Below are 54,589 nucleotides of genomic sequence, written 5' to 3' on the forward strand. Positions count from 1 at the left end.
TCCACCCAAGGATCTGAAAGCATTTTGCAAACAGACCACAAATCTTTGTTGCATCCTTTGCAAACCATCCCCAGTTTACACGCAGGGAAACAGAGGGCCTTCAGATAGCGACTTTCCCAGACCTCAGGTTTTACTGGTCTTGGTTCATAACCTTGTGCTTTAAATATAGCACCATTCTTCCTTCCCAGAAGTATATCACTTCTAGACATTTTAAGACAAGCTTTTGAATTCAAAGTGACACTCCAAGCACTGCAGGTAAAAGAGCAGCGGACAGTCCGAGTTGCTACCAGAAGCTGTTTTGCTTCAACAACACCGCCTCTACTAAAAGAGGAGCCAGCTACTGTGCAATACATTGCACCCATCCCCACGCTTTTTCAAGTTTGTCCAAAAACAGAATTAAGGATAACATTAGCTGCAAAAGAAAAACTATTTGAAAACAACTGTGCTGATCTGCTGTCTTGCAAATTTAACTGCAACAGTAAGCCATATACACACTGTGCTTTACTTGGTTGAAATATTACAAATAGAAATGTTACACTAAATTTGTAAGACAGAAAAATACCTAGTGGAGCAATGAAAAGTTCAGGAAGTTTGCTGCTTTGTGCCAAGGAACAAATTTCCTTATAGTTTAGCAGCAAAAGCACCAGCTAGGGCTTGAACAGGATTTAATTCTCAGCTGTAAATTCACATTTTGGTTCCACACACACTTCCTGAAAAAAGACAGCTTGACAGGTGTTGGGTTTGTTGTTTGGGGTTTTTTTTTCTATTGCTGTGAATGATCACCATGGCTTGAACCCAAAACTGGTTTCAGCCTTTCTACCTGTTTTTAACATGAATAGCAAGTTAAGACAGGCTCATCTCATACACTAGATCAAATTCAAGCACGTAAGAATTGCTGCTAAAAAAGCAGCCGGGAAGGTGGGTTTGAGCACGGTATTTAAATGCTCAGCTGCCTTCTTTTGTACATGTTATGCTTCAAGTAGTTTTACTTCTTCTGCCCTCCCAGTAAGAACTATAGTGATGCCCTATCTTCAGTTATCACAGGAAAGGAGATGAATCACCTCAACCGTAAGATACACCATTTACAGCTGCCAGTACAACAGCAGGTAAAACAAAGACAGAGAAGGAGACCTGTTTTTCTTAAATAGGCATTTCTGCAATCCTTTCAGTCCTCCAGGTGAAAAGGAAACTTAAGAAATTCTCCTTAAATAAAAGCTATGTACAAATTGCACACATTGCAAATGGAGCACTGAGATCAGTTACAGAAAATAAGATGTACAGTCTTCACTGATAACATCACTCTTGCTATAAACAGTGATAAACAGCATATGCTTTCTTCAGATGTCAGAACCCAGCAAGACTGCAATATTATGTACACAGGGCTTGTTTGCCTTCTGCCTCCCGCAGCAGAGTCCCTCCAAACTCTGTTTTTTCTTCAGAAAGCTGTGCAGCGACGTTCCTGTGCACCGCATCTCTCCTGCTCAGCAGATCACAAGAGAGCTGTCATTGCTGTCTGGCTTATTGGTTTTAGGCAGTCTCTGGGCGTTGAGTAACCCTCACTCCCGAGGGCATTGGGCTGAGGCTTCTGGTAGTCTGTGCTGTAGCTCACGGAGGTCAGAACACTGTTAACTTTGGGTTTGTCGTATTTTATGACACTCTGGGGTGTCTGATAGTCTCCATTCCTGGCATCGGTCTTGCATGAACTAGAGAAGCTGCCAGCAGAAAGGGAGTGTTTCTGGGATGAGGCAACAGGTACGTTGTAGCCATTTTCAGAGGGAAAATTATTTTCTCTTGCTATGTGCCGCTCTATGATGGGGGTGGCATATTCAGGCTCTTGGCTGGTCAGGGGCAGAGCGTATTCGTGCCGGTTAGCTCTGTGCGGACAGTGATAGTGATTTTCAAACTCTGAACTCCCTCTTCTTCCCTCCTCTTTGGTGTCCATGGGTCGAAAAGTAGATCCTTTCCGTGTTACCGTCCCAGTCCCGATCATGAGAGGCTGCTGATAATCTAAAAGGAAGCATGAACTGCTCAATAAGGCACAGATGTATTAATTTTTGTATTCAATACTTATGCTTTGATAAGTATTTTATACTGAAAAATTACTTGCTTATTGTACCAAACGCATGGTTATGTGCGTGGGATGTGAGGGATGTGAGGAAACCTTGCCCCAGTGCCGGTCCTGTAACTTCTTTCAGCGAGCAAGTGTTGCAGAACATGGCAGAAGCTCTTCCACGGAGGAGCTCCAATCTGCCACCCCTTTTCCTACTCCCTCCATACCTTTCCCCTCCTACCCACACAAATTAACATAATTTCTGGAGTATACTCAAAAGCTCTAAAAAAAGAGAGAAGTTAACAAAATATCAGCAACTAACTGGACAAAGGACATTGCATGAAGATCCAAAACAAGTGTTCCACTTTTGGAATAATTAAAATGCCCAGAGGATTCTTAACGAGCCCAACCAAGTGCCGGCTTTATTTAAAAGGCATCTCGCAGTAGCTGACTGACAAGAGGAATGAAGTTAGATGAAACGGCAGCCAAGAGAGTCAAGGGAAGTGTGAAATGTGCTAAGCCAGCTCAGCACTGCTGTGGGCACGCGAGGCGGGACAAGCTGTGGGAGAAGTGGGACCAGTGCTGCCAGAGGAACCAGGCGGTCACCCTGGTCAAGGAGGACAGCAGTGATAGAGCTGGGGATGGGCAAATGGCCCGAGCAGGAGCAAGGAGCGAGATGGAGGAAAAGCGGCCTCAAGCAGTGCATGTTAGCACCTCTAGTCGAGGTGGATGCCAGGCTGCCCTGTAAGGAGGAGATCTGGACTAAAAAGGTTTTTAAAAAATCCAGTAAAACTATTATGAGAAAATTTAGTGTTCCAACTTTCTTGCTTTGGTGCTAGTGACAATCTCTTACGGATACATACGGTGGCCTGAACAGCTCTAGTAAATGACACTGCTAAAGTATCATGTTTTGACGCAGGCACGAAGAAGTTAGATGAACCACGGATGCCAGAACAGAGAGACTGAGCTAAGATGAGCGTTGAATTCGATCCCATATGTCCTGTGAATCTTTTTGGCAGTTCCTGGCTGCTTCCCAAGCTTCAGCATGTAGGGTGAAGGTGTTATGCTAGTTCACTAGATAAGTGGTGCAGCTCTCCCCAGCATCGCTGCCCCCATCCCCAGCAATCTCCCTTGCTGAGGATGAAGCATCTCGACTCGCTCCCGGCTGCCTTTGAGAACTGGCAGCCAGGGATTCAAAGGGAATTTCATGTAGTATGTTAACCTGTGTGCAAGTCGCATGCCCTCTGCAATTAAATTATTAAATGGCACATTTCCGGGCTGCTGTCACATTTTTATTTCATGTTTCTTATTTTTAAGGAGACTGTAGGTGAAATGCTAAGGCTGGGGAGCTGCCTGGCCAGACTGAGAGTTAAGACTTCCCACACACAGCAGGAGGGGAGGAAGGAGATAGCAGAGGCTCCCTAGACATGGCCGGGGGAGCCAGATAACCATGATTTGTGAGCAATCTTTATTCACTCCCGTTCCTTCATGAAATAAAACTGCTTTATAGGTTTCTGCATATTTCTATTGAAAGTTTCTGTGAAGGATTGAAACCACCTTTGAAAGATATCCAGGGTAGCACCATATGGAAATACAGTAACCATCCGTTTGTTTTTTACATATATTTCTCTGCCAAATGTATTGGAGAAATTATAAGGAATTTCTAAAGTCTGGAGGCTGGAAACAGCAAATTAATCTTTCTGGAAGATTTCTGATTACTGATCCCATTAAATGGCTGGTCGCACTAGCCTTTCCAGACAAACTAAAGTAGGCAGGGATAAGATGTACTAAAAGGATGAATTAAAAAAACATCCCTTTGGGATGCAAATAGTACTGATGCAGGGATTTGCTCTATCCACACAGTGACCTGGAGCCAAGGTAGCACAGGAGAGCACTGTGGGATTTTTTTCTTCTCTCTCATCTACCTGCCTCCACTTCAGGGGGCCTCATCTCCAAAATAGTACAGGCACCAGGAAAGCTGCACAGGGATCATTAGCATGACTTCCAGATGGGCATGAAATCCCACCACAAATCAACTAAGTAATTCTCCTATTTGCTCGGCAGCAAGTGGTATTAGATTTTGTTCCATTTCCAGAATAGAAACACAAAAATTAGTCAGCAAAGCCAAACTATCCTATCTGAGGCACATTCTTGGACTGCATCCATGCCTGACTGCCTTCCGTGGTTACCTTCAGCTGTAACTATTTCAGAGTCAGGAAATCTTTCCTGACAACTCCAAGAAAAAATTTCCAAAATAGTGGGGTTTTTCCCACTGATATATTTAGCTGCTTCACTATACATCTGGGATGAACACAGATAAATCTGTTCCTGGGCCTCAGCTTGCATGAGAGCTTGAGCTTGTAACATTGCTGGCCCATCCCTCTCCCTGTTACCTGCTCTGCACGCAGAGTAAAATGAAGGCATCACAGGGAGAGCAATTGTTACCTGCCATGTCACTGGTGACCAGATCTAGTTTTTGTGGTGTCTCCTTCTCATTATTATAGCTGATGGTAAATTCAGTTGACTGATGTCTGGTGAAGGGCTGCTTGATTTGTTTCCAACAACCTGTGATAAAGAAGTAAAAATAGAAGGCTTATCAGCAAGTTAAATGCTTACAATCAGAAGACTTATCAGAAAGTTTTATTTTTGCTGTACTCATTGCTGTCAATATATTAAAGTAGTTAAAAAGCAAGACTAAAGTGTGCTGTTTGTAAAAAAAAAAAAAAAAAAAAAAAAAATCCTAAATTTGGAGGGTGAACGGGAAAAAGTGAATCATCAACTGGGATTTCCAAGTGAAAATGAAACTTTATAGAGGATTTTCTTGGCAAGAAGGGCTCAAACTCTGTAGGTGCCTGCACTGATGCCTTAAAGTATATCAGCAAAATACCAGCTTTAAATCAGTTACATGTTTTGCCATTGCTATGTGGCAAAAATAATGCTTAAAATTTCTTTTTTTCAGTAGAATAGCATGGCTTCCATTTCCTTGATATCTGAGCACCTGCACTCATCAATTAATTTTTTCTCAAAACATCCTTATGAGACAGAAGAGTAAAAATCCACAGTGTCAGGCGCTTGCCTGGAGCCTGCGACAGGAGGTCTACAGAGAGGTGGGTTCGGCTCCCAGCTTTCTAAGTCCCAAGCCTGGTTCACAAGGGCTTAGGAGCTTGATTTGTGAAGCACACACGCAACAAATGAACCGTCTGGGTAAAAGGCTATCTCCAATTTCTTGGGATTTGTCCTCATTAGCAAGTGAGAAAGGATTATGATGTGACCTTGAAAAATCATATTAGCAAATGCGATGTTAAGTACAAATTAATTTTCTAATGAGGGTGAGCTGCAGTGGATAACAGCGCTCCTTTCACTGACGTCAGTACCTGCTGAGGGATGAAATTTCGGAGCTGAGCTATTGCAAGGCACTCGTCAAGAGACATGTGAATTGCTTAGTGGTTTCTTTTTTTGTGGAAGGCTGAGATTCAGAAGGATATTCCTCTATAGAGTTGGCTGGCCAGGAAAAAACAGCTAAACCTCAACTTCCAGGCTGACGGGAGACTCCACTCTAGAAAGCGTTATTGAGCAAGACGAAGAATGTACTTCACCAGGGTTTTGCAGGCATCTCCTAAAGCAGAGCCCTCAAACCAATCCCCTATTTGGATTTTACACATGAAGTACAATTCAGTATTTTTGGGCTTTATAAATACAGTCCTAAGCAGAGAGGGCAGCAAGATGGAAATATTAAAGCCATAAAAAATTATTAGCCCTTGCTCTCCTGGAGAAAGTCAATCCCCTCTGCTGTGGGAAAAAGAAAAGGAAAGCAGCAATTTTCTGCAAAATAGGTATTTTGGAGGAGGGAAGGAAAGGGAGGGCACCTGGGAACACTCTTACATGCTAATTTATGCACTTTGTATAATAGATCTTTTGCTAATTGCCTTTCTGTCATAGAAACCAAATTACATTGTTTCTCAGGGCACTGTGCTAGGATGACACAAGTGGGACTATCATTTGCCGTTTCCCGTGTACAAAGAGGTGAATTTGAACAAGGAAACCTGGATGTTTAGTTGCATAAACCTGTTCCCGTCGGCCCAATGGACAGGACAGGACAAAAGGCATGATTCTTCACAAACCTGATTTCTGAGCACTGGATAATCCATAAGAAAGTCCTTTGGCTTCTCGCCTGCAAGGAGAGAAAAGCATTTATAAACATCTGCACTCGCAGCATTTCAGCTTCATGCCTTAGCTCCAGCAGAGAAGAGCCTTTGTGTTTAGTGGCTGAGGACCACGCTTCACTTAGAGTTTCTGGAGGTGTTCACTTAGAACTTAAGGCATGCAACCCGGGGTTTAGACATTTCAGTTTTCCTCATCTGTATGCAAGTTGTGAGTGCCAGTGTTCAAATTTCTTATGTCTGGCACTCATCGATTTGATGTGTCCATGTCTGAATGTGTCATTCCAGGTTGTTTTGGGTCTGCTCTTCTGAATTCTTTGGCTAGTTTACAGATTTCCTGGGAATCCAGGGCAGAGCTGGGTATCACTAGTGATGAAGCGACATCACCAGAGCATTACTTGTACTTCCAAATCCCCATCTGCTGACAGAAGCATTTCCCTGCTCTACATGCAAGGGTGGGTTCATGTGAATGGACCTCTATCAGGAACCACAGTTAGCAGTGCTGCTTCTAGTCCTCTGACTTGTGAAATGAAGTGGCTTAGTTTTAGCTGCTTACCAGTGTATGCCTGCAACTCCTCACAGCTGGGCTCTGCTTTCAGCCCACTAGGTTAAGCCCTCTAACTTAAGGGACCAGGAAGCAGAAACACAACAGGAGGGGAATGAAAGAAAATGGTCCAGATGATAGATAGCTCAAATCCTCCCTTCACTTCAATTTTTACTTGGCTTTGGCGTGGAAACTATTCTGTCTTCTATTGCTTTACACCTCAGTATTTGTGGGTATATGTAGGCTGAAGAGAACAGCTGGTTACATTGGACTGTAAATTGGGGTGTGCAGTTCTGACCTACTTCACCTTCGTTTTTGTTCAACTAGGGGAGACATACAATGAGAAATACAATTTACAAAGAAAGACATGACAAGAGTTCTACTTAAAAGGAAGACTGCCAAACAGTATAAACTTCCAGCTCCCTGGTAAAGAGGCTCTGGAAAGAGGGCATGTTGGACATGCTAGCTAGGTAGCCACAAATGCCTCCTATGGCAAAAAACGGTATCTTACTTTCTTAGGGCTGCACAGATACAAATTCCGGAGAACAGGAACAGACACAGCACGATGAGGACGGGGACAATTATAGCTGTAAGCTTTAAGCCTGCATGAGGAAAAAAAGGATAAAAGCTAAAAAGGCAAATAACTCTGAGGCTGATAATTTATACTACAGAGAATACAGCAAAAGGCAGATAATCTTGCAGGAACACTGCTTGCAAGAGAGCATGAAAATGTAAAACTGTAAGACTGCAAGACCGGTCCTCAGCTGTACTTAGTTGCCATGTACCTATGTATGTGGAACAGTGTTGAGGCGAGAGTTAAATACACTTCCTCAAGGCTGACACTTGGCTTAATATTTATATACATCCTTACAACGAGCAGTCCTTTCTTATTACACACTAAGTAACTTTTAAAAAGCCGTGTATAACAACTCTGCTTTCACTTGCTTATAAAACTGACAAATGAGGCTGCAATTTTACATGCCAAGTACCTGGCTCATGTTGAACTGGTTGAAACATTTCAGTCAAAATAGTTCAAAGATTTCCAGGAGTGGAGCTAGGGAAAAACCTGTTTAGCCCCCTGTTAAATTCCAACACAACATGGTTTAGAGCAGGGATTTGGAAATTAGCAGTGGGTTGGCTCTTGTGTCAGGAGTGCGCCATTCACTATTCCTACAGATGCTTACCAGGCTGTGAGAATAAGGTAGTACACGTGTCCACAGAGTATTTACAACTGAGCAGATGATGAAATCTCAGTAGATTTCATTTTCAGTGAACATGGATACAATTTACCTATACTGCTGCACAGATAAACTCAGCTTGCTCTTGGCAAGAGCAATGCAGTTTCAAAAGAGCTTTTTTTCTTACAGTGATTGCTTCTTACAACCATTTTTTACAGAGACATTCCCACAACTATCACCTACCTAATGGGTAGTAGTGTTTGGTGTGGTGGGTCCAGTAATTCCTGCCCAGCTATGGGTCCACCAAAGAGTCAGTATAAGCAAGAAATTTTATTTGCTTGCTTTTTAAGATCTAAGAAATTAGCTCCACAACATTAAAGGATGAAGACTGCATATTTGGGGAGAAGTGTGAGAATTAAGGTTTTCTGAGTCCCTGTGAACATAGGCATTATGAAAAAGCATTTAATTACCCAACCATGCACTACTGTATGTTGCTTATAGCTGGGGACCTGCTCTAGGAGGGGTCATGGTTGCTTAGAGAGAAGATAACATTTTTGTGAGACATATTACAAGAATTATAAAATATAGGAAGAGGGTGAGGAAGAGCTTCTCCAAAAAATGCTGATGAGTGCTTAGTATAGTCCCCTGAGCCACCTCCCAAGCACGGCAGATAAACCAATATGACAGGGAAACCAAAGCCTGATGTTTCACACATCAAGGAAAATTAAGGCTTTCAATCTCTTTCTGTGCCTTAAGACAAAAAGAATCTATGCTCCTCCTTCTTCTCTCTGTCATTAACTTTTAATAAAAAATCTGAAGGGAAAATAAAAGTTTGGATTTGTGAGAAAGTTTAAAGTTCACTCCGGCTGGGCTGAAGACATGATGCATCCTAGACAAAATGCAGCACTAGGTAGTGTTACCCAAGTTTGTTTCTTCTGATGGGATTGGCTCCGTAACAGTCCTGTCTTCTTTTCCAAGGGAGGTTTCTGTGCTCTGACTTGGTTTCTGCCACATTGAATGCGTAAATGAACTATTAGCTGCAAAAGAGAAGGGGGCATCAGTGGCACTGTGGTAGCACAGGGGGCTTTGGTGGCATCATGCCTGGGGAGTGCTGCTTACCCCATACCTTGCATTATTCGACAACCCATCAGCTCGAGCTTCAATGCTATTCTTTGGTTCCAAGTTTGAGGGATAATTCGCACGTAACGGGCCACTATTGGAGGGATGAAGTTATTGCGTACTATGTCACCAGAGTTGGAGTTGCCTTGGAATACCTGCAATGAAACGTAAGCACATTGTTTCCTCTGTTTTAAAAGTCTCTTTCTTCAAAGTGCTCCTGACATCCAACTTCAAAGATTCTCATTATCCTAAAACTAATATATTGATAATCTGGGATGCAGCCACAAGATTTTTGGAATTGAGAGTTCTGGAAAGAAATAATCTTTTTAGTTCTGACAGATGATCACATTTTTCTGTTCACTCAGAGAAGAAAATTATCTCTCTGTTTCAGTTCTGTGTAATTTCTAGTTAATGTATGCTGGTATGATGCTATCATTTTTGATTTAATAGCACTGCAGCATCCTTACTTGGGCAACAGGGGATAAAAATGTAAAAAGAAAAAATTGAAGTGAAATATTTCTAGACATTTTAGTAAAATGGTCAGTTTTCTGTACCAAGCTTGAAGAGTGATTATTAACTATGTAGTTGTGTCTCCTTTTCCCTACACTTGTACAGTATTTCCCAGAATCAGCTCAGCCCATGTGCAGAACAGTAGTCCCTGCAAAATTAGTTCTTGGAAATGCTAGGGAAACTTAAAAGCCTGATGAGGTAGGGAAGCGAGCTCAGCATATCTTATATAGGTGACATGGGATTCTGATGGGACAGGTTTTGTCATGCACTTTAGCTGAAACTAAGATCATATATAATACTTTCATAAGATTATTTGTAAAAAACAAGTCATTGTGGAAAACTGCAAACCTGCAGATTTTAAATAGTTAGCCTTCACAGTTCAGCCACTACTAGGTTGATTTGTCACTTTTTGGGCCAATACCCCCCCAGTTTAACATTTAAAAAGTCTTAAACCAGTTGTGGTGGGTTGACTCTGGCTGGACGCCAGGTGCCCACCAAAGTTGCTCTATCACTCCCCTTCCTCAGCTGGACAGGGGAGAGAAAAATAAAATGAAAGGCTCATGGATCAAGATAACGCCAGGAAGATCCCTCACCATTACCGTCATGGGCAAAACAGACTTGTCTTGGGGAAATTAGTTTAATTTATTACCAATCAGAGTAGAATAATGAGAAATAAACCCAAATCTTAAAAACACCTTCCCCCCACCCCTCCCTTCTTCCCAGACTAAACTTCACTCCCTAATTTTCTCTACCTCCACCCTCTGAGCAGAACAAGGGGATGGGGAATGGGCGTTGCAGTCAGTCCATCATACATTGTTTTTGCTGCTTCTTCCTCCTCACACTCTTCCCCTGCTCCGGCGTGGGGTCCCTCTCATGGGAGACAGTTCTCCATGAACTTCTCCAATGTGAGTCCTTCCCACGGGCTGCAGTTCTTCACAAACTGCTCCAGCGTGGGCCCTTTCCACGGGGTGCAGTCCTTCAGGAACAGACTGCTCCAGCGTGGGTCCCCCGCGGGGTCACAAGTCCTGCCAGCAAACCTGCTCCAGCGTGGGCTCCTCTCTCCACGGCTCCACAGGTCCTGCCAGGAGCCTGCTCCAGCACGGGCTTTCCACGGGGTCACAGTCTTCTTCGGGCATACGTCCGCTCCGATGTGGGGTCCTCCATGGGCTGCAGGTGGATACCTGCTCCACCGTGGACCTCCATGTGCTTCAGGGGCACAGCCTGCCTCACCATGGTCTTCACCACGGGCTGCAGGGGAATCTCTGCTCCGGCGCCTGGAGCACCTCCTCCCCCTCCTTCTTCACTGACCTTGGTCTCTGCAGAGGTGTTCCTCTCGCATATTCTCACTCCTCTTCTTCAGCTGCCTTTGAGCAGCAGTTTTCCCCCCTTCTTAAATATGTTATCCCAGAGGCGCTACCACCATCGCTGACTGGCTCAGACTTGGCCAGCGGTGGGTCTGTCTTGGAGCCGGCTGGCATTGGCTCTATCGGACTTGGGAGAAGCTTCTAGCAGCTTCTCACAGAAGCCACCCCTGTAGCCCCCCCGCTACCAAAACCTTGCCAGGCAAACCCAATACACCAGTTTAATGCTGCACAGTGAAATTCCTTGCCATACAAGCTAAGGAAATCAGGGGTAGTAGGAAATTTCTTTACAGCTCTACCAAGTTCTTAAAAACTGCCATCAGGACTGAGGACCAGGTAGAGCCTTATCCTGAGGCAAGCTGAGCTCCCTCAGAAATGATGAGTGAAGGTCTGACTTTGAACGCGGTGGGGGCAGGGAGGTGGTTTTGTTTGTTCGTTTGAAAGGAGACATGAGGTTTTCTTCAGGGGCAAATGTTACCAAAACTGTGCAGCACCTCCTTTGTCTGCAGGGACTGCTTTTGTCTGTTCATTGTTGAAGTCACTCGGATTCTGTGAAAGCTGTTGTGTTTACAGGTATTTTGGTGTAAGAGCATTTATTTTAAGTTCAGTTACATCGATTCCTAACAGACATAGGCTGTGCCCACAGACTTGCGTCAGAAGAGTCCCGCCAGCGAGGGGTGGGGAGCGGGGCGGTCCCTGGTGACTGTAACACAGCCGAAGCAGAAGCTTCATCCGCAGGCACAGCTTCACCAGCAGCCCTGTGCTTCTACCCGAGTCGGTTGTTTCACTTGTGGGGGGTGGGTTGACCATGCCGGTGCATCTGAAGCTGACTCCTAGCTTTGCTGGTGCCATACCGACCAATGCTTCTGCACTGGTACAGCGTTCCTAGCGTGGGTAAGCACTGAGCTGAGCTACAGACTTGCCCAAACAGCCTGTTGTACAGCTTTAATTACACAGGTTTTTTAGAAGGAGGATGCAGACATACACATGCCTCCCTGTGTGCGTCTCACAACTTCAGCAAGCCCTGGATAACTTCCTTGTTTCAACAAGCTCGCTATCTACTCCATGGCTGTAAATTACACTGGTGAAGACAGCCCAGGTCTAGACAAGTCTGAAACTCCTAATCTTTCTTGACAATGAAAGCCTGCCCTTCAATGTCAAGGCGGCGTACACATTATTGCTCTGTGTTTTCCTACCCCTCCCACTTTCCCTTACCTTTTCTTCATTGCTCAGAATCCCTTTGTAAGTTCTCCATTTTGAGTTGTTATTTTTGTAGTTCATTGTAAATGTCTTTACGTAAAAGTTGAAATTCAGCATAGTGGATCCAGAACCAGTGGTCTTAATCCCTTTTAACAAAATGCAAAATACATTTTCATTTGTTAGGTGCTTTTTTTAAAGAAACATTTTCAAATGCAAACACAGAAGCCAAACCAATTCAGAGAACTTTGCCTTCAAAGTCTTAATTCATTTTTCAAACTATGTTGGAATTCAGGAGTGGTTACTGAGTTTAAAAGTTGGGTGAAGAATGGAAATCAGTTTTAAATTGTGAATTTAGAGCAATGGAATTTTTAACAGAGCTCATATTAATGACTCCAAAAACGGTAATTGCTTGTTGATATTATGGTCCATATCAACAGTCTTGACATCTTTAGCAGCAACTGTAATTTACATTTCTACAACTAAATGAGGAGTTGGAAACAGGAATCTCTTTCACCTGGGCTATTATTTCAAAGGGTATGGTTTTAATGTTTCTTACTGATTCCAGAACTGCACCATTAATAGGTCCTAAGCAATCATTTATCATCCATCCAGACTCTACATGTCCCTGTGTAACTATTTTGTTCTGAGTCTACAGCATGTTTACAGATCAGCCATGCATGACAGTTGAGTCCAATCCTATATCCCTATAGGAAGACCAGTCTTATAAATAGCCACGATTTCCTGAATATGAAAATAATATTCCTCAGTGCAGAACATTTCATTACATTTAATGAAGGAAATACTGAATTAGTGCATTATTAGCTTTTCAACTGCACTTAGTTTCTTCTGCAGCTGAAACCCCAGCTTCTAATAACCAGACAGTGACATACCTGTTATTCTCTTCTTCTCTCCCAAGTCTATCTCCAACCATTCGCGATTACTGCTGTGGTTAGAGGCCCAAGCCAATCCTGGGACTTGAAGCCAAGCCTTGTCAGGAGACCACTGGAATAGTTGCCCAAATTCGTTGGTCTCCTCCCAGTAGGAAGATGCAGTAACCTGACTCTTGGAGAGGAATCCCTCTTCCAGACTGAGAGATTTATTGCAGCCTAGGAGTCCCCACACAGACAGACAGAAGGAGTTATTTTGCATTTTCACAGCACATTTTTATATTAGACTAGAAACATATGAAGACCACCCACAACAGCAAAGTCAGATGTTGCTTAGTCTAGTGCTAGCCTGATGCTATCCATTAGCCATGGTGTTTGCCAGTCAATTTGTAGTGGATGATGCAGTATCAGAGTGCTGCCGTCCCTCTCCTTGACCAATGTTGCTCCTACATACATGACACCTGCTGACTACATCAGCTATTTTTTCCTTGCCATTTTGTTTTTTAGTGTCTGCAATTTAGTCTCATTCATGTGAAGACTTCCTATATTTTTAAATTTTCCTTCTGAAACATAATATTTATGTTTCAAGATTGGCATTAACTAATTTTGCTGTACAAAACATTTCTCAGATGAAGGCACTGTACTGAAGGGAACACTTTACTGTAAATATTTCATGATTCTCACCTGCAATTAGGGCTAGGAAAGTTACTCATTAGAGAAGCTCCTTGATACTGCTGCCAAGAGGTGATATCATGAAGATAATAGCTGCAGGTAAGTATTTCAAACTCCACCAAAGAACCCACAAAATTTCTGCACATCAAGGTTCTTCAGAGAAAACAAGCCAGTGGAATAAGGTTTCAATGAAGTTAAAAATAATTCCCTGATAGTTTCAAAGGCCTATACAGGCTCTGCAGTTTGCAGTGGAATAGTAAATTATTTTATCTATCTATCTCAGATGACTGAAATACAATTCAAATGAATGAGCACGAACTTTTCCCCCCTCTTTGCCAGGTTTTATGCAAATGAACAGCTTGACAGATTAAAGACGCTTTTGCATCTTGGAAAGTCATAAACAAAAACTCATTCTGTATCAGTGCAATGTAAATATATTTTCATTCCTCTCTATGTTTTCGTTCTCTTCTTGTATAATAAAGATGGAATTTATAAATGTCTGAAGAAAAACTGCTTTCATTTTCTGCTGCCTAAAGTACATGAAAATGGGATTATCTGATTGCCATTTTTCATATGCTGGCACCAGAAATGTAACAGCAGAATACTATTTCTGTTTCTCGTCTATGTGCATATGACCTATTCCTATTCTGTGTTTTTTTCTAGCTCACTTCACATCCCTTCAATTTTTTTATTCAACTTGCCGATTTTAAAAAATTCGTGTCCTAAAACGTCCTTCCTAGACACAGCCCGACATTCTCCTGATTACTTTTCAAAACTTTTACAGAAAATACTTAAATAAAAAGGTAAAATTTGAATAGCTAAAAATAAAGCCATTATTCTTACCATTTGAAGTAAATATAAACCGCTTATCCGACAGTGAACCACTGTAAGAAAAGAAAAAGGTAATCAGCCTTAAAGAAGGCAGTTACAGGAATGCTGAGGTACAGTTTCAGAATCGCTGTTTATCTAGCAAAATATCTCTGGCCAGATAGCCGCTTACTTTGCTGGCTGGTTACCAACCCCAGTAAGAGTACTCTTGGGCATCTCTCACCGTGACTGAATTCAGATCAATTTTTTAATGATTTTGAGCATTTGCTATGCTTTAAAGTGGTGAATGGAGTTAAATCCACTTGGCGGCCAGTCACAAGTGGTGTTCCCCAGGGCTCAGTACTGGGGCTGGTCTTGTTTAATATCTATATCAATGATCTGGATGAGGGGATCGAGTGCTCCCTCAGCAAGTTTGCAGATGACACCAAGTTGGGTGGGAGTGTTGGTCTGCTTGAGGGTAGGAAGGCTCTGCAGAGGGATCTGGACAGGCTGGATCCATGGGCCCAGGCCAATTGGATGAGGTTCAACAAGGCCAAGTGCCGGGTCCTGCACTTGGGTCACAACCTGATGCAACGCTACAGGCTTGGGGACGAGTGGCTGGAAATCTGCCCAGCAGAAAAGGACTTGGGAGTGCTGGTTGACAGCCGGCTGAAGATGAGCCAGCAGTGTGCCCAGGTGGCCAAGAAGGCCAACGACATCCTGGCCTGTATCAGAAATAGTGTGGCCAGCAGGAGTAGGGAGGTGATCATGCCCCTGTACTCGGCGCTGGTGAGGCCGCACCTCGAATACTGTGTTCAGTTTTGGGCCCCCCACTACAAGAAGGACATTGAGGTGCTGGAGCGTGTCCAGAGAAGGGCAACGAAGCTGGTGAGGAGTCTGGAGCACAAGTCTTATGAGGAGCGGCTGAGGGAACTGGGGTTGTTCAGTCTGGAGAAGAGGAGGCTGAGGGGAGACCTCATCGCTCTCTACAATTACCTGAAAGGAGGTTGCAGAGAGGTGGGTGTTGGTCTCTTCTCCCAAGTGACTAGTGACAGGACTAGAGGAAATGGCCTCAAGTTGCGCCAGGGGAGGTTTAGACTGGACATTAGGAAAAAATTCTTCACTGAAAAGGTTGTCAGACACTGGAACAGGCTGCCCAGGGAGGCGGTTGAGTCACCATCCCTGGAGGTATTTAAAAGACGTGTAGATATGGCACTTAGGGACATGGTTTAGTGGTGGACTTGGCAGCGTTACGTTTATCGTTGGACTTGATTTAAAGGTCTCTTCCAACCTAAATGATTCTATGATTCTATGAAAGTGACTCCCCATCCCATCAGCCTGTTACTCTTGCTGCACACTTCTGCTTTTCTGCTCTGCACTGGCCCTGTATCGCTGTGGGAAAGCTTTCCCCTTCTTCTTCTCAGACCAGCAATGTAAGAGCATTCAAAACAGCCAGGAACAGGAAAGCTAAAAGGGCCTGGAGCTACCAGCAGCACACTGCTCCAGCACCGGGCTCCTCTCACCTACAGTAGCTTCAATCAGAGCAACTTCACTAAAATCAGTGACTTTCTATTAGTCTAAGTCCACATCTAGTTTGAAGAAAAGCCAGCCTTAAGCACCATGAAAGAGTTATGCTTGATGGTTACTAAACCACATCAGCTCTGGCTGTTCCTATTTGGGCTACAGGTGTATCACAGACAGACTGAATGAAAACTACTCCTTGTTTTAATCTGGGTGGGAACAGGTTCTGTTATAACCACGACCAACAGCTCCCATCAGGAATGGTTCTTTTTGCTCCATTAACAACACCATGTCTACAACTCCCCTTTTCTTCCTCCATCTGACATGGACTGCTTTGCTTCAGGAAAAAAGCCATTTCTTGGGCCACTGCACACAGCCCTGCACAATGCAGGACAAGATAAAATCACCACTGTAAGGGAAAGCTGTGCTTTCCTTGGCCTCCCATGGAGCCACTTTCTGATTCCCAATGAGATACCCCTGAAGTTTCATTCCAGAAATGATGACTCTGACTGGCTGCCTAATAAAAGAAAAGCTTGGGTTTTAACATGAAATTAGTTTGGATTTCTTGAAAATCTGGCCCCTTCAACGTCGCTTCAATTAGCTGCATGCATGACTTGTCCCTTTTGAAAAGCCTTGGCCAGTGTGACTGAGCAGTAAAACAACTTCTGCACTTAAGCATCAAGACAGTTCCCTTTGAGGCTGCCCTTTGTTGTTAGCCAGGAAAATTTCCCCCGAGGTACTGTCTGTGGGCTAACAGCGGTATGCACAGCTATATGTTTTGAGAGCACTGCAAACGGGGAATAGGAAAGTGGTCCCATGTCAAGGTCAATAAAAACACTGCCTCTTTTTGCCACTGAGGGAAAACTAATGACTGCAGGCAAATGAAGCCCTTCAGAGATGTTGGAGAGCACTGAGAGGGAGCTGATTTATTTGGGCACGTAGGCGGTAGAGTAGCTAGAAGGAGAAACTCAAGCCCTCCCTCCCACATCTTCCCCCCAGGCAATCCTCAGGGGCGATCAGATGTGCTCTGCCGGTTTTAAACCAGTTTGACGTTGCAGCCAAAACAATTTTTGCTTTCTTAGTGAATGCAAAGCAATCCATTTCAAGAGAAAAGAAGAAAATAAACACCTATGGTGATCAGTAAAACCTACTCAAAACAGAAATCTCGGCGCTTCTCAAACACTTATTTATGAGATAAAGCTTTGTAATAAAAAAGTCACCCACATCCTTTTCAAATAGAGGGCTGCAATCTTAGCAAAGAAAGGGAGGATGTTAGCATTTTTAAGGTCTATAAAGTTACGAAATCAAGCTGAAGTATTTCTGCTATAATTCTGCAAGTCACTGAAGAGGACAAACTAATTCAGTAAGTGGTAATTCATCAGTTTCCTAATGTGACAGGTGGCATTTGTCACACAGATTTCACTTTGTCCTTTAAGGGATGGTATCGCCCCATGCTCCTCATTTTCCTGACAACCTTCAGGATCCTGCCACACCAACAGTATTGGTGGCAGGACTGCACGGGAGACCTGTGCTGGTAGCTCTGCAAAAAAAAAGGATGCTGCTCCCCATAAGAAATTTCTGTTACCATCAAATACTCTTTTTTTTCCCAGAGTTGGTCTCAAGCAAGCTTTTTATAAGCAGTGCAGGTTAACCCCGAATCTCGTCTTTCACAATTCACAAGCATGTGGTCTCTTGCCTTTTCAAAGACAAATGATTTCACGTGCATGGACGTACAGTCACAGGCCAGCTCACATGACGAAGTTAAACCCCCACATATTTGTACTGGGGTATCAGGACTGCCCAATAAATCTAGCTACTTGATCTTCATTATAGTATTTGCAGGTACAGGTCCACGCGTGGATCATGAGAACTGAAAACCTCACAGATGCTGGAGTGTAACAAGCGTGCTGAATAATGGAGTCAGGGAGGCCAAGGTGAGCTCTTGAGGGCTGGTGAGTGAGAGAGCTGTAACTCCACCGTCACACTGCAACACAAATATTTAACAGCTCGATGGACTACAGCAGCAGCTTCTGATGAGGTCAATTTCGGCTCAAGTCACTAAGTAATTTAAAACTTTAATACTGAAATCCGCTATAAATGAGATTTTAAAAAATTTGAGTAAGCTTTTATCTAAGGGAGTCTAAAAAGCTTTTAGAGCAGTGCTGCCTAAGCACTGTTTTTTTCTCACCAGCACTGGCTGCGGCACAGGAATTTCTTGCAGCATGTAAGCATCCCAAGGACAGGGACGTCATGCAGCTTTGGAAATACCTCTTACAAAAGCCTTTTTAAAGCATGAAATGCATTGGTTCATTTTCTTAGTAAATAGTCCTACTGTTTCTAGGAACAATTCTTCACATTTTGAAATAAAAGAATTTCCCTGCATCCTCCAATTTCCCTCTCCTGGGATAACAGGCTCACACCAGCAGTTCATCTGCTCCCAGGATTGTCCCAGCTGCCAGGAGCAGCAGATGCATCCTGGGAAGCACTGCGCTTACTCTCCCATTTTTTGCAAAATCCATACCATCTAGCTTGCAGGCATCCAGCACAGTATGGGCCCGTTTACCTTTGGCTCCCTACACAATCTGTAGAAAGCGATGGTTGTCTCCTCAGGGCAATTCAAGTCCCTTCGAGATGTGCGCCATGCTCGAGGGGTGCCTCTGTCTGCCCTGGTACGCAGCAGAGCTAAGGGGGCTGCACTCCTCGTTAGGGCGCTCTTTCAGGCGCTTCGCATTAAATGGGCTAAATCCGAGCCCTGGAGGCTGGCTTCAGCCTGGAAGCACGCGTGTCAGCTCTCCTTCAAGTAAATAGGAGTTTTCCCTCTTGATGTAATAGAGACAAGTTTGCATCTCTGTGGGTACTTCTATTACGTGAAATGTATAGGAGATTTTGTGAATAGCAAGATTAAAAGGACGCTTGACAGTTAAGGTGGTGGGTTAATTATGGAAACAGTGTTTTCCCCCAGCACGTGTACATTTGCTGTCTTCTCCGTTTCATTTGTTGCACACTAGCTCTTGCACTGTGGAAAAAAATACAAATGGGAATCCCAGCTGCCTTTCGTTACAACATTTTATGCACTACTGCGTGAGTTACTCCTTCTGGGATTCTAAAGGATCACGAACATATGAATGTATGTAAATGGTTCTGTAACATCTTTAGTTAAGGCACAAGATATTTAATTTAGGGTTTCACTAAGCTGGGATGCGTGATGAAAAGAATCTGTATTATTTGTTTTATGGAAGGGCTTGATGCCTGAGCTGAGCTCTCAGTCGTGCTTTGCTTGATACAAGTTTATATACATTTTCTTAGGCAATTAACTTTCAAGCAATATGTGTAAGAAAAATAGAAAATATTTAGGGTTTACAGGCCTTCCACTAGTGGTCTACATGCTACCCAGCTTTGTATACTCCAGTGCCATTATGTATAAAGCATTTCCATCTGTGCTGAAGTTTAAGCACAGCAATAGACCAAATGAATGCTTTTTTTTTTTCATGAATGAAACCATGACTGTAAAATTGTCAGGATGATGTGAAGAAATCATGGGGATAACAGGAAAAAAGTATAAAAAAAGAAATATTCCCTTAGCTCTCATAGGCTATGGGACTGAGGAGATTTCCCTTCCTACAAAAAAAAGAGCTTCATGTAAAATCCAGATAACGTCTGAAAATTAAAAAATATAAACCAAGAGGAATGACAGAGGCAGTTGCTGGAAGGGCTTACTGTGCTGGATAGAGATTAGAGGATTTATTTCTACTTCAACAACAGTACAATTAAAAGTCAGAAGATAAGTGGTAAATATAACACCCTTGCTATAAATATTCTAAAAGAGAAAAACTCTGAACATGTCAAAAGCAGTGTTTAAGAAGTTGTTCATTAAATCCCCTATGGCTCAACGGCACTTTTTATTTAGTCATTCTTCCTAGCTTTTTTTAAACTTTAACATGAATTTATCATGATTTATTAGCACATCGATTAAAGGTGTTTGTTGCAGAACATCGTACTTTCATGTATCTGCTAACAAAGTAATTTGCAAATATGTTTTGGAAGGAAAAGAAGAAAACAAAAGAAGAAAATACTGCCCTACATGGTATAGAGCCACTGAAAACTTGGAACATTTTCCTATATCCAATGCCAACACCATTTTAATAAAGCTGTAGAACCAAAGCCCCAAAACCCCTAGACCCACAACTAACATCTTTTCCTCCCCAAAAGAGCATCCCCACCTGCTCCTGCTGATCTGGCCTGTGCACTGTGCCCCAGGGGTTGCTCCCGGAGCCAGTCCCGCCAGCGGTACTCACTCGTGCGAGGGGACGCCGTTGGCAATGACGCCTTCGTAGCGGCTGATGCCCTTCTGTTGGGTGACACTGATCTGTCCACCCAGCTCATCTGCGATAACGCCTGCATGTATCGCCGACTTGCACAGCAGCGAGGTCTGAAAGGTAGAAGCCGTCAGAGCCAAAGCTCAGAGGATCAGTCTGACAAACTGCTAATGCTTTCACTTCCAAGCCACTAGTGTACAGGTGTTACAGCTCATAAAATCCGGCAAAGGCTCAAGAGGAATAAGAGGCAGGGGAGGGAGAAAGAATGATAATCTTTGAAAAAAATACATTTCCAAAAGTCACCTTTTTTTTTTCAAATGAAAAAGCAAATAATCTGCTTCTGAGAAGGTGCTGTAAGATTTTAACCTAATAAGTATTGTGTCAGTCCTCGGGAAAACAAAGTCAAAGGCAAGGAAACTGTTTGCAAAGAGAAAACGATAATTACTTGATGGACTTGCCTGAAGGCAGACCTGTCTACTACTGTGCCTGAGGATTTGAGTCATGGACATTAGGAGATTTGGCTATGTGTTGACTAGCTGCTGCTGGGTTTTAAGTATCACCCATTTGCCAGTATCTCAGGTTGGATAACGCTGAAAAATACAGACAGGACAACTTGTGCGCCAACTAGGTGGCAATAATGTACCACTGGGCTAGGACAGAGCAGAGAATGGCCGGCAGAAAGGTGCAAAGGAGACATTCCCAGGGACTGCTGGCAGAGACTGGTCTCGCTCACACTACTCGGTGGGCTACACTACTCGACAAGCTGGGGTGGCCGGCTGTCCCCTCCAGGGAGGGCTGGGAGGGGTGGGGACACAAAGGCAGCAGGGCTCCAGGGGAGCCCCGCAGGTCCTTCCCATTGGAAAAGCTGAATCCCCCTTAACAATGGAGGGAAAATTTCTTTTTAAAATTCCTCAACGCAGATAAGATCTGCATGAGGTCATGTCATGTGCTGCTTTTCTTTCCTAATCACCCCGAACGAAGGGCAGGAATAACTCCAGCTAATGAGAATGTAATGTGGCATCTCTTTGTTTCTTCAGCTCTGCCACTTTCCAGGCTGAAGCGGCGTGCTCGAATAACTGGATGAACAGGTTAAACATGAACACTGACTTTTTGGAAACTCAGCAACGCCTATATTTGTGATAGGGTGGGATTTTACTTCAGTGGTATGATTAAACTTACTCCACTGTGAGAGACGTAAAGATTTCACAGGTACGACAGGAGGAGAGTCCAGGGTGAGGGGCACAGAGAGGGCAGAGCACTGTGTGACATGAACTGTGGATAAATGCAACCACTCAGGCAAATTCTTCGCTTTAAAGAACGAGCAGTTAAAACAAACCAAGAGGTTGGTAGTTATCAGTGGGATGTGATTAGGCAGTGTATAGTATTTATTTAATCTCAGAACAGATTGCTGCGGTACTGCAGGCATAACCTTAAAGAAAACCTGTATGATACTGAAATGTATTTTTTTCCTAGAAGTGATAACTTTAGAAAAGAAATGCACATGGACTCCAAACAAGTAAAAGCTGAAGTTGTAGGAATATTTAGTAAAAGGTTGAACACTGCCTGAAGAGGGACAAACCCTATGCAGGGTTTTTCCAGAAAGCCAGAAACTGCAAGTCAGTAGGTGTATTTGGCAATCAGCGGACTTTGTTCTCACACAATTGATTGGTCTGTTTGAAAAGTGTCTCCATGTGCTTATATACTGATAGCATACTCATATACTGATAATAAAAGGTGTATCTAACACAGCTGGGAAGAATTACTGACAGAAATCAAGCAACAACAGTTGAAACCAAGTTGTGCTATGCTTCTCTCTTCTGTCTTTATAAATTTCACCTCCTTATCCTGTGTACTTACATCTCTGTATCCTTCTCCGATATTCCCAGAAATGTCACCTGCTATGTCTCTGCAGCCAGCAGGACAGTATCTGCTGTAGTGAGAGAAGAGAGGCTTGTTTAAAATATGAACTGTAGTGACAATACACAGAAACAAACTCGTACAGAAGAAATGCTCTCAAACCAATAAATATTTTAGCAGTAAATTCTGGCTGATGGTCTGTTAGTGAGTCTAGGAGGTAAATAAATGGGCCCTTGAGGTCATGAGTGGACTGCACACAGCAGCACACAAAGAACCAGAAAAGCAGTTTTGCAAGGGCATTTCTGTTTAATTCTCTTGTTCTAGAAATGCTACCACACGAGTTTTCAGCGCAGCCCAGATAAGAAGCCTACATGCACATCCAGACAGCAGCCAGGAGAGCACGATTTATTACCATTTCAAATCCTATCACAAGGTTCAAGGAACCAAGAAATTGTAGCTTGTCCTCAGATAATCTTGTATCAGCGAGGGCGTGATCTGCTCTCAGGAGAAGCACTGGAATTTGAGGCTACTTTGAATTTCAAAGTGGAAACTCTTTTTACATATACCATGTATATGTATGCCCAAATGAGACTTGCTCTGTAACTCTATTCCTTCGTCTTTCTGGGCCGCAGACTTCCATTCTGCACTACTGCTTCTCACAACCGGGCCTTGGACTATTGCAGCATCAGAGCTCAAAAAAATTCACTTCTCCAGAAAACCAAGACCATACCTGCCTTATATGTCATTTTCTAACAATTGGACCAGATGACAGCTACAGCAAAGCAAGCCACAGCGCAGAGAGTTGCAAACCCTCTTTACCTGTATTCAGCCTTTGTGTAGTGGTTTGCTCGTTCCAAACATGTGATTAGATCTGTGAAAAGTTTTCAAATGTCAATCCCTATTGCAGGATGTAGAAATACAGACAAATAGTTGGCTACACATGAAATTACATTTAAAGATCTCTCTGTATAATACTTAAACAATTTTATTAGATAGAAAACAACAGCTATGCTTTTCCCTGGTTTTCCCTCATTCTTTTCATCTTCCTCTTCTACTCTTCTTATGGTTTACACCTTTAACGAAGTTGCACAGACCCCCAGAATATTAAGTGTAGGAATCAAATCTTACTATCTCCTATCCTTTCATCCTATCACTGAGTGGTAGATGCCAGAGCCCAGAATACAGTGAAGCTTCAAGGAGAAGGTACCAATTTTCTTTTTCACTGGGCCTATATTGCAAATTGCCTAGGTAGGATTTCAGTAGCTATTATATCTGGTTATTATTACAGCTGCTTCTTGTACACATGCTATTAAAAATATCATGGTTCATGCTAATTTGGAAATATTTAGGACCAAACATTTTGGTTAAACTCTATATGTGTAGAGAAGATAATGAAAAAAGGGGGACTATGCCACTAATCCTTTAGAAATAGTGTTTTTGGTTTTCACTTTACCTGGATGATCACTACTGGCATAGGACAACAGAAAGCCTCGTCCTGACACATGGGATCCACTCTCAAAGTGAATAGTCGCTTCATTGCTATCCAGAATGATTTCTTTGGGGACGGGCATCACATTACCACAGTACGGCCCTGCAGACAAAACGAAGATGATGTCAAAAGTATAGATGACACAGTTAGACTGGAATATTCCCATGATTAGCAAAGTTTCATAACATGCTTATTCTCCTTCAGTACCAATCCAAATGTTGACAAAAGGGTTTTGGCTTCAGTCCTTTATAGGTATGAACTCCAAAGTTACCCTGACAAGGAGTGGCCAGGATCCAATTGTCTCTCCATGATAGCAATTCCAGCATCCATGTCTCTCATCACATAAGCCTTAAGAGAATGATTAATGCCCTTCGGCCTTTGAAGTACAGCATGCTTACAACCAGCAGTAACTCATCACAGAAAAGAACAGAACATTCAAAGGCAATCCAAGGTATCTACACAGGGTCCCCTAGATAAACTTTCCAGACGAGTACAGCTCATGCTGCTGTAGCACAGCAACCATTCAGGAAAGATTAAGATCACAAACAGGGTACCTGGTTTTCAAGGACCTGTGTGCCACAAGCCAAATTGTACTACAAGGCAGTACTACTTTACTCAGAAAATTTCTTAATTTCTTTTCCTTTTAAAAACATCAGCAGACCATTGAAGTATACAGTTCAAGTCTCTAGAGTTTTAAACAAAAAAGAGAGGGAGAGAAAGGGGAAGATGGAGGGAGTGGGACAGGGAGACAAGAGCCTTGTGCTTACATTGAATTAGATAAGGGTTTTATAGCTACCAACTGCAGTATCTTGGAACAGCCTTTGGGACACTCCTTTCTTGTGACAGCAGGCGTGCCCGGGACTCTTAATAATTACATTTGCTTCTTCAGAAGTCAGTTCCTGAGGGGAGCTTTCTTTTGAGATTGCCACAGTCTTTGCGCTTGCCTTCTGTCACCACACCTGGGTGCAAACACTTGTCCCTGGTGCCCTCAAGCACAGACAACACAGAAAATCCAAGGCAGTTCAGGTACACTTTTTTGGATTTGTGAGGATGCTTACAATATAAACTGCTAAGAAGAGGTTTTTGTAAAATGGCAAACTTTTTTTTTTCCCCAAGAGAAAAAACAAACAAAACCCTTTATAAGCCCTCAGCCCATCTGTTCTGGTGAATGACAGCTTTTGGATCCTAAAGCAAGTCCTTGGGAGTAAAAAGATCACTTTGATTTTTCCTAGACAATCTCATTTTATTGGTGGTGGCTACTTTAGGACAACTTGGAATTGACTTCTGAGATAGATACAAGAAATTACAATCACAGCACAAATTTGATGAGTGGTACCCTTCCTAACAGACTCCTAAGAGCCTCTTCATTTTGCTTGATACTCTTGGGGGGGGTGTCTTTCCTAAATACTTCACCAGCCTTATAACAACTGTAAGATCAGCCTATAGAGTAGCCCAGTTGGGGCCAACAACAGCCAGTTGCCAGCAGAATGGGACAAACCAAAGGAGGAACTCTGTCTTTCGGCTTGTAAAAATCACACAGCAAAGCAAGGCAGGCAGAGAAAAAAGCGACGAGTGTGACATTTCCCTGGAGTACTCATGTATTGAAAATGACTCATGACTTAGTCAGAGAAAACAATGTCTATAAAAAGGGTTAAACAAATTGCTTAGGAAACGAACTTATCAAAAAGACAGCATCTGACACTGTGTCATACCAGACAACTGCACGAGTGATTTATTTGAGAAGGTCTTTTGTGTCAGATTGCAGTGGGAGAAGTAAAGTGCTAACTTAGATATTTTTTTCCCAGAGAGAGAGAAAGGGGAAGAAGACAAGGAGGCATTACATTTCTTCAAAATAAAACACCTGTGAAAGCTTTAGTCCTTTTCTTCTCTCAAGGACTGTCTTTACATATTTTCTCACAAGTGCTTTTTGGCTTTCTCCCTCTCAGCGATTGGCAGTGACCTGTCTACTCTGTAAGTATAATTTAGATGGCTGTTCACTCAACCACACACCGGCTGGGTGAGGGCTATGTGTATTCTCCAGTAGCAAGTCTACATACATTCCAGGTAATTATACAAACAAATCACACATGTCATAAGCAAAACCAATAAAATAAAATAAAATAAAATAAAATAAAATAAAATAAAATAAAATAAAATAAAATAAAATCATCTAGACACATAGAGTTGTATAATCCAAATGAAAGACAAAAATTCAGAAACAATCAGCTTAAGAAATCAGCTTGCAATGCCTAAAGACAAGTTTCTACTCTTAAGTTGTAAATCCAAGAAGGGTTACCAGGCTACGGTTATCTTCTGCCAAGAGCAGTTCTGATGTACCAAGAGGCTCTCATAGGTAGCTCAGAACTAAGGGGGCCTAGGACTAATTCCTTGAAGTATATATAGAAGCAAGAAACACTGTTCACTGAAGGAAGGAATATTTTCTAAAAGTTCATCAGTTTTCTGCATAGAGTTGAAAAAAAAAAAAGGTATCTATTAATACTACAAAACATTCACTTGTTCTCTTGCTGCAAACTGAGGAAGCCTTGCAGAATATTTCAACACATTTCTTCTCAATAATTCAGGTAATACCATATCAGCACTACACTGCCAGGTCTTCAGACTTGCCCAAGATCTAGCAGTTTATTTCTGTGCTATCAAATACAGAAATGAGCACAGAGAGGTAGAGTTTAGAAAAAAGTGTAAGCATTATCTCACCCTTCTATTGCTGTTCTTAGAGAAACCGATCAGATACTGGTTTGGCTTAGAGGTTCTTTTCTACCTGAAAGAACTAGAGACATGTGCAGTCTGTTTTTAGGAAGAGGTGTTATTCCACTCTTTTCAGTGCTTATTGTGTTTAAAATGACCAGTGTAAGCACCTTTCTGATTTGATTTACCCAATAATATTGTTTTAGGTTTAGCAGCACCTCTCCCCATTCTGCCAAGTTTTTGCAGAGCAGGCTTTTTAACCTCAAATTCTCATTTTCCCCCTAATCAATTTATTTTACATTGATGGTCTTCCAAGAAATTTCCCAGGGGGACAACTAGTAATGCTTAGAAAATAAAACTGATTCAGGGTCAAGACAATTCTTTGGGTTCGGTTTTGACTGATGAGAGAATTTTATGCTTTCATTGGTTGTCTGATTTTCTTTAGAAAAATAATGTCTTTGTTTTTAACCACATGTGCTCTTTCCTATGCACTTCCCTACAGCAGTCCTCCATTTACTTTAGTGTAATTACATGAACTTTTTACATACACAGTAACATCCAGCAGATATGTTCTCCATTCACTTACCTATTACCTTGAGTACATATATTGTGAGATTTTATAGACATTACAAGATTAAAAACAATCAGCATCTGTAGACATTAGACTTCATCTGAAAACTGTATTTACTAGTCAGTATTTTCCACTTGCAACTGAAGTGACAAAAATACTACTTTAACATCTACTTTTAAAATTTATACGTGCTCCCCATCTTCTCTGTCCACTCCATTTAGGATTTACTGATTTGCCCTGGCTGTCTGTATGAGTACTGTACAGCCATAGTGGAGAGGAGGGATGATGGAGAAAGCCATGGTTTGTGTCTGGTATGAAAACGAGAAACTTGTTTATAGGGCCCTGTTAACTTTTACTGCAGCATTTGGACCTGACTCTGGATAAATATTTAATTCCCAAACTTGGGACTAAGCCAAAAGTTTTTTAAGATCCCTTTTGAGAACTGCCAGATCATGTTACCAGTTTTTCATCTTCTAATGTTATTTGTGAGGTGGGTTGCTTTGCATATTTGACTTGAAAAACGAGTCATGAATGCTGATCTTTCTCCCTGTTTCCTGTTAAAGTGACTCGGCTGGAGCTCTGCTGAGCTAAGTGGGCAGGATTATTTGGTTTGTTTACTAAGAACAAAGAAGAGTTTGATTTAATAAACAGATGTGTTACATGTCATGAAACCGAGTAATTGTTCTCCATATTTCAGTATTACTACATCTAGATGCCAGGGCCTTTTCTTCTTTCCATGTCCCATTAATGAGTTGACCCAACTGTGGTTCCGTCTGTTCACTCCAGATTCTTTAATATATATATATATGTATTTTAAAATTCTGCAGGAGAGCTATTATGGGCCTAGGGATTTTGAATGTACTTAATTTAATATTCTCTATAATTAAACTAACATTTAATGCCTTTTGTCCAGAACTCCTAATCTGTTGGTATGGTTTAGGTGGCTTAAATGAAATAATACTTTTATTTTGGAACCACTGTCTCCAAGCAGTATTAACATCCTGAAAGATACACGGTAAATTGTCTCATGGATATCCTTTGGCTGGCTTGTCTGGAGACTGAAGAGATTATTTTACATGTTGTTTATTTTTTAAATGTTAGCAATAGTCTACTGCTTTTGTCTTTTTCATAATAGTGTTGTTTTGCAAATCTGATGATCTTTACAGCATTGTCTGGTTTTATGAGGTCTAGTTTACTTCTACTGTCAACCAGGCTCTGGCATATTTCCTGAAATTGCTTTGTTGAATTATGTTCCTTCATTTTTTTCTACTTCCCTTAAGAAGCGCTGTGCCTAGAGGACTCTTTCACACCAGCTGGCAATGCCTTGTGCCATTTGTTTCTGTAGTTCTTCATACTTTCTGCCTCTTCTGTAAGGCTTTTGCTTCCTTTTAAAAGCAATTTTTTCCCTCTTTAGCTATTGCATGTCCGGTTCATTCTGCTTTCAAATTGCTCAACTTCATTTGAAATCTGGAGTTTGACATTTGCAGAGGTCTTTAAGAAACTCAGTTTAGATATCAACTCGTAATGTCCTCTCTTCAATGGGAAATCCTCTCCATTTTTTCTGTCTTTACTTGCAGAGTAAGGCATGGCTGGTGAGCAAAGCATAGCAACGATCCCATGGATCTGCCTCCCCAGAATTATAAGTTCCTAAGGAGTTTGTTTGGGGAAAAAAATGCTTTAAATTGTGATCCTTATATTCAGTAGCCTTTTCTCAAATAAAGCAATTTGGAAGTACCTCAGTAGCTGGGGAAGGACAGGGGATGTGATGAACACGGATTATGCTTGCTTCACTTCAGCGCTAAAAACTCAGCCAGAGTTCAAGTCTTTCACAAACAGCTCACAAAACCAGCAAGGATCTGTTGTATGAAAACGTCTGCATTCTTGAAATTCATCCCCATCCCACGTTCACACAAATGTTTCACTTTCCTAAGCAGTTACTCTTCCTCTCCCCCTACCAAGGATGAGAAGAGAGAGGAGAGAGGGCCTTTTCTTTGCTCCAACACTGCCACGCACATGTGCAGGGATAATCAGCGTCACCCTGCAAGGACGTGCCAGGAGACGTAAAGTGCCGCTCTGTGCCCTTCTTTGCAGGACGTGGGGAAGGCAGTGTTTAATACTCAGCACATATGAGTTGACAGAGTAGTCACATTTGTTAGTCAGGATAAGAGAGCCCGGTTATTCAACATTTAACTCGGTGCAACACAGTCTGACCTCAGACAGAGTGGTAAGCATTTCTCATTTTAGGAAAAACAAATATAACTTTCAGTTAGCATTTCCAAAGTGTTGCCAAAGACTGAGATAAAGGAAAGAAAAAGGCATCCAAGTAGAGTCAGGCTGGAGAAGTAATTACAATTTAAAAAGGGAGGGTCTGGGCCACCTGCACCGGCTGTAGGTCTGCCTGCTTGACCTCAGGTGAGATTGCCCCACTTCTAACATGTCTGTGGTTTTAGCCAAACCCAAAGACAGAAGCACAGCAACAGTTATGAATCGTTAATAAAGAGCTGTAGCTGTTTAACAAAAACCACAGAAAAATACACTGTACACTTTATGTAGCTAAGAGGAAAAAAGAGTTCATTTGCTAAAAGAAAAGCAGACATTCTTTGTTGCCTAAGTCTTTCCAAAGCTGAAACCTTGGGATACTGCAACCACTCAGGCGAAACCCAACTGTTAGAAGAGTTCTGACTGTTAAGAAACTGCTCGACTTGATCTTCAGCGAGAACTTGTCTGGGCATTTCACTGGATTTCCTGAAATACCAGAAACAATACTGTAATAACAAGTTTCCTTTGAGGGGCGAAAAAGAAACCTGACACACCCTTTATTCAAGCAAGATATTTATTACAATATACAATAAGGGAAGACTGGGTTGATGAATCCCCTCAAGTCACAAAGACAGGTAGGAGGCATGCAAAGGCACTCGGTTCTCCTGCACACCCGCAGAAATATGTGTGCGCGCACACACACGCGCACACTCTCTCTCAGTAGCCATCAGACACTCACACATCAGTAAATGTTCAATTTGTCTAACAACCCTTAGTAACTGGGTGCAGGGAGAAGAAAGCATTTTCAGTAATTTCTCTATCTATTTCACACTAGTTCCCAGCTGTAAATTATGCAAGAACAAGTTAACTGCACTAACTCTCCAAATTATTACTAGTCACTCAGCAGATCTGACATCCACCCCAGAGGAACACATCAACCTCCTACTGACTGCAAGTGAATGGAGAAGTAGGCAGGCACTTATCTCTTCTTTCATCTATCTCTCCAGTCAAGACTGATCATCGCACAAAATTAAGGGAAAAATCACTAAGCCATTAGTTGGGGAAAGAGCGGGAAAAAAGCAAGAAAAAAGGGTCAAAAGAGGGGCAGAAGTCTGATAAAGACATGAAAAAAGCTGACTAAGAGCAGTTCCTGTTGAACTTTTAAAACATTTATGTTACACCTTCATAAGCAGTGCAAGCTGTGTTCTTGAGAACTACAGGGACCGCATGCTTAATCTTGTTTTCACATATCCCTTTAACTAATTAAAAAATCAGAAGTTCTTATTAAGAGCTCAGTATTTTTAATATGCTCAGATAACGCAATTAACTCGAGACAAAAAGCATTTCAGTAAAGGTTGCACCTTGTCTACACTGTGAGATCATGCTTCATATTAATTCTTATTCTAGATTCCTTTTGTGAGACAAAAAGCCCCCATATTTTCATCCAGTGCAAAGCTATGCCTTTGAAACAGAACATGATCTTCTATTTATTTCTTCTAGAGACAACACGTGCAAAGCTGTGATAATATTTAAAGGTTTGTCAGACAAAGGTGACTCAGTTTCACCAAAACTGGTGTTAGACTACCTTTGCTGACTGATGATTAATATTTTCACATCTAAGTCTGGATACAAAGCTAACAGTTTGAAACAAAAGGCTTGCTACAAGTTCTTTCCTCCAGTAAACACTGAAGAAAATAGTATGCAGAGTAATAACCCAGACATACAGTGTTCAGCCACTTTATGTCTCCAGTATTAGAGCTTCATTAAGATTATTTAATGACCATCTTTTGATGGCAATATTGGAGAAATCTAAAAGCAATGGCTGCCTTCACAGGTCCATCAAAGCTGAGAAGTATCAAAGGTGAGAAGATCTGTAGTGTCATGTTTGTGTCCCAGTTGAGCAGACTGGCATACGCAATGCTACATGCTTTTCTAGGGAGGAATTAGATTCATAGTACTCTTCTATCAGTCTACAAAATTTGAGGAATGCCCTGAACTTAAATAAAACTTGCATGTAAGTGGTCTAATCTGTAGTCACTGACTTACAAAAGTGAAGAAATCAATGTTATGGCTAACATAAATCAATTAATCCATTCATTTGTATATAACAGCTTCCCTTTACTGCATGGAATATAAATAACCCAACTATGAATTGAGTTACTCCTTGCTGTATTGCATGAATCCCAGCAGAAGGTTATAACGGTGAATGAATCACAGTTAAATGTAAAGACAACACATGGGAGAAATCTGAAAGGAAAACCATACTTTGTCATCTGAAGACTTGATTACACTAATTTTATATTTACAAACATAATCTAGTGTTTTGCCTCTGCCAGTTTTCTAAGCTTCAGATACACTCCTCAATAGACGTTCGTACACATGCTGACATTCACTCTGTTTTTTTCTGTAGGGTTGAAGAGATCAGCATGGTATTTAAAATATATTTCCTTTTGGACCTTATTGTCTTTTAATTGCAAATCTTTTAAATAAGGAGCAAAGGTTGCTTGGCTAATTTGAAACATGAATAATATTCACACTGCCAGCTTTCATACTTAGCTTTTTAGATTTTCCTTTTTAAACCCAGGTCAAATACAGAAAACATGCAAAGATTAGTTTTTAATTGCTCAGATGTTTTCAGTGCCTGCAAAATATTTTTGACTCTCCATCATCCGATGAAAGAATTGCAACGGCAAAGGTCAGTATCTTCTTGGCCAAAGGGAAGATGTTGACCTGCTTGTAGATGTTCATGAAGAGGGGAGGGTTGCGAAAAGGAGACCTGGGCTCAGAAACAGCTACCTAAAAGGGCACTTAACAGACTGAATGGACTTAGCACTGCCCACTCACAGACCTTCTTTTGCTTACATAAATGCATATTAAAACCCAGAGCTATAGCAAAACTACTGAAACAACTTAGAGAAGGTCTAATGTCATCTATGAATTCCTGTGTCTTCTAAAACACATGCGATATCATGAATTCATGCATATAGCACTATTTCCACGCTGTAGTTCTGCACAGATTTAACTGAATGTAGATCAGAGATTCTGTAGGTACGTTAGTGGGAAAGTCTAGAGTGAGCTGCAGACCACAAAAACCATTACAGATGGTGTGTATGCCTAAGCTGCAAAACTTGTTTAATCAGATATGAGCAAAATCTGCTAGTTGTGCAGTTCATTACTGAGAATCAAATTATAGTCCATATGCATCAGACATTACCAATCAGGTCTGAAAATGGGTGTGGGAATACTTTAAAGAAATTCATTATATGGATTTGATTGCATAACACACAGGTATTTTGTGTTTACAGGCTAAGTGCAGGACTGAACTATGTGAAGATGTGTTCAGGCTGATGAGTAAAGAATCAGAATTTCAATCAACATCCAAGCTTCATTTTTCACTTCAGAAAACAATATATTGATTTATCCTTGTTTCCTAGAAAAGCCTTTGATTAGAAATGTCATGATAGCATCAATAAAAATTATTCAAAGATATGATAAGACAATACTAACCACCTATCTCTTACTGCCAAGTATAGACAGACTGCTTCAGGTGAACAACTCATTACTTACAGTTCTGAAATGAGGTAAACAACATCAAAAAATCCCAGCACACACAAACAGAAACTTTCCTTATGCCTCAAATCAAGCTCTACACGAGGCTTAGATATCAACATGTCACTGCCCACTCTTGGTGAAAGCTGTTTCAAAACGTAATACCTCCCCCATGAGAGCAATAATTACCTTTACCTTCTTTTGTGAGCAAGGCTTTAATACATCACTTGATCTTATCTTACCAGATGAGTGATAGGCCTATCATGCTCATGAATGAAAGGCAATCATCCCTCCTTACTACTAAGATATCTTATGAGTCCTCAGCTTAGGAGAACCACACACTTCACTGAGCCAAGCAATGAGCTGGGTGACCTGGAAAACCTGCACAGGCTTTGTGCAGCTCATCTCTTCATTGTCTTTTCCCATTGAATCCATTCTGCTTGGTAAGTCCAGTACAGCATATTCAGCCCCAGCTAACTGAAGGGCTACAGCCCACTCCCAGTAGGCAAAATTTTACAAACTGTCGATTCATGAGTTTATTCCTTCATTGTGGAACTCCTTGTAAATCAGACTCCTGAAAAAGGGCACACTAACTTGAAAGTCAGTTTGACTCTTCTAGAAAGAGCAGATCAAAAATTTCAACAACAGCTGGCTGGGAATACTGATTTGAGGAAGGCCTCACGTTCTCCCTGGAGAGGATCCTGTTGTCATTATGATTGTTTTAAGTGCACAGCTATAGCATATTACTCACTTACCTTCCTGTGCAAATCTCTTACAGGAGTGCAGACTGGCTGCACGTATTTAATATCTGCAAGTATTAAAGCCTGTGCATTAGCAAAGGTTATCAGTGACTAATAGCTAGCAATAATATAGGTTATCTCCTCTCTGAGCCCTGAACTGCCTAGGAAATAGAGATATGTAGATCGTTGACTCCAATTTCTCATCTGTCTCCTTCTATTTCATGAGCTAGCTCTTCCCCTACTCGAGAAGTGTATAGGGCTGATACAGACCCACATACTTGCTGTACCAAAGCTGTGATAGTACAGCTCCACAGGTCTGAGGGCAGAGCCCTTGAGGTAGACGCTCCAGAGCTGGCCGCAAGCCCCCGTAGCCCCGGCAGGCCCTCCACAGCTCAGCATGGCAGCACACCCAGCCTTGGCAGAACAACACACAGTGTAAGGGGCAATGGCCTCTCACACTGAGAACGACACACTTGAATACGAGAAGGAGGAGGAAAGGACACAGGCTAACATTTCTTGCATTTTGCTGAGCTGGCTTTTACTCACACTTTTACCAGTTCATGCATCGACCATTGCCTTGTCTTTTACATACCATGCAATGTTGAAGAGCTCTGGATGGTAAGGTAGCTGGATTCGCATTTCTGTGATTCGATATCCAGGTCTCCAATTTTTAAGATCAGGCGTTTTCCCAGAGGTACTTGGATTTTCTTTTCACAAAGAGTGTAGTTTGGGTATGTCCCAGGATAGTTCTTGGATGCCAGGGTCCCACTGTCTTGATACATCACTGTATGCCCACATCCATCCCCTGCAGTAGGAGAAGAAACAAGGAAGAGAAACAAAACGTACTCCTCAATAAAAAATGTGTAAGAAAATACCGGCCACTTAATCATGTCTCACGTGCGCTTCCACCTTTTAAAAAAGTATTTTGTAATAGTCCACCTCAGTTATGCTGTTGTTAGAACATGGCTATCTAAAATAAATACAGTCATATTTACAGTAGAAAGGAGGGTTGGAAACATTCATGAACTAAGATGTATTTGACAGTCCTGTACATACAGAGTTTCTCTGGCTTTCTGTTTTACAGCCAAACCCTACTGAAACCCTGAAGACGCAATTCCACATGTAATAGATAGGATCATTCCTTAAATAGTTTTCTGCAAATTATCATTCCATAGAAAGAGCCATCAGAGAGAGGGTAACTGAATCATACATGAAAGCACAGACATGATTTAACTACTTACTATCACGGACCTGACTCATCTTACTTTCCTGTGGGTTTTCTTGCACCACTTGCACAATACAAAAAGCACAGGGGACAAGGCAAAGACACAAGAGGGACTTCAAAAGTGGGATGCACACCATTAGTGGTACACAGGCTACTTCATAGTAGCATGTCCAGAGATGTAACTGCTGCTGCCTCCTTGCTCAAGGGGTGAGGGTAGGCGCCCGCAAAGTGTTTTTTCGTGGCGCAGTATAGGAGCCAGATAGGCTTTGGAGGCTTTCCTTGGTGGAGAGGCATCTGAGGAGCAGCTGCAGGAGAACGTATGACAACAGGAAAAGGCACATGGAAATACATGGGGGGGTGTGGGGACTGACATGGAAAACAGGAAGCATCCACTGAGGGGAAGGAAGCAGGTATCAGACAAGAGACCTTGACTACTAAAGGAAGCAATTTTTAGTCAACTGTTTCAAAGTGTACTAGTCAATTAGAATTTATATATTAAAGCTTAAGCCATTTCATTCTGCTTGAATCTTCCAAATAATGGAAACTACTGCAATAGTGGAACTACTGCCATATGTACATGCATGTAACAGGCAATTCTCAGTTTTAAGTCAGTTAAGGCATAGGCATTCTTCACGTAGGAGTCTTGTATACTGTTACCCTTTATCACTGCAAAATTGAAGTTAGTCCTAGAAGTGTTCATAAAATAAAGAATCCTGCAGAGCTGGGAATTCACAATGTTCACTTTAACCACCCAGAATTTTCCTTTTGGGGATATTTTGTTTAAACTGTTTTGGACTGTTCATTTTGATTACTTTCTGAATTTCCTTCCACAGTCACTAGGAGGAACAAACTTAAGAATTTATAAGATTATTTAAAGGTGAACAACTAGAAATGAAGTGTTGATAAAGAAACGTGCCATACAGGGGATTGGGAGGAAAGTGGCATGCTGTGCAAAGATAATCTCCAAGCTATCAAACTTGGACTTGCTACTGTATAATTACACTGCCATTTCATCCAACTCAGCTAACCGCGTTTTCACAAGCGACAGCATTTATTTTAAAGCATTATTACTAGCTTTGTTGCCTGCTATTTAATTTTGTTGCAAGTTCATGCTTGGAATAGAGGTGAATAGGAGACAGAGATCTAAAATCATATCACCATAAAACATATTAAATATGGGGTTTCTGATCTCCTTGTTCACACGCTTTAAAAAACATCTGTTGTTCAAGTTTGTTATCCAAGCTCTATTGATTTCAGAATGCATATGAATATAGTCAAGATGAAAGGCCAACTGGCCTCTTGAACAAATCATCTTTTCAATGGAAACTTTCTGCAGCAGGAATAAAAATACGAGGAACAATACAGTACATGAGCTATCAACTTTCTGAACCCAGAGAGCGGTCCACAGAGGTTGAGGCAGTGTAAAACCAGATCACTTCCAGCAGGACACAGGACAACATTGCTGCCTGTGTAGCCAGCTGCTGTGTAGTAAAAAGAACTGCCCATGGCCTTTAATTTAAACTGCATGTAAACTAAGCATTTACTTTAGCTGGTCTGATGAAAATAAAGTAACTACTATCTGGAGCTTGGTTTGCAACTTTTCCTTATTGGGAAAGAAAAGGGAAAACAAAGGGAAAAGTTACACAACCACAACAAAATGTCGTGGGGATGAACTCCTTAAAATGAAAAGTCTAGTGTTCACATAATCTTCATCTCTCTGGGCTATGTTCTGGCCTGTGTCACCTCGGTACAATCCCAAGGAACTTTTGTGGTACAAAACTCTCCTCAAAAAGCTGAAAAGACATCGCTATCATGGTAAGACACTGACAACTGTCCAGGTCACAGACCATTACATTTCTGCAGAAAGTGTACAGGCAAAACTGTGCACCAGGGACCTCAGCCTGCCATCCTCCTCTGTTGAGGTTATATGAGGTCTTTTTCCCAGTGAAATTCCATTTTTTAAAATCTGCCTTTGAGTCAGCACTGAAATGTATTAGCACCAGAACATCTTTTGAGCTAAGAAGCATAAATGCTATTTTCCTACTTCTCACTGGTGGAGCATGGTCATTCAAACACTCCAACTGATGAGAGGCAAGCACAGCATCATCCTGCACCTGTAACGTCCCTTGCAGCCTCTGTTCTGCCTGCCTGCCTCAAAGAAAAAGGTAATGACAAAAGATTGATTGCCACAAGAACCGAAGTAATGTCCAAAAAGTCAGACCAAGTCCTGGTAACTATTGCTTCTTACAGAGAAGCCTGACTACCGCTCTAAGTTTTTAGTTTGTCAGCAAAATTACCAGAGCAAAGAAAAATCTTACACTGAAACTTGCTGGAAAATGTACCCTAGGGAAGGAGTCTGAAGGTACAGAGGGAAGGTAGAATAAAATTCAGGATCTGGTAATTCAAAGAGAGATTTAATGACTAAATGAAGTAAAAAACTTATAAATGTAACCCCACTATATACCAAGGGCTCAGAAATGGAGGCAAATTGTAAGGAATTCAAAACATACTCCTTTTCACATTTTCAGATGAAAAATGTGAACAATACTACCATTAGTTTTGTTCTTGTCATTATTTTCCACGTGAAATTTTGATTTTCAGTAGAAACGTCTTGGCCAAACCTCAAATACATTGAGCTTAAAACACAACTGCTTGTCCTTATGAAAACTGGAAAGATGTCATACCCTTTCTATAGGCACAGCTCTTCTGGCTGGAAATATGTGTATTCAACCAGTCAGTTCAACACAGGGCTTCTTGCTAACACTAAATTTTCACTTAGCATTACTTCTGAGAACTGCTTTCTATCACCCCATTTGGCAAGAAGCTGGCAGCTTTGCCTCAGGCATCCAGGTTTCATCCCTTCTCACTGGACGGGAGCAAAGCAAAATATTTGAGCACAAGGTATTCAGCAGCCAGAAAGTCTAAACACACTTAGATTTAATAAAATCTCTCCTCAGCACCAGGAGTTACTAAAAGCACATCAAACATGCTTTGTAAACCAAGTTCCCACGGGCATTTGAATCAAGATCAAGATCGTGGTCTCTGGATCATGGGCGCCTGCCTGTTGGCCTACGCTCAGGTTGTACCAAAGATCACACAGCGCTGGAATTAAAGCTGTTTACCACAGATAAAAATAGTCTCCTGTGGCAGACGGTGGAAATAACTCCCCAAGAAGTGAGAACCACAACTGTCACCTTCTGCTGCAGCAGCAGGAGCACTGCTCGGACCTTGCCCTCTCTCACACGGTGCTCGCCAAGAGCAGCGCATGCGCGTGGAACCAAACCTGGGACCCCTCTGGAGGACACCAGCGCATGTCCCTGTGGAGAGGGTGAAAGACACATTCATGATGGATGTGCACAGGACAAGGTGAAGGATTATCTCCAGGCAGCTGTGTCTGGGCTGGGTCTGACCACGGCTGCTGGCTCAGGGGCAGGAGGGCCCCTCAGGACCTAACCTGCCCAGGAAGGGTGCAGGCAGTGAAATCCATGCCCATGAACAAGCTCCGGCCCTACACCATCAGCTGCCCTGGACACAGCTCCTGACAGATACTGTGGCTTTAGCAAAACAGTGGTGGTGGCAGAAGCAGCAGAGTTAGAGACCTCTGAAAACGATGCTGGTTCCTTGAGGTACCCTCCTGCCACCCAAAATCACCTGGCTGAGCTGAATCTCTCCTTCCATCCATTCCCAAGCCCAGTGCACAAGCCGAGCCCTGGCCTCTTGCTCCTGCGCTCCTCGGGCTTTTCCACCCCTTACTCATATCTACGGCTGGGTGTGCGTAAGGCCTTCATCCAAGCACTCAGCACATGGCCCTTTTGTTTAGGGAAGAGGCTACAGTTTTTCAAATAACTGCTATAAAAAGTTTCCATGTGTTGCACCTTTCACTAAACGTGTTTATACCACCAACTACAAAACAGTTACATAGGATGATATCAAAGTGCGTTTTCAAAAGCATTGCTACAATATCCTGGCAGCAAACAGCTGCCTTTTTCATCCTTCTGATTCACCCTCACTAAGCAATTAATAACGGACTTGGACTTGCTCCAGCGCTAAATACGTGTTATACGTAGGCACCCTCATGAACACAGCCAGCGGCTCCCTGCCCCCTTCCACCCCGCTGCACAAGCCCCATCGGGCACCAGCATTTCTCTCTTGGCCTCTCCGGCTACAGCCTGCCGCTACCTGCCACCCCTCGGCTGCCAATCTCTTCCCGCCGGGATGAAGACCCCCAAAGTAACCTTACTTCCCTTTCTGCCTCCTCTCTCCCAGTTTGTTATCCCTTTGGATGCCCACCTTCGTGGTGGTGCTTGGGACAAGGTGTGCTCCCCCTGCCCCACCCAGAGGCTAGGGCGCAGAGTTGGCAGGGTGCTGCCAGCCTGTCCTTTTTCCTTCCCAGTCCTCCTTCCCTCGAGAGGAAAAAGCAGAAAACTGAGGTTTTATAGCTAAATTTTGGATTCGGACAAAAATCAGTGTTTTCTGAAGAGCCACAGCTGCAAACGGACACAGCCAAAGTGAAGAAAACGCCACTGAGTTGAGGGTATGGCTTTGCGAGCTCTGACGAGAATCCCCATGAGGAGAAATGAGATTCATCTCATAGCTTTCCCTGAAGTAGTAACTCCAGCTTATTAAAAGCTACAATAATAACTGAGTCAAGAAGGAGTTCTGCACCCATGTTTGAAAGAAGATTCAAGTCATGTATAAGAACAGATAAGTATCTAAAAAAGAAATCAGCTCTTTCTAGTCAAACCTGTGCCCTCCCTGCTCATGTGGGATAGGAGAAAAGACCAGGGAAAAAACAAGGGTTTTTGCCAGATGCCATCCAAGTTCACTGGTGTGGTCTGACAACACTTTAAGTTTTCATACAGCTACTCTGACCTTCATCACTAACAGAATCGTGCACGCTGCAAACATGAATGGGTTTGTACCTTCACTGCTGTCTGAGGTGATGCAGTAAAATCCAGAGTTAAGCGCTTCTCGAAACTCTCCGCCGACAAATCTGGGTCAAGAGCATCAGCTCTTTACTGTGCCATTATAATGGAAGGGAGAGACAGCATGCCATTGGGACCTAAACTGTTCACTTCTCCACAGAATGATGAAGATGTCAGAACTCTGTGCTTCTCCTAGCAATCGGCTCAAGCAGGTAAAAAAACCGAAGGGCAACATCGCGGGCCCAAGGCATCACTGGGTGGGCAAGTACCCCCAGTCCTCCACCCACCTCCCCGACGGTGCCAGGGCCCAGAGACGCAGGAGTCATGGGGGTGGGGGGTGACCATGCATTTGGGGATTTCACAAATCACCAATTTCAGGGCAGGTGCCATTTACACCAGCTGAGCAGTACATAAAGAAGTATATAAATCCACAGCAGTTTTTTTTTTCAGAAGTCCAGCTTACATTTTCACAATATTTTATGGAGACTGCAAGGAATATTTTCAAATAATGAAAGAAACCACTGAAAAATAAGGCAAATCTATATTCATCCGGAAAAACAGTGACTGCAGTTCTTCCATGGCCTTTAAATTATTATTAATATTTTTTCAAGGGAAGAAGTCCCCCACTTCGCAGTATGCCCTACTGCAAAAGGAAAAATAAAGAGTGTGTAAATGTATTCTTTGAATTGCATTTTAATTCGTTTGACTCCATTAGGTTCCCAGGAAACATTTTAACCCCTGTGCTGCAGCAGTTCCTCAGGACACCCATTTTGCTGCCCAAGCTAACTAAGCAGTGGCAGGAATGAGGGCCGAGAACAGGAAGCAAAGGCAGAGCAGCAGAAGAAACAAAGGAACATTGTGGAGTGCTGATTTCATTGCCCAAATTATTTACTTACCAACTTCAAAGAGATGCAAAAGGAGAAGGAGGTCAAACAAACCACAGCATGTTTTTCCCTCCTCTTCGCAGACATTATTTACTGTAATGTCCCTCTTAAAGTAGGAAGGAGAAAGCAGCAAATGATCTCCAACTGGTTCCGCAGTGGTTCCATAAATCACAAATTCCCACCACGCGCCCAGCTGCGGTTACCCCTCAGCCTTTCGGGCTGCAGCTGGGGGCTGGCTTTCCTCAGGGTGTCCCCTGCAACCAGCCTCAGGGGATGCTCTGCCTCAAACTTATAAGAAGTTATTTTGGTAACCAGTTGGATCACCATCATCCAGTATAGAAAATATCCCTGACAACCATTCTAAGTGCCTTATCTAGCAAAGTAGCTTACAATTGTACTACCATTTTTCAAAGTTAAAGAGTTGTTTAGGAATTGCAGGCACAACCATATGCCTGTAGCCAGGGAAATCTTTACAGCTGTGCTGACCTACATGGGAGTGACTTTGCTGGATTGCCACAAACAACCTGGGCAGCCTTTCCTACCCCAGAAACCTCCCATCTTTGCAGAAGTTTGCAAAGACAAAAACCTAGCGAGACCTGAGATTTTATTTATTTAGCTGCTAAAATGTCAAAAGAAAGCAGAAATTTCCTTATGAGCAATTTCTTCCATCAAGGGAAAGCCATGTTCCCCTGAAGAGGCAACTGTACATTCAGCATTCAGGTTTGCAACCTTAACAAGTAATAGAGTAAGTCTCACTTAAACTAACACAAACGTGAACAAGAGACTCACACATTGAGGCTCTTCCAGTTTCACTGTATCCATAAAGACTGATTAATTTTGCTGCTTAATCAAATAATTTTCTGGAGAGCAACCATCTCATCTGCATATACCTCTTAGGGACTTGTGTCAGGATGAAGCCTAACAGTACCTGGCTACATTTACACATGAGACCTCAGAGACAAGACGATTCAGATTCCTGTAGAAATCACAGTGCCAAAAGGAGAGAATGACAGCTACAGCCTGGTAGTCCCTTTCCTATGAATTATTTATGAGGACACAGGATTAAGAACTTGCTGCATTCTGTAAAGAGCAAGATCCTGCAACACGTAAGGGACAAGGTTTACACAAAAATGTAAATAGTATCATACAGTTTTCTTGCTTTGCTTCTATTAAATATGCAAATAGTAGCAAACTAGATTTGTCTTTGCTTTTCAGGATCACTGTCTGGTTCCATCTGTGAAAGACAGACAGTACCAGAGTACATGTCAAAAATAAGTATGTTTTAGTCACTGCTTCCAGGACTTAGGCAGTATACTGAAATGTAGTCCTCCAGAGAAGCGGGTTTCGGCACTGGAATTTGCTTTTCAGCACTCTAAATACAGCACTCCCAAGCTTGTGGGTGTGAGAAAACTTCTATGCCTTTTTAACTGCTGCAACAAAAGAGATTTGTAATTTTTAATTTATTTATTTTTTCCCTGCATAACTGCATTTAATAGTTGTCAATGCTTTTCTTTTATGGAGGTGGCATATTGCTGTGATTGACCACCTCAACATTTTTTTAGCCTGTGTGGTTTTGGAAATAGAAACAAGAACGGAGCTACACATTTGTGGAAATTTCAGAGGAATCTTCAGCGTAGGGTCCCCTTTTTGCAAAAGGAAAGTTGATGTTTTGTTTTCTAACAAATACCTGCCTACTTTAAGATACACATCCATATTACACACCTCAAGCGCAGAGGTACTGAGAAGGCACTGAGAAGTTCATTTCCCAAGCACTTGTAACTGCACACTCAGAAGGAACCTTGAAGGACTGTAAATAAATGAGAAGACAGGCGTGCTCCTCCACCAGCCACCCACACAGAGTAACTCAGGACTTCAGTGAAGCTTCAGTGCTGTAAAGGCTATGGGGAGCAAATATCCCACAGACAGGGCTTTCTTCCCTGTCCCTCTGCACACAGCATCCCAGCAATGTGGTGGGGACATGGGGCCACAGCGGGAGATGGAGGCCTCTCCCACCCCATGCTGGGCACCCCCTGGGTTGGGGGGACATCGTGCCACTGGGGCATCTCCTCCGATTCTGCTGTTTCGGGGCAAACATGCAGTTGGATTTTTATTAAGGGCTTTTCAGGCCAAGTAGGAAATGCTAATCTTCACTGAGAGACATATCATATATATGCAAATTGTTTGCTCTACTTTCTCCATCTGTTTTTTTCCCAGGTTTTTCTCTTTGCTGTGATTTACTGGAGATTAACTTACAGTATATCGCACTGAATTTGGACTGTGTGGGAAACATATGCTGCAAGCTCAGGGCCAGACTCGAATATTGGGTTGCACAGGAATAGGAATTCACAGCAGTGCTAAGGACTGACAAACCCACAGGGACAGGAAATTCAGAGACACCAGGGTAAGGAGAGGCTGAAGCAGAGCTGTTCCAGTTACAGTAGCAGGTGGGAAGGCAAGATTTCAAAACAGCTTTAATTTCGGTAAGAGGAAACGGCTGAACATGATAGAATGAAACCACTCCTCCCTTCTTTTTAAATACGTAATTCCCCTGTTAGTGTGATACAAGCCAAGTAAGACTGACAGTTATCAATAATGAAGGGTGAGCCTTTTTTCTTGAAATCAAACCTGTCCTGGCTTACTTGAAAAATTACACATGCCCCTTTTTGGCCTATATGCCTAGGTGGAATATGTGATTTGTTAGTAAGAAAGGATGACAGAAAGCACGCCACCTTTCTCAAAGCAAATTATGCAAGCCCCCCATCATCGCCAAGGTATAAATTAACAAATATCTCAAGAGAAAATTAATTGATGCGTGATGGAAACAATAATTGCCATTTATTAGCAAGACGCAATTTTCTGGTTTGCCTTTGACTCAGTCAACCCAGCTTCTAGGAAACTAGCCATTTCCTCCACAGTTATTGCAACCTAACAACAAGTGGTTCCTTACAACTTCAGTAGAAATGGAAGTAAAAACTAACTGAACTAAGATGAAGATATGGGCAAAGAGCTACAGCAGGCTTCTGGCCTGAAGCACTGAAAGCAAGAAATGCCTTTTTTCAGTATTTTCCCGTGACCAGCCTGCCTGATACTTATCAAGGTATTAACCTGAACGGTATGTGCAGAGGCTCTGTAAACCAGGAAATATTGTGATCTCTCTGGTTCATTGTGGTTACATATAGTTGCTTTGAAAGATATCCAAAATTAAAAAAATAGAAAGGAAAGCAGTCACGCTATTATTTAAGTACTGTAGTGTTGGTCGTGGTGCTGTATATGATCCACAGCATCATTTCTGTGTCTTCTGTGACATGTTAATATGAGACTGCATAAAAGATATTTTCAACTGGATGTGAAAAATAGTGCAGAAGAGAATGTTTTATGCCACCTTGTGTACACCACTTATACCAAAACTCCATAATTCCATTTTATTTGACTGGATTTTCTGATAAGCAGCAGTATCAAACAATCATGTTCTAAAGTTTTGAAACAGGGTACAGCAGAAAAGTCTGAACAGTTTTTCAATCATCTCAAGAGTGAATACCTCAGTGTAACGGTTCAATTTATTTTGATACAGTATTATTTTGCTTTCCACCTAGAGAACACAGGGACTGAATTTCATCTGAAAAAATAGCAGATTAATTTTCAAAACACAAGCATTAGCACTTGTTGAAAATCAGTATGTTCTCAGACACCTGTTTTAAGGACCACGAGTTTAACTATGCCTTTTCTGTCTGTGACAAAATACTAATAGATCAGCAAGTGCTGACTCCTCCTTGGGTTTGAAAACGTTAACACGACCACCCAAGTACTCATTGCACGTGGCACAGTACTTCATATTACAGCTTATCTATTGAAATTCTGTTTTAAAGCCTTCAGCCCTGTGGCTCCCAGGCATTTCAACTTCAATTCCCCTGTATCATGCTGACACAAGAAACATGGGATAATACAAACCCCTGGCTTTGGGAGCAAGCTGGGACAACAGGGAGGTAAACACCTCCGGTGTTAGCCGTGGACCTTGCTGCCAAAGCCTCCCACTGGAGGGGGACCTGCAGGATCCTTGAATTTACTTTACAGGTTAAAATATATTTTTTCATGCCTGGAGGACAAAAATGGACTTTTTTGTTGCAACCTCCTTTTACAAATGAAGCATAGCTGACTATTAAGTCAGAGCAACCCACCAACACAGAACTGGTGTGGCACCAGAGCAGAAGCTGTACATCTCCCTTCTGCGCAGTTACCACAGCTGCAACAACAAGTCTCAGGCACGTAACAAAGTCATTCTGTTCAGATGGGTGAAGAAATCCACCTATGTTTCCAGTGTTTTGAGGTTTCTCCTACTACACCATGAAAAAAAGTTTTGTTTGATTTCTGACAGGACACACGGGCCTTTGTATAGCATGAGGGATCGCATCCAGAATTCCCCATGTGTTTTTGTAATTTGAAATAAAACAAATAAACACAATTTTTATTCAGTAGACATGAACATCTGGAAGATGACATCAACATGACTTCAACTATAATGTCAAAGCATTAGACTGAAATCCAATATTGTTGAACAATTTGTGGTGGAAGTGTCAGAAACTTGGACATCACAGATTAAAACTGTGATGGAAACAAGGTTTCTGCAGCAGCTGAGGGAAGAAACAACATTTATAGCTTTACTAAATGCCTGATGAATTACTGTAATTACAGTAGCAGCTTGAGCCTAAGTGTGTGATACTAAATACCAAAATGAAGATCCTGGTCTTGTAGGAGTCCTTGGGTCTAGGTTTCTAGCCTTGCCCTGCTTTCCCCATTTATTCTCCTGTCCCTCTTCGTGGCACTTGGAAACACCTTTACTGAAGCTCTTCGGAGATGGACAAAGAGAGCACGGCCAGGGCACACTCATCCTTCCCTCTGCCTACGTGGAGGAGCAGCATGGAGCTGCCGCCCAGGCGGCTGCTGCCACCAGACAACAACCCCGTCCCATCGGGGAAAGGGAAATAATGAGTAAGGTCAGACTGGGACTGGAAATCCTGCTCAGGGAGGATGAGAAATTACCACCACCAAACTAAACCTTCATGTCTTGGAAGGAAACTCCCAAGAGGTAGGTCCTGGCTCTGTCAAAAGAAGAGACAGGGAGAAAGGGAATGAAAGACCAAAGTGTTTCCTCCTCATAACACCCTCAGCTCCCAGGCTTAATTATACAGGATCAACAGTCATAACCATAACTACTGGCAGTCTCTCTACTTGCAAGCGTCCAGCCAACCTCAAAAATGTGTCTTTAGCACTCACACAATTTTCACAGACAAAAATCAGTTTAATTAGATAGTTTTTGCTTTCAGAATAAATTATGAACTAAGATATCTGTATACTCTTAAAACTAGTCAAACCACTATCCTTTTTTATTTAAACATCACTAGTAGATTGTCCCAGTCTGAAGTTTCCTACTCCCAGTTGTAAAGCTAATTAAACCTTTTGGGGAAGTTGTGTGCTCATTCTTATGCATTACTATTAACATTTTTTATTACAGATAGTTGGGATCCAACACCATTCCACTGAATCCAGTCAGAAGGATTTTATTTTGATTTTGTCTGGCTTGTTTTATTCTTAGCAGATGGTACAAACCCATGTGTTGATGAGTACATGCCACAGGAGAGCATCTGACATGATACAGCTGGCCCCAAACTACAGCGATGTCTGTGCTGAGGACTTTAGTGCCTGCCACCACTCAGGACCACACTTCTCGGCACGGTGCGTGAGCTCAGAAGGGCTTTCAAGACTATACTACTTCTGGTACCTAAAATGGCTTTGAGAAGGTACCTTAGGCATCTCCATATAGTAGCGTAAGCATCCTCAAAGTCGGTGTTTTTCAAACTACTTTTTACTGTGCTACACGTGTAGCTCAATTGGACTAAAGGTGACACAGTTTTGATAAATATAAATTAATGTCTTTCTGCATATGCAAATCAACAAATAATTTCCATTAAATATGATTCAACAGCCATGCATGTTACATGCATGTGCAGGTAACAACTTTCCCAAGGCATCTTTTTCTCCCTCCTTCGTCGGTGAGACTCCCAGTGGCCTCCCTGTCTCCGGTTTTGTTTGAAATATGTCCCCTGATAACCTAAAGAGAAGTACATATAAAGGGCTTAGAGCTATTTATAGCAAAGTCTGTGCAACTGAAAACATTGCAGTTTTCATGTGGTGGTTACATGCATTGCTTATGAACTACAATCGAAAAACTGTTGCCTCCCTCTTAGCGATTCTAGTCAGCGCTTGCAAGGCAAGATAGAGGGAGTCAAGGAAGGAAGCAGACGTAAGGACAGAACGCAAACAAACCAAAAATTTACCAATCACTTCTATTCAGAAACTGGGGGTGGGGTACAAGAAAGATTCATCTCTACCTGCATTTCAAACTGCTGGAAATGGGCATGCAAAGCGGATGAGCATGATCACACCAATATTCTTCGGCAAGGATTTTGTACAAGCCCCTGAGAACAGGCATAATCTCTCATAATTACTGCATATGCTGTTGTCAGCTTAAATAACAGCCTTGCCTCAAAATGTTTAAAAGTCTACTGCCCATCAATTCTTCCATCCTGGCATTGGGCGCAACTGTCAACAGACCCAGGAATACTGCAAGCAAAGTTCACGTTCGGATGCGTGAACTCGTTTCATTGCTGTGCTTTATTTGAAGTGAAAATGAGTTACAGCAAGAGCAGTGGCTTAAGTCTTGTTCTTAATAGAGTAACATCCCCATTCCTCTTATACCTTCCTACAACCAACCAACCCTCAGGTCGGTTTTAAGGCCCACTGGCCAGAAATGTAATAGAAGATGACTCAAAACTCTGAGAAGAAAGACTTGGATTCAGCTCTGATTTCTGCTGCCCACAATTACATGTTCAAGGTCTTGCTCAATAAGACCAGAAGAAAAACCAGAGAACAGTGAAAGGCAATGTGTTCAGGTTTGTCTTCCTTCTGCCTTGGGTTCAAACCGCTGGAAGGAGATTTTGAGAAGATATATCAGGTCAGGCATGGCTGTGTGAGGTTGGCAGGCGAGGAACAAGGTATATTTTGTAGTTGTCAGCAAAGAACTGGCAACCAAAACCACAAGAGAAGTTAAGATCAGCGTACAGCAGAATAAAAAGGGAAAAGAAGAACCTTTTATTATAAATCCCAAAGCTATTTATTACAAATCCCAAAACTATTTATTACTCATGGACAGTCATAGATGTGATATTTGTCCCCAGGTGAGACCTACTAAGCTTATAAATATGTTTAATTAAAGTCAGTTCCCTAAATGCTCAGCCTTTCTTATCATCCTTCTATGAACAACAAAATTCTATGTTTCATAGATGTCCTCAGAAAACACACACATTTAACATATTTTCAAGATCAGAAAAAGAGCTGGCACCTGGGCTCTGCACAGTCACACTCAGATAGGAGCCATGCTATGAAGTAACCACGCCATAGTGAAAAGAGAGGCCTTTCCTTAATTTAAAACTGAAGTAAGAGAACAGAAGCTGTAACAGGAGCTTCATCCTTGTTCTGTAGCATCCCTCAGGAAAAAATGAAGAGGAAGGTGAGCCTGTCGTCAAAAAAGCAGGTTGTGCAGCCAGCTCATGAGAAGCCAGAAAAATGTACAACTTCATTTTTTAAAATGAGTATTTTTAAATCAATATATTTAAACCAGCACATCTTTCTTTGAGCCAGATGGTGGGAGACACCAGTGGTGACAAGATACAGAATTAGCTTAAACTCAAGCCTGATTCACTCTGGCACTTCTCATGCTCCATTACAACATTTAAATCAAGTCAAGAACCTTGTGTAACAGGAAGTTGGTATCCACTTATCCTTATCTCCTTTCTCCACTGGTGCGACTTTAGAACACTTAGCACCGAATTTATAGGGTAATATCAATAAACAAACAAACAGAATAACTACCCCCTGAGGAGAAAGGAAAGGCAGGGGTCAACATCTCTTCTGCTTTCTAGACACTAGACAGACTATCCTATAGATTTGAGTTTGGTCCAAGGAGAAGCAGGCAAAACATTACTTGTGTTTCTATGCTGTTGATTTGATAGTAGAAACATTTTTAACATGAATACAACATAAGTGTTTTTAGCCATTAATCTGGGAATACAGACAAGGAGTATGATTCATACAGCTTAGAGTCACTGTATGCACTAAACCCCCCAGAAATCGCAGCAAACTTACTGTTTCTATCTGACTCTCCAAATGACTTTCTCCTTGATGCCATCATGGGTGAGACAAACATTGGTGAAAGAGGAAACAAACAAACAAAAAACCCCAAAACACTGATGAAAAGAGGGGATTGAGGGAACATTTTCTTCTTTGCTACACATGTGTTTCCTGGAGCATATCAAGTTGAAGCCTCAAAGCAAGGAAACATACTGAGGACAGAAAAGCAAAGCTGGCATGAAGCTGGCAAGTGGAAAGTAAACACAACTCACACCAAATTCTCCCTTCTGTGGAAATCCGCATCAGAAGTCTCTGGTAATAAGAAGTTACGGGAAAAACAGGAATAAACCAGCCAAACAAAGTACTTTGTACCACTGCCTGGATGCAATGCTAACGCACAGCACTGGGTTCTGGAATTTGCAGCCAAGTTGGAACATTAATATGGGGGACAATTAATTTATCCGAATGTGTTGTCAAGCTCTTTATGACGCTTAATTTCCAGTGTTAACTATTTTACCATCAGCTGTCAGTGAACTCTTCTAAGATGGATGCATCAGGCCATGCAATGCCACAGCCATAGAGCTGCAACTCCTCGGTAGGAGAAGTCAGCTGTACCCGTAATTTACACAGGAAGCTTAACCGTGAGCCGCATAAAAACACAGGGTAAAGAGAATAGTACCCGGGCTCTAATTTTAGCAAACTGCAGCATCACAAAAAGGGCTTGCAAGATCCCCCTGAGATTCCTACGAAACTTTGTCCCGGCACGAGTAAAGGCATTTCTCTTTCTCAGCGAGGCAGCAGGCGAGCAGACCTGCCTGTACCTAGCTGTGGGACAGGGGCTGCCGGCCCCAGCCCCGGCCGGAGCAGAGGAGGTGCTGCCGGTGGCCGAGCGCCGGCCGCCGCGCCCGGGGCTCCCGCAGGGCTGATGAGGCGCGGCCGGAGCCGGGCGCCCCGATGGCAGCGGCAGCCGCGGGAGCCGCTCCCTACCTCTTGCCTGCAACTTGCCGGAGACTTTTTCTCCACTTACTTGACTTAACACCAAAAAAAAAAAAAAAAGAGGGAAAAAAAGTTCTAATTAACGAAAGATCAAGAAAGCCGTAGTATACATTTACCGTAAGGCTGGTTACCACTTTAATCTCGCAGCTACTCAGACACGGGGATAAACCCGGCGAGGATTAACCAGGTCAACTATATACAGCCCTGAGAGCAGCTCAGGCTACGCTCCCGCAGAGCAACAAGGCGGCCACGGCGGGGACCCCTCTACCCCCAGCACCCCACCGCTCGCCCCCAGCGCAAGGTGGACCCCCCGCCCGGGGCCGTGCATGCCGGACCCCCTCCCCACCCGCCCCCCGGACTCACCCAGCTTCTCCGCCCGCAGCCAGAGCGGGGCCGAGGCTCCGAGCAGCAGCGAGAGCAGCAGCGAGGGGGCGGCCCGCGCCCCCCCGGCGGGGCCCATGGCTCTGGCTCTCGGCGGGGCGGGCAAGGCACAACTTCCCCACTTCCCTCCTGCTCCTTTCTCCTCCTCTCCTCTTCCTCCTCCTCGCCGGGGCTGCTCGGGGGCCGGCCCGCGCTCCCGCCGAGGGGGGCGGCCGCTCCCCGGCATCCTTCCCCCCCGCAGGTGTTTCTACGGAGGCGGAGAAGGGGCCGTGCGGGGCTGCCTCTGGCCCCGCGCCCCGCCGGTGGCCGGGCTGCAGCGCTGCCGCCTCCCGCCTCCCCAGCCCGGGGCTGGGGGTGGAGAAAGGAAACGGGAGAAAGGGAAGCGCCACTATTCCCATTGGGCTGCAGCGAGGGGTATCTCCTCCTCCTGCCGTGGACCGAGGGGCCGGCCCGGCCCCGCCACCCCCTCCTCCCTCCCCTCCCCTGGTGCTGCTTCTGCTACCCGCGGCTGCTCTGGGGGTGCTGCACCGGGGCCGGGGTCTCCCTACGGTTGGGGGGCTCCCCGCTGCCCTGCGGGCCGGGAGGTTACCCCAAACCCGCGCAGCCCCGAGCATCGCCTGCGAGCCCCCAAAGTTGGCAGGCCATCTGTATGCATATATATATACATATGTACATACATACTTACATATTTCTAAGCAAACAGGATCGTTTTGCCGTTTGCAGGCTAATTCCCAGGCGGCGCTCCCGCTGCCACAGCGAGAAGGGGCGCGGTGGGGTGCGCGGGGACGCCGCGGGGTGCCTGCGTGGGGGCGGACACGAGTGGGGCCGGCGAGCGCGGGTGGCGCAGCCGGATGGGGCAAACGGGAGCGTCCGGCCCCTGCAGCAGCGCGGGGGTCGTGCTGGGCCTTTCCGCCCCTGTGACCTTGCTCCTGGGGTGCTATCTCCACGCAGGGGTGCAAAATGCGTGTTTAACACGTGCAAGCTTTTGTGCATTAAAGTTCTACGCTGAATAATTACGGATTTTTTTAAAGGATGCTGTGGCAGCTCTCTGTCCGGGTGGGCTGGCCTCAGCTGCCCGGCTCTGGAGAAGACCTGTAGCACAGGGCAGGGGACGCAGGTGCATGGCAAGGAAATGGCTGCAGTGCCAGCAGCCGCAGGAGGCTGTCACACTAAACAAGCCCCAGCAGTTGGCCTTTTAAAAGTATGGCAGAATTCAAAGTAGCCTGTCTGACTCTGTACAGCCTTTTCGGGGATGGGTTGCTGTGAGGTGGGTAGATTCACACTGTTGTCAGGTCAGAAATACTGCGCTGGTATGCTAAACTGAAGTACCTAATTTGCTTGCATGTCCTAGAGACAACTGATAATTGTTAGATTTTACAGTATCTTAGAAAAAGTCAAGTTTAGTAAACCTTTATTCTAATTGAGCTCCCGTTTTGTAAGTGTTAATGTCTGTTTTTTAATTTTTCAGACACCATATGTGATCAGGCATATTTTTTACCATGTACCCAGTACATTGCATTCTTGGTATATGTATTTAACACAGGTTTTTGGTAGTTGAGACTTAGCCCTTCTTTGCAAAGGAGAATCTGAAATCTAGACTAAAACGTTAGACATGGTGTAAGGCAGAGCATTCGTTACTGTAGCAGCAGTTTAGCAGTCAGACTAATCCTTGCTGGACGTCATCAGCGAATGCCAGTATCCTTCTGGCTGAAGGAGGTTGTGGTACGTCACTGGCTTCAGTAATCTGAAGACTGAGAGACTTTCAAAGAGGAGTATGTCCATGTGAGAAGAAGTGGCCTCTTACTATATTTGTCTCACAGATTGTCAGAAACAAATCCATGCAAATGAGGGTGATTATGGAGGAGAAGGGGTGAGAACTTCAAGCTCTGCAACAGCCTCAAGACTGGATTTAAAAAAAACCACAGAATTGGTAAAAATATTGTGGTCATAGAAATAGATTCTCCAATACCAAATACTGGTTCAAAACCTACAAATGACACCCAACATAAATGAAAACATGAGGGAGAGAAATAAATAGGACAATACAGATGTTGCAAAACATGTATCACTTGCGAAATAGTTGCAGTTATTGAAAAGCGGTGTAACAACATAACAGCCTACATTGTTTTGTATCAGTTTCAGCGGGCGATCAAAACCATTCAGTCCTACACGGGTTGGTACTGGGAATTACACTGATTTGCATTCCATCAACTGAGATCTAGAGTATATTCTTTAATAACAGGGCCAGGTTTTAGTTCTATTTGTTAAAGGTCATGATAAATATTTGCAGAAGGGTCCTGCAAGTCAATCCCAAATGACTTTATGGAGGCAGTGCTGCAATAAGCTGAGTCTGGTGATCTTGGACAATTTAATATGCAAAAAATTCTGCCATGGTGCATGCAGATAATGTTGCTAGTGCTGAGCTCTCAGCAGAACTTGGGTGGCTGGTAGTTGGTACAGCCAAGTCAGCAGCCTTGGAAGGCCAAAACAGTTTTCACCTGCCACGCACCTTTAGGAGTCTCATAAGGAGGAGGAAGATGGGTTGGCAGAAACTGGGGAAGGAAGCTTTCTCCTTCTTCTGGGCATTGGAGGCTTGGCAATGCCCTCTGGGACAGATAGCTAGAGAATAATTCCCTTCACAGTTATTTCTATTCCCATGATTTGTAGTAAAATGAAAAGTCCGTGCCCTTGAGACCAGGACTTTAAAATATCTGGGAGTGGTATTTGTTTTCCTTTTGCGATTGGTGAAGGAGTTTACTGTGCAGGAAGGTTGCCTTTTCAATCTTCTTACCACCCTGGGCTCAGCAGGAGCTGGTTGCTTGTTTAAGGCCACGTGTTTCCCATTGCAAATGTCTGTATGTTCAGGTGGAAACTTCACCTCTTCCAGAAGGTGTTGAAAGCATGGGTTTCCTATTGACTTCAGTAGGATAATGAATAACGCAATCAGTGCAGTAGCTTCTCTATTATTTATTTTGCTATTAAATTCACATTACTTTATCATGCCCTCTCCCTGTCAGTTTTCAATATGCTGTAGGCAAGGAACTTACTGTCAGCTTCCAAGATTAAATAATCATTAAGATGAATGAAGTAGTCTGTAGCTCTCAAAGCTCTTATTCAAGGACTTGTGTAACCCCTGTCAAAATGCTACATTGGTTCATGTGTACTTTTCTAGATTTTCCTTTGTAAGAAGAATTAAGACCAGCTTTTAAATAAATAGAGTTTTAAAGGCAAAGGGTTTTGAGTCAAGGCAAAAGATTAATTCTGAAAGAAGGCATACATTGAGCCTGACTAATGACTTGTGGGGGTGTCACACAATGGGAGCTTCACAACATGAAAACTCCCTGGCAGACCACTTCTGACAGCTTAATGCAGCTGATTTTGGTCACTAACACTGAATTAATTTGGAAGAGACAGGATTCACCCAAGGATGTAGACAGGCTACTTTTTAGCATGAGCACGTGCCCTTCCTTTACAGTCAGTTTTCCAAGCATACCAGTTAGGAGTATTTTGTGTGTTCAATGCAAATGGTATTAACTGAGTCACCTACAACTAGATAATGTACCTCATCTAGTATTCATTATCTGGATACCTTTACTGTGCAGTCACCTGCAAATGAAAAGTTATGTTTTTGTTCCACGGATGTCTGACCTCAGGATGAACAGCAAGACAGGACTTCAGGACAAAATCAGCTCAAAACACTTTAGAAGGTGGTTGGTCAGCACAGCGAGGACATGCCCAGGTTTAATTTACAGACTTGTACAGTCTATAGCTTCCTGGATTTACCCTATTACCTATACTTGTTATATACTGTTACATACTTGTATATAACACACACTGAAAGAGCTGCTTCTTCTAAGCAGACCTAAAGCATCTAATGAGTCCTTGCGTGCCTTGTGTGATGTTAAGCTGGTAGTTTGTCTGGGGGAAGGGGCAGAGGAGGAAGGAAAAACACATTGGAGAGTTTACCTAAGCTTATCTTGCAAGCTTGACACTGTATATATACTTTCTTTCAAAAGCATCTTGTTTAGTACGTTTGTTCTAGGGAAAAAAAAAATAAGGCAAACCCCTAATTTATACAAAGAGGTTTCAGTTTCATCTTATTGGAGCAGCCTTGCTTTTGTGCAGCTAACAGGAATGTTCCTGTTTTTCAGAAGTTGTAAGCATTTTCTTTGCTGACTGTGTATAAGAAGGGGGAGGAATCATAAGGCACAATGAAGTGGAGAGGACCCAAGGTCACAAATCACAAAGCAAGAACAATTCTGGGCATTGAGAGATATGTTAATCTCGTCATTTAGCAGAAGGATAGCTTGCAGATTGAGAGGTCTTTTAACGGTCCTTATACATGGGCCAGGTTTTGCATTTTCATTGGAGCAAAGCAAATAGTATAATGGATTTACAGGATAAAGCTGATAACAAAATGCTCTGGTTGCTGACCTCTGTGTATTCAGGTACTGTGTTCTGCCAGAAGTGTACGTGGTGGTTTAATAAAAAAACAGAA

At 42.9% G+C, this 54,589-nt stretch overlaps 1 protein-coding gene across 1 annotated transcript; it reads right to left on the minus strand.

Moving 5' to 3' along the window:
- Positions 1-1,489: 1,489 nt before the first annotated feature.
- DCBLD1 (discoidin, CUB and LCCL domain containing 1) lies at positions 1,490-50,489 on the minus strand. The gene is given in 16 exon segments (XM_059835603.1): positions 1,490-2,007; positions 4,496-4,615; positions 6,172-6,221; positions 7,266-7,356; positions 8,853-8,969; positions 9,059-9,206; positions 12,138-12,268; positions 13,013-13,228; positions 14,525-14,565; positions 20,305-20,438; positions 22,183-22,255; positions 23,002-23,053; positions 23,636-23,773; positions 34,089-34,301; positions 50,074-50,326; positions 50,328-50,489. Coding segments are annotated over 16 exon segments (2,457 nt in total).
- Between the last annotated feature and the right edge of the window lie 4,100 nt (positions 50,490-54,589).

The sequence above is a fragment of the Gavia stellata genome, chromosome 2 (genome assembly GCF_030936135.1).
Source record: "Gavia stellata isolate bGavSte3 chromosome 2, bGavSte3.hap2, whole genome shotgun sequence".
Lineage (NCBI taxonomy): Eukaryota > Metazoa > Chordata > Aves > Gaviiformes > Gaviidae > Gavia > Gavia stellata.